The sequence below is a fragment of the Lathyrus oleraceus genome, chromosome 3, assembly GCF_024323335.1.
Source record: "Lathyrus oleraceus cultivar Zhongwan6 chromosome 3, CAAS_Psat_ZW6_1.0, whole genome shotgun sequence".
Classification (NCBI taxonomy): Eukaryota; Viridiplantae; Streptophyta; class Magnoliopsida; order Fabales; family Fabaceae; genus Lathyrus; species Lathyrus oleraceus.
In genome coordinates, this window is record NC_066581.1 from 124,327,700 (window position 1) to 124,399,788 (window position 72,089).

General features: G+C 39.0%; 1 protein-coding gene and 1 pseudogene across 1 annotated transcript; both read left to right on the forward strand.

The window, feature by feature from the left end:
- The first annotated feature begins 30,950 nt into the window (after positions 1-30,950).
- Positions 30,951-31,050, forward strand: LOC127133772 (uncharacterized; annotated as a pseudogene).
- Positions 31,051-44,818: 13,768 nt separating this feature from the next.
- On the forward strand, positions 44,819-56,219 carry LOC127130003 (uncharacterized). Its single transcript, XM_051059089.1, has 5 exons — positions 44,819-44,887; positions 45,161-45,553; positions 45,917-46,484; positions 54,565-54,989; positions 56,160-56,219. The coding sequence occupies exons 1-5, from the start codon at positions 44,819-44,821 to the stop codon at positions 56,217-56,219; spliced, it is 1,515 nt and encodes a 504-aa protein (XP_050915046.1).
- Positions 56,220-72,089: the final 15,870 nt, after the last annotated feature.

Here is a 72,089-nt window from a genome sequence, read left to right on the forward strand (position 1 = left end):
CATTTATTGTTTGCCTTGATTGTTTGTAATAATGTTTGCATTCATATTCATTATTCATTCTGCCTGGCTGGTTGTCTGTTTTCCTTTGTGAGATGAGTTCTATACCCGAACTCGAGTGCACTCTAGGATAGGAGAATGGCGTAGTCTTGTTGACTGGTGTGGAGTATTCCTTAGCCAGTTGACTTGCGGGACCATTCACTTGGTGGAGGTCATGTTGAACTAATAATGTCACACAAGTTATTTGTGGTTAGGCATTATTCTTTCAATCATGTGCCGCAGAAGCCAAGGACCTTAGTTTACCAAACCCATCTTGGCCTATTTTTAGGACCGTAGTGCGGAGGTCGTTCAGATGTCAGTTCTGATACGATTGTTACGCGATACTACACTCATAAGAGTTTCTCTTGAGAATATTCTTGGAATACGAGTATTCGTTCCTCCGATAATATTCGAGAGATGGAACGATGATTATGGGAACCTCTGATAGAACATGTTTGGCAGGTTTAAACCCTAGTACACTCCCTTTAGGTGGTTCTTAACCGAGACTCCATGCTCGTTACTCTCAACAAACCCATGATTCGTGGTTGAGTCGTTCAAACATCGTTAATATCAATGGATCCCGGATCAGGTGTAAAACCTAAATCCACCAAAGCGGCTGGTTGATATTAAGGATGTTAGAGCCGGTTCATGTACCGTTAATATCAATGGAACTTGGGTGTCGATAAGGTGAAAACCTAAATCCACCAAAATGGATGATTGATATTAGGGATACAATGAGCTTTCCCACGACCTTTGTTTGGCATGCTTTGCTTGATCCTTGAGTGTGTTTGTTGCATTCATGCATTCATGCATTCATCTGCATCCATATCATCAGAAAAAAAGAAAATTTTCAAGGAACTCAAAGGAGTTTATTTGCAAAAATTTTCAAAACATGAAAAAACCGGAAAATTTTTTCACCTGATATATCTGATGAGATATTCTCATATATGATCAAAATGCTAAATATTTCAAAGTTTGCAAATAAAACCCTCGAGTTCCTTTGAAATAAAAACAAGCATATGCATAAACACTTCATGCACCATTTGCATCAGCAGGTGTTCTGTTCCGGTCTCCCGTCCTGTGGTCTGACCCTGCGATCTTCATTTATTTTGAAGACGCACTTTGCCGGTATTATACCAGAGCCATCTCTGCCAGATTGATGGATCATCCCGAGCAAGAGAATTGTGAACTCAGAGAGATATTTGCCAGACTTTGTACTGTTGATGGATTTATTCCTGGTTAGCCGATCCTGGGCCGGCATTGACTTTTCTTCTGAGGTCTTCAATAAAGAGGGTTGTTCAGAAAGCAGAAGCTGCTGACGCAAAGGATACTGACAGTTGTCATCCCCGGTGGGATCTATCACAATTGGGTCACTGTGGGCGTTCCTACAGTTGTTCATAAGTCAGAGCAATAATCACTTTGTTTAAAAACCCTTCTCCCATGCCAAAAGGAGAAGTGATGACATTGTTGGCAGCATTTTGTGCAATGATATTTTCATTCAAATAAATTCATGTTAAAACATTTGTTTTCCCATTTGTTTTCCCTTTTCACTTTTGCATGAAATTGGTGATCACAAAAAACCTTAAAAAACAAGAATGAAAGCAATCTTTTCATCTGCATAACGATTGTCTTGTTTGTTTTTCAAAAAGCTTTTCATATCAAAATCATTATGCAGGTTGTTTCTTAAACCCATTGAACATAGTGATCGGACGTCATCTCCCAATTTTGAATTCCCTGTATTCGAAGCAGAAGAAGATGATGTTGAAGGGATTCCTGACGAGATTTCCCGACTTCTTGAGCAAGAAAAGAAGATCACACTCAGCTGCATCTCGAGAATCAGCAAAACAGCCAACTGGGGAATTATCAAAAAAAAAAAGAAAAAAAGAAAAAAGAAAGAGGAGGGTGCAAAATCAAAAGAAATCCAAAGAAAGTAAAATCAAAAGCAAAATAAAATAAAAAAACAAAAGAGAAATAGCACCCTCAAAGTCCCAAGTTGACTGATGCTGAATTCGATCGAAAAAGAGATCAACTGCCATGATCAGTTATGTCAGCAGAGAGTGATGAAAGCATTCGACAAGAAGGTCAAGGCTCGTGTGTTCCGAGGGACCTTGTGCTCAAGAAAGTCTTGTCTTTCGTGCCCGATTCTAGGGGCAAGTGAACCCCCCAAGCTATGAACGTCCAGCCTCTTCAAGCAATGTTTCGACACTTACTACAATGGATGAAGAAGTTCACTCGTCCTGTGGATCCAGATGCAGTCAAGAAATACTTCGCCTAAAACAAAAAAGAAAAAAAAAAGGGAATAGCTCGCTAAGTCGAACACCCCAAAGGGCGACTTAGGCAAAAAAGGAGCGTCTCGATGGATTGAAAACCCGAAAGGGCAATCCAGGCAAAAGTTAGAGACATTGAAAAAAAAGAATTTGCATCCCGCTAGATTGAACACCTCACACTGGGGCAATCTAGGCAAAAATTAGGGATTTGGCAAGTAACTGCATCTTGACAAGACTGTGCTGTACATCTGTCATCCGTCAGGGATTCTCGATCCGTCGTCGACTGAAGCTTTGAATACATCGAAAATTCAGAATGGTAGAGAAAAGGTCATTATGTTCAATGTAGCCCTCTTCCAATATATATCACCGATTTCAAACTTGTACAGATCTATGGAGTCTCGCCCTTTGCAGACTACCATTCCATCACATCAATTTGAGCTTTTAGCCAATTGTTTGCACTCTTATTTGTTTCAACTCAACAAACGTTTTGCATGTTTTTAATTGATAAAGTATCATTGTTTTCAAAATAAACAAATTTTTCAAAAAAAATTGTTCTTAAACAAAGTGAACGTTCACAATGATGGAAGGATACTTAGGAGATCCGCAGTGCTCTCCCGGGGGTGGTATGATTACCAACAGGTAAGACAATTGTTCGTATCTCGAGCATGACTGTATCTTTGTCCTGCAGAACCTCGTATGGTCTCTCCTCAGTAAAGTTGCCCGATGCAGTGTCGTTTGAAGTTATTTATCTTCATGTTCCCGGCAGGACAAATTCTTCCTCCAAATCCCTGTTAGCTCTATCGTGGGGCATCCCCAGTAGAGTGCTGTTTGAGCCCTATCGTGGGGCATCCCCAGCAAGTTTGCTGTTTCGGACATTATTGTGGGGCAGCTCCCCTAGCAGAGTGTTTACTGAAGACTTCAACTTTCGCCTCTCCAGCAGAGCAGTCTTCATCTCTCCCCCAACATGGGTGTTTTTCTTTGAAGAGTCAGTATTTGGTAGATCAACATCCCAGTGCTCCATCATGTCCTCAGATAGATCCCCGAGCGGAGTTGTTGGCATGATGAGCTTTCTCAATGCCTATGTATCCTCATCAGAGATCTGGCCTTCTTGGTATCCCTGATTTCCAGCACAAGTTGTTGTGGCGCATACGCCTGTATGTTGAACTCTGTTCTCCGGTTGTGACCGACGATCCCTCCGGAAGCCTCTGGTGGCCTTCCTCCCCTGCAGGATGAGTGTTCCCTGATATCCCAGTCCCCAGTGGATTTTCTTTGCTCTTTGGCAGCTTTGGTTTTCTCTCCGGACGGTTGATTCTCGGACCTGTGTGTTGAGCATGTCTGTTTGTCAGCATTCATCATACATTCATCATGCTAATACATACATGCATAATCATAGCATTCAGGTACTCATGTTGCAGCTGTTGCCGGGTATCTGTTGATTGTTACCTCCTGCTATTTGGTAATACAAATCTCTCCAGTAGATTTTCCTCAAGCAAATATGGGTGTGTCCGATCTCTCCATGTAGAGTCTACCCCTTAAGCAGAAAGTGTCTATCCTTTCCTGCCATTTCCCCACTGAGATACATCCTCGTGGATGACGGTTGCTTCCGTTCCCTCCCTACACGGGATGGGTTTTCCCTATTGAGTTCTTTCCTCATTAGGATGAGTCTTGTTTCAGTCTGCCTTTTTGGATCAATCCTGAATTGGCTTCCTATTGGCTGTCTCTTGTGCTTCCCTGGGGCATAAATGAATAGTCGCTCATTAACCGGCACTCATTCATCTTATCCTCAGCGGAATTTGTTGGCTTCTACCTACGAACCGGTAGCTGTAAGTCCTTTCTTTACGGTCTTCTACCCACTAGCTGGTAGTTGTAAATCCTTTTTATCACTCTGTCTCTCAGCAGACTGTTTGATGGCCTCTACCTACAAATCGGTAGTTGTAAGTCCTATCTTTGTGGTTTTCTACCCACTAGCTGGTAGTTGTAAAATCCCACTTTCATCCCCTGGCGGATATGGTTTGGTGGCCTCTACCTACGAACCGGTAGCTGTAAGTCCTATTTTTGTGGTTTTCTACCCACTAGCTGGTAGTTGTAAAATCCCACTTTCATCCCCTTGTTGGAATTAACCCTTTGTGCTCATCCCGATGATGACTGGTTACTTTTCTGTGGTTGTCTGCCTACAAACCGGTAGATGTAATCCCCTCTTTGTGGTTTTGATACTCTTTTCCCCTTTGGATACTTGCCTTGATCAAGCAGTATTGTCCCCATTGGGTCTTCACCTTTCCTTTTGGATATTTGCTCCGAGTTAGCAACTTTTATCCTCTTTTGATTGGTCATTTTTTGCATACCTAGTTCTGGTACCCTGATGCCTTTCTTTTCGGTCGATTATTCATTTAACAACCTACAACCCGGTTATGGATAATTTTCCATGCGAGTGTATTATCTACGTTTTGACGGCTATAGATAATATATCTCATGCACTCTTTGGTCAATCTTTTGATTGTTATCTCCAACAGAGTAAGATTCGTATTCCTTGTGGAATTGAATGTTCATCCTCTAACAAGACTGCTTTTCTAGCCCTCTTCAGGATGTTGAGTGTTTTGGAACACAAACCAATTCACGTTTGGTCGGTCACCCGTTTCATACCTACAACCCGGTATCCTTGGTGTTCCTTCCTGTTTGCTCGCTGTCGTGACCTTGATCCCCAGTGAGACCCCCTGCAAGTGTTCAGCCTTGCCCTGTCATCTTGTGGATGTCAGTATCCCGTCAGCACCCGCGTGTGTTGTTTCTTTGGTGTCGGTAAACACCATCCTTCGGTGATTTCCAGTCATGCGTAAGTGTCTGGTCTTCTTTGGTGTCGGTAAACACCATCCTTCGGTGATTTCCAGTTCATGCGTAAGTGTCTGGTCTTCTGTGGTGTCGGTAAACACCATCCTTCGGTGATTTCCAGTCATGCGTAAGTGTCTGGTCTTCTTTTGATGTCGGTAAACATCCTATTTCGATGTTCATAACGTCGCCCTCCCTTCCCTAGTGGAGTTTTCCTCCTCTCCGTTGGTGTCGATAAACGTGAGTCTCCCTTTCGTCCTATGACGTCTGGCTGAGTTTTCCTCCTCTCCGTTGGTGTCGATAAACGTGAGTCTACCTCTCGTCCTATGACGTCTGGTTGAAGTTTTCCTCCTCTCCGTTGGTGTCGATAAACGTGAGTCTCCCTTTCGTCCTATGACGTCTGGCTGAGTTTTCCTCCTCTCCGTTGGTGTCGATAAACGTGAGTCTCCCTTTCGTCCTATGACGTCTGGCTGAGTTTTCCTCCTCTCCGTTGGTGTCGATAAACGTGAGTCTCCCTTTCGTCCTATGACGTCTGGCTGAGTTTTCCTCCTCTCCGTTGGTGTCGATAAACGTGAGTCTACCTCTCGTCCTATGACGTCTGGTTGAAGTTTTCCTCCTCTCCGTTGGTGTCGATAAACGTGAGTCTCCCTTTCGTCCTATGACGTCTGGCTGAGTTTTCCTCCTCTCCGTTGGTGTCGATAAACGTGAGTCTCCCTTTCGTCCTATGACGTCTGGCTGAGTTTTCCTCCTCTCCGTTGGTGTCGATAAACGTGAGTCTCCCTTTCGTCCTATGACGTCTGGCTGAGTTTTCCTCCTCTCCGTTGGTGTCGATAAACGTGAGTCTACCTCTCGTCCTATGACGTCTGGTTGAAGTTTTCCTCCTCTCCGTTGGTGTCGATAAACGTGAGTCTCCCTTTCGTCCTATGACGTCTGGCTGAGTTTTCCTCCTCTCCGTTGGTGTCGATAAACGTGAGTCTCCCTTTCGTCCTATGACGTCTGGCTGAGTTTTCCTCCTCTCCGTTGGTGTCGATAAACGTGAGTCTCCCTTTCGTCCTATGACGTCTGACTGAGTTTTCCTCCTCTCCGTTGGTGTCGATAAACGTGAGTCTCCCTTTCGTCCTATGACGTCTGGTTGAAGTTTTCCTCCTCTCCGTTGGTGTCGATAAACGTGAGTCTCCCTTTCGTCCTATGACGTCTGGCTGAGTTTTCCTCCTCTCCGTTGGTGTCGATAAACGTGAGTCTCCCTTTCTTCCTATGACGTCTGGCTGAGTTTTCCTCCTCTCCGTTGGTGTCGATAAACGTGAGTCTCCCTTTCGTCCTATGACGTCTGGCTGAGTTTTCCTCCTCTCCGTTGGTGTCGATAAATGTGAGTCTCCCTTTCGTCCTATGACGTCTGGTTGAAGTTTTCCTCCTCTCCGTTGGTGTCGATAAACGTGAGTCTCCCTTTCGTCCTATGACGTCTGGCTGAGTTTTCCTCCTCTCCGTTGGTGTCGATAAACGTGAGTCTCCCTTTCGTCCTATGACGTCTGGCTGAGTTTTCCTCCTCTCCGTTGGTGTCGATAAACGTGAGTCTCCCTTTCGTCCTATGACGTCTGGCTGAGTTTTCCTCCTCTCCGTTGGTGTCGATAAACGTGAGTCTCCCTTTCGTCCTATGACGTCTGGCTGAGTTTTCCTCCTCTCCGTTGGTGTCGATAAACGTGAGTCTCCCTTTCGTCCTATGACGTCTGGTTGAAGTTTTCCTCCTCTCCGTTGGTGTCGATAAACGTGAGTCTCCCTTTCGTCCTATGACGTCTGGCTGAGTTTTCCTCCTCTCCGTTGGTGTCGATAAACGTGAGTCTCCCTTTCGTCCTATGACGTATGGTTGAAGTTTTCCTCCTCTCCGTTGGTGTCGATAAACGTGAGTCTCCCTTTCGTCCTATGACGTCTGGCTGAGTTTTCCTCCTCTCCGTTGGTGTCGATAAACGTGAGTCTCCCTTTCGTCCTATGACGTCTGGTTGAAGTTTTCCTCCTCTCCGTTGGTGTCGATAAACGTGAGTCTCCCTTTCGTCCTATGACGTCTGGCTGAGTTTTCCTCCTCTCCGTTGGTGTCGATAAACGTGAGTCTCCCTTTCGTCCTATGACGTCTGGCTGAGTTTTCCTCCTCTCCGTTGGTGTCGATAAACGTGAGTCTCCCTTTCGTCCTATGACGTCTGGCTGAGTTTTCCTCCTCTCCGTTGGTGTCGATAAACGTGAGTCTCCCTTTCGTCCTATGACGTCTGGTTGAAGTTTTCCTCCTCTCCGTTGGTGTCGATAAACGTGAGTCTCCCTTTCGTCCTATGACGTCTGGCTGAGTTTTCCTCCTCTCCGTTGGTGTCGATAAACGTGAGTCTCCCTTTCGTCCTATGACGTCTGGCTGAGTTTTCCTCCTCTCCGTTGGTGTCGATAAACGTGAGTCTCCCTTTCGTCCTATGACGTCTGGCTGAGTTTTCCTCCTCTCCGTTGGTGTCGATAAACGTGAGTCTCCCTTTCGTCCTATGACGTCTGGCTGAGTTTTCCTCCTCTCCGTTGGTGTCGATAAACGTGAGTCTCCCTTTCGTCCTATGACGTCTGGTTGAAGTTTTCCTCCTCTCCGTTGGTGTCGATAAACGTGAGTCTCCCTTTCGTCCTATGACGTCTGGCTGAGTTTTCCTCCTCTCCGTTGGTGTCGATAAACGTGAGTCTCCCTTTCGTCCTATGACGTCTGGTTGAAGTTTTCCTCCTCTCCGTTGGTGTCGATAAACGTGAGTCTCCCTTTCGTCCTATGACGTCTGGCTGAGTTTTCCTCCTCTCCGTTGGTGTCGATAAACGTGAGTCTCCCTTTCGTCCTATGACGTCTGGTTGAAGTTTTCCTCCTCTCCGTTGGTGTCGATAAACGTGAGTCTCCCTTTCGTCCTATGACGTCTGGCTGAGTTTTCCTCCTCTCCGTTGGTGTCGATAAACGTGAGTCTCCCTTTCGTCCTATGACGTCTGGTTGAAGTTTTCCTCCTCTCCGTTGGTGTCGATAAACGTGAGTCTTCTTCCTATTCGTCCTATGACGTCTAGTTGTACCTGTCCCCTTGTGGATTTACCTCTCCGTTGGCCTTGGTAAACGTTGAGTTTTTCCATAGTTGTCCGTTGGCATCTAGTTGTGATTTCTTTTCCCATTCATCGTCATTGCGATGTCTGGAAGTGGCCGTGTCCTTTGAAAACAAAACAAAAAACAAAATATATACCCAGTAATAAGTATCGAATCCCAGTGGACGTTTCCATCGGTGGATCCCTGCATTGTGCAAATTCTACGATTCTTTTGTATTCAATCCCTGTTTACCCTGAAAGTCTGACAGCCATTGCTATCATCCGTTCAGGTTCCCAGCTGATTGGATAGGGGCAACTGTAGCACCTCAAATTTGCACCTATCATTGTACATACCATATCATATTAGGTCATATCATATCATGGTCCATTGCATAGCATTTGCATTGTCCCCAGTTGCCTCAAGAGCAAGCAAGCAAAGAATTAGGTCAAACTGATCAGGAGATCAGTCAACCAATCAAGCAAGGGTGTTTCTCAAGGACCCAAGGCCCTAGGGTTTGTCCAACAAGTTCACATGACTTGGAGGTCCATTTGAAGTGTTCAAGTCAAGGGTTGTTTGTTCAGAAGCCATCAGTTCATGCACAGTCAGGCAAAAAACCCTAGAAAGTCAACAGTCAGTCAAAGCAGTGAATGGTGGCCATTCTTGTGGAATTTGGGCACCATGGTCAATAATCAAGAGTCCATACAACTTGGGACATCATTTGAAGTCAAGGTCTCAAGGAATTAGGGTTTGGAATTCATCAGAAGTGCACAGTCAGTCCAAAACCCTAGAAAAGTCAAAGTTGATCAACTGTGGTTGATTTTATGGTTTTGATGGATGGATTTGGTTTGAGAGAGCTTATTCATGTCCCAATAGGCCTCATGTGTCATGGCAAACCTCATCATGGAAGAAAGTCAAGTCAAACAGAAAATTTCCCAAAATAGAAAGTGGACCTGTAATTTTAACTGCCAAAAATGGAAACTTCTTGATCCTCAACTTACATCATGATACAAGCTTCAAATGAATTTTTGCCCAACATGAAAGTTGAAGATCTTGTTCTCCCATTTTCAAAGAGCCATATCTCATGAACCATAAGGCCAAATTTGGTGGGGTTTTTTCCTACAAACCACATTTTTCCTCCTCTTTCCAAAAATGTAAACATCATGAACTAAAACCTTGCCAATCAAAATGGCATTTTTTGACCTTTTTCATTTAAAATTCAAGTTTGACCCAAAGTTGACTTTTTGATTCATTGATTTTTTTCTCACTTTGGCCAATTGGGAAATGTTTAGAATGACATTTGAAACTTGTTCCAAGCCCTAACTCATGCACACACCACTACCATGCTACCATTTTGGCCAAAGTTGCATAACTTGGTATTTTTGCAAATGGTTTGAAAAGAGCAAGACAAAGTTAGCAATGCATAAGCAAACCACAAACAGCAAATTGGATGGTCATGTACAGCCTGTACCAAGCCCAATTCGTGGCAGCATACACCCTCCACTTTCACTTATGCAAAATTAGCAAATGGCCATTTTCACTTCATTTAGCAAAAACATGATTATCATTTGGATTAGCAGTGCTAAACAGAAATATAAAAGCTCATTCTCAGCATTTTGCAACCCTAGAGACTAAGAGAATCACAGCCTCCATAACAGAAAATACTCTCATTTTCTCATTTGGCATTTGTTGCTCGATTGCATTTTCTACACAAAACCCTCAAAACACTACAAGCTCTCTTCCTTGTTCCATCATCTGGACCATATTTGAGAACCTTTTCAAGCAATAAATCTCATCTACACAGCCACCTTCTTGTTCTGTTTCTCCAAAATACCTTCCATGGCAAATCGAGAGTTGGGCATGTTTACGCATTCTTGAGCTGAAAGAGCTTCATCATTCAACATCTCCAAGCATAAGGGCCATCTGTTTCAAGCTAAACCACCAAAACAACACTGCATCTCGAATTTCTTCAAATCAAGTAAGCTTTTCGACCTCTTTGTTTTTTCAAATAATGCCACGCTTATGATAGTTTATTGTATGCTGATTCTAATGAATATTAGTTTGCTTGAAATGATCAACTATGCTGAGAGAAATATGAATTTCATTTTTTGTGCTTGAATGTTGTTTTTCATCGATTTGCTGTGTTGCTGTGGATTTCATGAAAATTATGATTAGATTATGTATGTATGATGCATGAGGATCACATTGTTATGCTCATTTCTTGGTTCTGGGCATCTTGAATTTTTGAGTTGCATGAAAGTGATGAACATATGCCCTGCTGTTTTTTAAATCCTATGAACTTGTCCAGAAATTTGTATGACTTGTGTATGGTTTATTGCTGTTTAGATGTGCATGAACCTTGTTGTGTCATTGCCCTGCTGTTTACCATGATGGAATTTCGATTGATGATGATGTTGATGAACCAAATGATGAAACCATGTTGTTAAAACCCTAGGGTTTATGTTGAACCCAGAAATTTGAAGCTCCATTGGCCGAGTTACTGTTCCATTGAGGAACCACCAATCAGAACATTTCCTCTGTTGTGCCAAAACTGTGCGTTTTGTTAAGTGAGGCGGGTATTTACCAAATTGCCATGCGCTGACCATGTTTGACCATTATCCAATGCTATGTGTTTCATGTTTGTTTCAATTATTCATCAACTTCCAAAATTAATTTCTCATTCATTTCTACTCCAAAAAACATGCAATTTTTTCCATCATATTCATGGGGATGTCTACTATTTTGTCATGATTTTTAATTATTTTTTTGATTGGCTGGATTTTTTATGGTATCAAGTTTCTCAACATGTATGCTTGTTTGACACCTTTCACCATTCCTTTTATGAAATGATCATGTTGCATCCAATGATCTTGAAATTTTTTGTGGTCAATCTACACACATTCACCTTTGTTTTGATTTAAAGTTTGTGCATTTATCATATGTGGTGTGTGAGATATGATTTTCTGAAGTAGGGTGTGACAATTTGTATCACACCATGAATGTGCATTTTCCCAATTTTGGTTGACATGTTTCCTTACATCCAAATGACCCCAAATTTTGCATGATCCCTCTCTTATATGTCTAGTTGATGTGTGATTTTTCCTGGATTTAATTGTGCTGTTTTCCATTTATTTGAGATTTTTCTTCCCTGCCTAGTCAATTGTTGACTTTATGTGCTACATGTTGCCAAATCCTTTGGGAAATTCTCATACCATATTGTATGATCATGAAATTTCATATGTGATAACTAGACATCTCAAGCTTTGCATTGGTGTTAATCTCATTCATTTCTCATCTGTTTTCAATTTGATGTGATTTTTTGAAGTTGACCCATGCTTGTTGACTTTCTTTGTGCATGCTTGAATTTGGTTTGACTTCTTGATTTTAATTGACTGCCTTCCTCTCATCCAAATGCCATGAAATTTAACATGCTTACCATGCTAGATGTTAGGATTGAATGTGATTTATTTGATGATTTTTGAGATTGTTTGGGTTGACTTTTGATGCAAGTCATTCTGTTGACTTCTTTGTGCTTTCATTTGCCTTACTTTGACTTCAAATGTTCATGAAATGATAATAATGCATGATTTGAATGTGGGCCCAATTGAGATAGCTTCTTAAATGTTTGACCTTGACTTTGGTTGATTTTTCTTTGCTGTTTTGACTTTTTTCTTTCATCCTTGACCCTAGGCTAGTCCTAGTGGTCTTTTGAGCTTACAATTGAGTTCCTGTTTCAGGTTAAGCACCAATACCTCAAGGATCATTCAAACTTGTTTGAACTTGATTGTTTTATCATATGCTAACCTTTGTTTTGTAGGTTTGACTCATGTGTTTGAGTCTTGCTTTGCACAGTTGACCATCTGTGTTGACTGTTTACCAATTCCTTTTGATTTAAACTTTTGAACTGTTTGCTGATTGTTTTGACTTTTTCAGGTACTTTAGTTGCTTAAGTTCTCTGAACTTGCTTGCTTTGCTATTTAGCAATTGCTTTTGAGGTATAATTACTCTTTCTTCATGTAGTCTGGAGACCCGGTCTGTTATTTGACCGGGCAAACTGTCTGAAGTCCTCCTTAAGAGGCCATGCTTGTGTGTGTTTAAAATTGTCCCAAGCAGGAAAAGTCCTTCAAGTAAGGCAATTGGTGGAAGTTAGGGATATGCAATCTATCCCCCACTACTCTTGTTGTGTCATCCCTCTGCTCACACTGCTGTGTGTTGATGCATTGGGATACAAACCCAAGATCTTGTACAAAGTGTACAGTGTCAGAGTCTTCGAGTATAGAAGGGTTCCCACTTTCTGGACCCATGCTCATTTGTCTATTAGCTCTCCCTGGCCAGGGATAAGAGCTGTGAGGTCTCATCCTCACTTCATCCTTTCATCTGCTTCACCTTAGCCTCTCAATGGCAAGGTTAAGAGCACACTTACCCTATTCCAGTTGGCCCTAGTGCCTAACCCTTGTGTGAGCCTCTTGTATGCATATAGAGTGTGCTTCCTGTGATTGTATTTGCTTGCTTTGCCTCTTAGGTTTAGCTTAGACTTGCTGCTTGTGCAAGATAGGTTTAGTTTAGACTAATCCTTGTTCGCTTTCGCCCTCGTTGCGATCCTTTCTCTCGCCCTCGTTGCGATCGAGACTTTCCCTTTCTCTTGCCCTAGTTGCAATCGAGTCTTTTTTCCCTCCGTAGCCGAACTACGGCAACTCTGATTCTCATGTCCAGATGAGATACGTAGGCACGAGATGCGATGTCTTGCCGAGTTTGACTAACCACTAACACTAATTCTCTTCTCTCGCCCTCGTTGCGATTGAGATCTCTCCTTTCTCTCGCCCTCGTTGCGATCGAGACCTCCCCTTTCTCTTGCCCTAGTTGCAATCGAGATCCTTGCTTCCTGTGCAAGCCTTGTCTAGGATAGGTTGGCCCTTGTGCCAGTTAGCTAGAAACCTTGACTTAGGGTTGACTTTGCATGACAACATCTAGGCTCGAGTCGTAGTCTCCCTAGAGTTGTGTCTCCCTCTGTTATCTGGTTAGGCTAGATCCTTGTCCCTGCGTAGGGGAACTACATCGCCCTGATCTTCACACCAGATGAAGTATGTAGGCAGGAGATTGAGCTGATCTCTCCGGGCGCCTTTTTTCTTTTTGTGTGTTGTTTGACAGTTGCTAGGCTCGAGTGCTTGACTCCTTAGCAATTTGTCGCCCTTTTTCTTTTTCAACCCTTTGTGTCTTAACCACCCTTGTGTGTGTTCTGGTTGGAGTCCGACATAAGTCCAGCGATTGGCAGTTGGTTTCCTGTGTGTGTTTGTTGGTTCGGATGCTGATATAAGTCCAGTGATTGGCAGTCGGGCTCCACGTTTGCCTGTGTCTTGTTTGTTTGTGTGCGTGTCAGCCGAGCTACGAATGCTCTGATTCTTCTCTCGTCCGAGAAGATACGTATGCATAGGATGCGACATCCTAGCGAGCATGTGTCGTCTCCCCAGTCCGAACTACTTCGACTCTGATGTCTATGCTTGATAGACTAAGTAGGCCCAGGATGCGATATCCTACCGAGTCAGTTTCAGTCAGTTTCTTGTGTCTCTTTCAGCCAGTGTGTGTGTGTTTGAGCAGTGTTTAGCAACCATTTATCCTTCCTTTTGTGCGTGGATCCCGTAGAGTACTACGGATGCGTAGGGGGCCTAATACCTTCCCTTCGCATAACCGACTCCCGAACCCATCCTCTTTGGTCGCGAGACCATGTTCTTTCCCAGGTTTACTTCGAGCATTTCCTTTCCCTTTTTGGGATAAATAACGCACGGTGGCGGCTCTGTTGTTCTTTCTTTTCCCGCCGGTTTTTTCGCGTAATGCGACAATATCATCATGAAGAAACAAAAATGAATGACATAACAAAACATGAACATGTATATGGATGTCATAATAAGTATGAATGAACATGTATATGCATGAAGTAAGACATGGTTTGGACATAACATCAACTTAATCATGAAAAAAAGTTAAGGTATTCAAGACATGCATGTTAAGGTTTAATATGATCACAATCAAAGCTTCAACGTCACACAAAAAGTTTGAACATGTAAGCATACAAGTCATACAAAGACATGTTATCACAAGTTTAAAGAATTTGTAAACACATAAACAATAAACAAATACAATGGCACAAATGCACACAAAGATTCAAAAAGACATGGAATAATGACATGCTAATCATGGATCCATGGCAAAATAAACACACAAAAGTTCAGGGCATAGTAACAAAAGTTCAAAGCATATAAACATGTAAGCATACCTTAAAGTAATTCAAAATTAGGTCAAAACCAAAAGGAAAATATTAAAAATATCAAACAAAATTCATATATGATGCAAAACATTCATACAAGTCATGGTGATCAAGAAAAAATAAAGTATCAATCAAAGAAAGTCATTTGAAACCCTAAAACAATCCTAAAAAGGTACCAACTTTAGACAAGTATAAGTATGTTAAAAATAAATCAATTCTGAAATTTCTTTTCACCATCATAAAATAGACAAAATTATGAACACATAGCAAAAAGAGTGGCTCAAAAAGGCTTAGAGATCATCAAGTTATGAGTCTTTGAAGTTATGAAAAATAAATAGGCAAAAAAACAATAAATAAAAATGGGTATGGGGCAAGCAGGATTCTAACCCCAAACCTCTTGCATACTTAAAGCCTTAACACACACACTTTAACCGCTAGGGTAGTGATACATCCATTTTCTTAGTTACAAACATTAATATATATAATAAAACGATTCCAGAAACTGGAAAATGACACTAATTCATCATCTTCTTCTTGTGTTCTTGCATGTTTCTTTTAATTTTTTTCTCAAAACTTCAAACAACCATAACTCTTCTCAATTTTCCATGAAATTAAAAACCGTAAGAACCTAAATTTCTCTATTTTTCGCCAGGAATCTAGTGGTATCATTATCTCATCCTAAAACTCAATGTACAAAGCGTGCCAAGGCAAAAACCAGAACTGCACTTTTAATTTTCAAACAATAAAATCTCAATGCATGGGCATGGTATAATGCATACAGTAGCAACCATACAACAAACACACTATGTACTACATTTTAACTTCAATAAATATTCAAGAATGATGCATGCATAAGAGTTTCAAGTGTAAGTGCACTTACCTATTGGAGAAAGTCCAATGCTTATTCTTAGCTACTTCAGAGATAAGAGAGAGATTCTACCAGCCTTGTTGGTCCTTGAGGATAGTGTTTGAACAATGAGAATGGCCAGAAACAACTTGTATTATCTCACACAAATGTTCTTGCAAAGTGAAGAAGTGAAATAGTGAATGATAAAATAGATGCTACAGAACTTGTTCAAGTGATTAAACAAGCTCTAAATGATGCCTAGAGATGATTTGTGGTGTTTGTTTGGAAGATACACGTGGAGAATAAGTTTGGTTAGAGAACTTGCAAAAATAGTGTGTTTTTGCAAATTATAATGGAATGGGAGTTTGATGAAGTGTTGAGGGGTTATTTTTGTGTGTTTTGAGGCTTAAGGGGTCCCTCTATTTATAGGAAAAAAGTGAAGATTGGAACTGATTAGAAACAAAAGTTGTGAAGTTATGATTTTGGTTGAGAATGAATGAGAAGTTTGCATGAATAGTTGAGTTTCAAGGAGTTTGTCATATTTCCCTAGCCTCTACAAGGTTGCTTCTGATCTCTTAAGATTGTTTGTGATCTTTAGGGACAAGTTTCAAGGGTGAAAGAGTGAGTTGTTGACATAAAGCTTGCTTTATCAAAGTAGTAATGTGACCTTTTGCAAATTCACCCATAAATGGTGTAATGCAATGGACAAAACCTCAACTCCTTGTGTAATACATTTATGATTCATATAAACATCTGATTATGGAGAGATTTATACACAAGAGGACCTGCAATCAATAGATTTTCACATTTGAAATGGTTTTCCTCCAAAAATTCATCATGAACATGACTTGAAATTCAAGTTTGGAACCCCAACTTCCCATTTTCGAAACTCACATCTCATGCATGGGAAAAAAATTTACTTGTACTTTTTAAAAAGCCCCAAACATTCTCTACAACTTTCATGTTTTGAGTTTTTTCTGAATCAAAATGGATCATGATGAAAACTGGCTGTAAAGTTTATCACTTTTTAGGGATAAAAGCTGACTTGAAATTTTTCTAAGTGTTTCAACTTGAGACACCAACTTTATGTCCTCATAACTCAAAATCCTTGCATTTTTAGGGAATCAACCCTCTAGGACAAATTTTAAGTATGTAAGAAGAGATTTCATTTGAGATTTAGAGCAAAGAAAATGGATGCTTGGATTGGAAGTTATGGATTGAGAAAGTAGTGCATTTGAACATGAAATTTGGATACTTAGTGAAATTTTCAATGTTTTCAAGATTGCCCTTTTTGCAAGTAACCTCATCTATCTTGATTTTTCTTGATCAAATTCATCAATTAAATATATAATCATGAAATTTAACTTGAGAAGTTCATATTTGATCATAAATCTCAAAAGTCAAAGGTTTGACTTTGTAGTTCACTGGTTGTGTATCAGATGAATTTGAATTTCTTGATCTTCAATGAATTCAAACTCTTGAGCCAATTGAACATCATGGATGGGACCTAAGATGTACTTTAGTATGTTGAGTGATGTCTCAAGGCTTGAGATCATGTCTTGATCAAAATTCTCAGATGAAATTGAATGTTGTTGAGAAATCCTAATTAGTGAACCAGATGAAAGTGAAGCTTGATGCACTTCTGATTAGGCCACAACACCCTTATTTGTTGATGGAGAGATATATCTTGAGTGTATGAAAAAATCATTTATTGATGATTAATCCAAAAAATTTACTGATCAATCCTTTGAGCTCTTTGAGGGAAACCCTAATTCACATATGAAACAAACCAGGCATATCTTGCTCTTGAGGTTAGCTATGCATGAATGATGTCTAGGATGAAAATGATTATGAAATCTAGGGGTAAAATTTGGGGTGTGATAGTTGCCCCTATTTAAACAACTTTGCCAGATGGCATGAGTGATGATAATACTCATGAAATCAGGGTGAAAGGTATTTAAATATAGAAATAACCGGAAATTTTGCCCTTAGATGCAATGGCATGCTATGCTATGGACAAACAAACTCTCTTTTTGGTATTTTTTCTTCAGCTGGGGATATGATGCAAAATGCAATGAATTCTAGCATGATGATTTATGATGAATGATGAATATGATATGTAGAAAATGATGGAGATAAAGTATAATGTCAATGACCACGAGCAACAACTCAAAGGGGATAACATGTACTGGGAAAAAACAAACTAGGGAATATTCAAAGCAGTTGATAACCAGATTCAGGCATGATCGGATGACACTGAGAATAACAAGAAATAAACAAACTGGAAAGAAGTGATTGATCACTAGGTTCAGGTATGACTGGATGACACTAAAAATAGCAAGCTGGAAGTATTCAAAGTGATTGATCAACAGGTTCAAGCATGATCGGTTGACACTAAAAATAGAAAACTGGAAGTATTCAAAGTGATTGATCAACAGGTTCAAGCATGACTAGTTGACACTTAGAAATATCCTCATTGGAGTTTTCAAACAAGATAAAACATCAAATCCTCTAGAAATTCCTTACAATGAAGAGTTCAAACATGACCTTCGGGAACCATTAGGAAGAATACAGGGTAATTAAACTCTTCTGTATGTGCCAAATCAGATTGGATTTTATACCGCAAGCAAAGGTATCATGACCATCTTCTAGCGGATTTAATTCCATCAACAACTGGACTTTAACAATGATGTCAACAATAATTGGACTTTCAAAGTAGAATTCCAGTAACAACTGGACTTCAAGGGGAATATTGGGGTTAACGAATTGGACTTTTACAGGGGACGCCAATAACTTACTGGAAAAAAAACATTGGTCATGTTCAAACTTCAAGGTACCAACAACAATTGGATTTTCAACTGGAGTGCCAGTGATAGCTGGACTATTGGAGTTAGAAGAACGACAACTAAGAACAAGGATTTATATTAAATTTCAAATGCACATGATTGAGCATGATGTGAATGATCATGATATGCAAATGCTGACTCTGGAGAGACAAAGAGTTTTGTGGAGACTTCTGAAATTCTGTTTTGAAAATTTCTCCCCTATTGAAGGGTTAGTGATTTTTATAGCAATTAGAGCTTCTGTTACAATTCGGATCAGGAGGTTTTAGAAGTTAGTTGGAGTTGAATGGAAGGTTTGTATGTAATTAGAGTTCAAAATGTATGTGTATGGTTTATGCATGGAATTGGAGTTTTGGAAATTAGTTTCAAAATGGTTTTGTATTTTTGGATGAACTTGTAGTCTTGAACTAATGTATTGAAATTATGGATCATTCTTGAAATGGAATCCAAGCCATGTATTGAATGGTGGTAATGAAATTGACGTATTATGGAAACGAAAGTGTTGAAAATGATTGTTGGATTGAGTCAAATAGTTCATGCAAAATTGAAATATTATATTATGAATGGATTGAGAATCACATTGGAATAAGATTTATTTTAATTTGAATTTAGTTTATGTAATCATGAATGTGGTCTTTGGACTTGAAGATTGAATTGAAATGGTCTAATAGGAATGATAATGGAATGGTTTGAATTAGTCTAAACTTGATCAAAAATGGTTTAAAATGAACAAGAATGGACAATGAACATGGTTTAACCAAGTTTACAAGTGAGCATGAATATGAACATGAGTTAGCACTAGGAAAGTGATTTTGGTTAGATGGTTGACTTTGGTCAACTAGTTGACCAAAAAGTCAACAGTTGACCAAAAGTCAACTTAAGCAAAAATGTGTATTTTTATGTAATTTCTTATGAACAATTGTTATATAATCGTGATAATACCGAATGGTATTGACATGAACATGAATGATTTGACTTGAAAATGTATGGTGATTAACTATGGACCAAAGATATACCAATAAACCAAGAAAGAATGACACATTACAAGTTTGAATGAATCATTTAACAAGAACCAAAGGTCATAGCAACAGGTGAAATGAACAATGACCAAATGAAAATAGGCTAAGCAAAGCAATGACTATGGCTTGGCATGAGGGTGACTAGGTGACATAGCAATAAACACAAACCAAAGGATACAAACACATGATGCACAGGTGGGATCAATACCAAGGAACCAACAAAAATAGCCATGAACACAAGGTTATGGGGGTAAAACTTGACCAAGTAAGAGGATCAAGCATCAATGGAATGCAAGTGGATTAAATGAAACTACGGTTATGGATCCATATGATCACACTGAATTGCACTGTGTTTTTGACTCGGATTTGACATGTTTATTAGGACTTTATTATCATTTTTTTTTGTATTATGCTCTCTTTTATGTTGTTTTCAGATATTTACCTCTTTCGGACCCTTTTAGAAGAAACGAAGCAAAAAGGCCTAAAATTAGGGTTTTTCGGCGAATATTGTACACATGACGTTGTACATGGCGACCGCTATAGGAGAAGCCATGACTCATCATCCCTCAACCAGGAGGTAACCGCCATGTTCCCATGATCTTTCCCATTTCCACACATGGCGGGCGCCTGATCGCTCGACTGGGTGAGTCGAGAATGGGATACAAACTGCAAGTGCACAGTTCTATCGCGTAGTTTTAAAAGATATCGATCCCACAGGGACTTATGAATCGATATACCGTTATCTAAAGTTACTACGTAAATCTAAGGTGAAGATGTTTGATTGTTTGGGGAAAAACTAAGAGCTAAACTAATGTCTAGATTAAATATTAATAAAACGGATATCGGTATGTAATTCGTCAAAACTAGGGAATCAAGTCTTTGTCGGTTTCTTGGTTTTAAAATGAATCGTTTCGGTTAACTTTATTGGTTAAAGGTTCTATCTCAAACTCTCGCTCTGTTGAATAAACCATGATTTTATATTAATGTTGCTGTCACTTATAATTAAGTCAAAAACCATATTTTGAAAACAATAAAGTTGTAGAAACTCTTTTTAAGAAAATACTGACCGTTTTAAACACCCTTATCTCAAACTCTCGCTCTGTTGACTTAGGTTATACAATTAAATCCAAATGCTTAACTCTCGTCCTCACATTCAATCTTTAAAAATACTTTTTGGAAAAGGTCAGAATTTAATTAACTCTAAAACTTGCTCTCGCCCTGATCTAGAATTAATGCCTAACTTACACTGTCCAGTTAAAATCTCAAACTCTCGCTCTATTGATTTTAACTTCTTTATGTCTTTTACTTTGGTAAAAAAATCTTGTTATTAAACCTGTAAGTTGAGACCATAAAAAGATTGATTTTGATTTTAAGTTTAGATAGACCGACTCAGTCTCGACCCCTTATTCTGCTTACTTTACATACCGATACCTAGGCAAATTAGCCAGACATGCTAAATAAACAAGAATTTATATCATGCACAAACAGACTCATTCCAGGCAGGCAATATGAATAAACAATAGAATAAAACATAAAAAATTAAATAACAATTAAAGAACCTGAATGCGTAATACAATGGTCTTGAACACTCCACCACAAGCCGGTAGGATTTGTTCTTGGATTCTTCAATTAAACAGTAAAATAAATCAAGGAAATAAAACTCGAATATAACGTAAGGTTAAATCCGGTATAAAGTTGCACAGTAGTTTCCGGTGTAGAAACTATTACGCGAAAAATATCTAAAAGCTAAAAACGGGGAAGATAAATTGCAAGGGAAAAGAGAAAGTAAAGCTTGCAAAAGAAATAAATAAAATGAACAGTGCTGGAAAGGAAGAAAAATAAGCAAAGGCGTGAAAGGCAAATTTGGCAGAGCTTCCGCAAAACCGAGCGTGCAAAAACTCTCCCCACGGCAAAGAGAGGAGATGGCTATTTATAATAGCCTTGGTAACTGCCTTGCGTTTCCTACGAGTCTTCAGCATGGCTAAATACACGGCTTGGGAATAGGACACGAAGTCCTCAACGTTACTTCCATTCTTCTGAGAGCGTAACTTGCGCCAAAAAGCTAGTGGACTGGTGTGACGCTCGTCACACCATGTGTGACGTCCGTCACAAGGCTACTTCGCGTGACGCTCGTCACAACCCTTGTGACGCCCGTCACAGGGGTAACGTGCGCTTTCTTTTGGGCTGGGCTTGGTCTTGGTTATTTGTTTCCTTTTTATTGCTTTTTACACCTCCTTTTCTTCCCTTTTTCACTTTTGCTTCAAAATGGGTACCTGATGTAAATAGAAAAGAAATACTGCATAATATCTGATAAAATGGGATAAATTAAAGTAAATGATAATATAATCTAATTAAATTAAGTCTTAAAATGTGATATAATTTCATGTTATCAAACTCCCCCATACTTAAATCTTTGCTTGTCCTCAAGCAAAATTCAGTATAGAACTTGTTAAAAGTTTTAGCTAGATGAAATTTCAAAGCACACCTCAATTCGTACTAGGTTGCGAATGGATTTTTGTTTAGGAGGATTTGAGTTTAATCTTGACATCAACAACTACCGTTACAACTTAGATAACCCTACTTTTATGCCAATCAGTTTCAAGTACACTATGATAGCTATCCTGGTTCCTTTAGTCTTATTTTACCCGTTTTCATTCTAGCGAAATCACATTAAGCCCTTTATCTTTTCGCGCACATAGTGGAGTAACCGGTTAGTGATTATGATCCGCTTTTAGCTAGAAGTTCTGGTACATAAGTCGGATAACTTCATTATTCAGTCCATTGCAAATTGCGGGGGATCGGACCGTAGTCCGCCCTACCAAGTTCAGTACCAGATTCCTACTGAACCAACTCATAATGGATCTTTCGTATTGTGCTTTTGCATGATCTGCAACCTTTAGATCAAATGATCTGGTAAGGATCACCTAATTTAATTAGTGCATTTCTTGATATATTTATATATTTTAGGTTACTTTGGGGATCATTCACTTATATTCATCGGCTCTCCACGTAGTTTGCTATTAAGATGGTGCTGACTTCTGTATAAACTACTTGGGGTTGCCATAGAACTAAAAGTTCAAGGAATTGGTATAATAGGTACTTATCCTGATCTAACATATTGAGGTTCTCAGAGCGTTGTTACGGTACTGGTTTTGTTTTGATCTCACTCAAGTTTTATAAAGTGAGCAACCTTTATACTTATTGGGTGTGTTAAAATTTTTGTTATGGCTCAGGAAATTGAGGGGAATAGATAATAGAAAATTTTCACACTTAGGAACTTAACTTAAAATAAATATATATTATAATAATTTTTTTTTTTTTTTTTCATAATAAGAAAGGGAAATAACAATGAAAGGGAAAATAACATACTTGAAAAAAAAATGAGAATGGAAAGAATATTGTTTCCCCCCCCCCCCCCCCCCCCCCCCCCCCCATACTTAAACTAAACATTGTCCTCAATGTTTTAAGGAAATGAAATACAAGATGGAAAGGAAAAAGAAAATAACAACTAAGGCTGCCTTCCGCCTCTGGTTCTTGGACCTGGTGATCTTTGACGTATGTCTAAGTTGTCGAACCTGTTGAACAATTCAGTAAACCGCTGGTCGGTTATGGCATTCCGAGCGTCCTGTTGCTGTTGCATTTGACGCATCATCTGCATCATCTCTATATTCTGTGCCTGCATACCATCGATAGCATCCATAATGTCATCGTTGGTCGCAGGCCTTCGTCGTCGACGACGTTGGGAGGATGGGCCGGCTGCATTACTGGAAGGGTTTAGCGGGACTGATTGTTGTGTTGGCGGATGATCACCTTGTTCCATTTCTTCAAACTCATCTGTTTGCTGGTTTGTTTGTGAAGGCTCGGTGGTTTCAGGAGCGCTAAGATCGTAGAGGTGGCGGTCGGGGTTTGTGACATCAGTTAGGGTGGTATTGGGTAGCACAACACTCGGGACTGCTTGGTTGTTCACCATAAGATAATAGCCTCCGCCTACTCTGTTTTTAATCAGGCGGCTGGAGCGGCAATAGCTGATATCCATAGACAGGGGAGGTAGGGATTCTAAAGTTTGGAGTTTATCCCCTAGGTTCAGGCCAAGTGCTATGGAGGTTATTAATCCACCAATTATAAAGGGTTGCCGGCCTCTAGCACATAAGGTGCGGATATGATGAAAGAGAAAAGAGGCGGCGTTTACCTTAGTATCCGGTTCGAAAACGCACTGGAGGAAAAATAACTCCTTCGAGTTAACCTTACTGTTGTTTGGTCTTCCAAAAAGTGTGTTTTGCAGGATACGGAGAAAATAACGGATGGTGGGGTTATGGATGTGGGAGAGAAGGAGTTCTTCCCAGTTGTAGGTATTTATACCGGAAATTTTCTTAAAAAGATCGAAAACTAGAACTGTGTTCCAGTTTGAGGTTGGAGGGATTCTGGCATGCAGCAGACCTTCTGTGGGAAATTGTAGCATGGCACTCAATTGGCGTTGGGTTAGAGAGTACTCGGTGTTAAACATACGGAAGGTTGCCGTACCGGTTAGAAATTCACCTTCACCGGCGGGAGTGGTGTAGTCGTAAGAACTTAGGAATTCTAAGGTTAGGGAAGGGTAGGTGGGTTGGTTATGGGTGCAAAGGAAGGTTAAATCGGCTTTACGGAGCATCCACTCGATACCTTGGAGTAAGCCCAATTGTTGTAAACAAGTTAAATCGGGGTACCTGGTGGGAGCGACGCCTCGCTGTTGGAAGCGCTCGAATTGCTCTTGCTGATAGTTGTCATCTCCGGATCGGAAGATGATATTTCCGAAATTTTGATTTCCCGCCATTGTGATGAATTTTTGAAGGGATGATTTGGAAAGGAAAAGAAGTGTGTTTGATATGAGAGAATTGTTTTGTGGTGAATGAAGGAAGTTTTGGTAGGTATTTATAGGAGAAGGATTGGAAGGTAGAAAGAAAAAGTGGTTGAAAAGTAATTAAGTGTGGTAAATGAAAAATGAATGGGGAATGTTAAAAAATTAAAGTGTAACGTTCGTCTCCAACGGCTCCTTAACGTTCACTTGTCTGAAGGGTGTTACGCTCGTCACAGGGGTGTGACGTTCGTAACAGGCGTTTTGCGTGCCGTTCGTCATGGAGTGTGTGACGCTCGTCACACCTCCTTTTTGGCAAGGCTTCAGTGGCGCTTCACAGAATTACTTTGGTAGCGTATTTTAATGTTTCATTTTGCTTATGATCATTTTTAGTATGCAATTTTAATGCATTGTGCACGCTTACTTGCTTTGTATAATAATAATAATAGGTAACAACAGTAGAACATAATAGCCATTGCATAATAAAATTAATTAAACAGCTTCAATAAAAATGATCATAATGTATTACAGGGAAGGAAAATAATGAAATGAAATAGAAATAAACATGAATTCAAACAACATTAATGAAAAAATCTAGCCTAAAACTAAATAACTTAGAAAGAAATATAACTAAATTCCATCTATCTTCGGATCTCTGGCCGGAGGAGCAAAAGAGTTAACATGATGCCGTAACATACGTAACTGACTTGCCGTTCTGCTCATGCATTCTAGGATTTCAAGTCTCAAGTTATGGAAATCTTCCCTGAGGGCGTCTTGCTCTAACATCAAGGCTTCAATGACTGTTTTAATATCTGTTCCTGGCATATGATGTCGGAGATCAGGCATGACTGATTCTTCGGTCAGGACAGGCTGAGGAGGAGGATCAATATCATAGTAGCCGGAAGGTGTCTGAGGGTCAGATTCAGCAAGAGAGATATGGTCAACATAGTGCTCATAGTCGTCACAAATCTCATAATCCTGGAAGGATTCAGTGGATCCAGCCGGAGTTGGGGTTTCATTCAGGTTATAGAGCCAGTTCCTTTGATTATGAACACTAGTTCTAGGATCGGGCATGGTGAATAGGCAGAGAACCTGGTTATCAATAATAAGCTCGAACTCATCAGACCCTATGTTTGCTATAAACATAGTGTTGAAGAGGAAGGGTATACTCATAGTAGTAATGCCACAAAAAGGGTTAAGGTCAAGCATAGGCTGACGTAGTCCAATAGCATTACCTATCATAGTGATCAAACCGCCTATTCTAATGGGTGCTCGCTCATCCTGGATAAGGTGGTCCAAATTAGCTAACATAAAAGTAGCACCGTTTACTGGACGGTTCTGGGAAGCACAAAATATGATGAAGAGTTCATCACGTGAAACTGAAGTACTATTTGGCTTCTTCCCAAATAAAGTGTGGGTCAGGATCTTATGGAAATAGCGAAAAGCCGGGTTATGTATGTTTCCAGAGAGAAACTCATGTTCTTCGGGCTCATCATTTCCAGTCAGCTTACCCCAAAAGTGTTCAAGCTCTCTATATTCAAAAAGTTCTTCCTGGCTTACAGTGAATGTATCAAAGGAGGTAGGAAAACCTAAAAGGTTGGTGAAGTCTCTAATATTAAATTGGTACTCCATATTGAACATTCTGAACTGGATAAAACCTCTGCTAATTCCTTTTCCATGGCTAGGTAGATAGATTAATGAACTAAGGAATTCTAGTGTGAGTCTCCGGTAGGTGGTGAAATGTCTCAGGATAGGGGAGGTCTCCCATCCTATCTGATTCAGCAAAAACAGGACACTCTGTCTCAGTCCAAGGGCAGTCATAGCCCAATCATCAGCATATAAACTAGGTAGCATCTCTCTAGCGGCTAGTTCTTCAAACTTTCGTTTCTGAGCCATTCCTCTGAACTTGATACCCATACGATCAAAATGTCCCATCTGGTTAGTGTTAACTAGAGAAAAGAAACATGAGTTTAAGTCAGGATTTGGCCAAATGCCGAAAGAAGAAAAGAATTATTATTATTATATATAGATATATTTTTTTTTTCTTTTGAATAAATCAATAATGAATACTAAATAGAAATTAAAAGAATAATTAAGAGAAAAATAGAGAAATGATAATAATAATAGAATAATAAAATAACAGATTAATTTGTGGGTTGTCTCCCACTAAGCGCTTTGTTTAAATGTCGCAAGCTCGACAAAGAAACTGTTAAATATTGTCTATGAGTCCTGGGGGCGTTTCGTCTAAGTGTAGAATTTGCGAATCCTCGTTGGTTTCCGCATAGTGATAATGTTTCAGACGTTGCCCGTTTACGGTGAACGGTTCTGTAGATTGTCCTTTTATTTCTACCGCTCCACTGGGAAAGATTTTAGTGATATGAAAAGGTCCTGACCATCTGGATCGTAGTTTTCCCGGGAATAACTTTAGTCTAGAGTTAAATAAAAGTACTGCGTCGCCTTGCTTGAAGACTTTCCTTGATATACGCTTGTCATGCCATTGTTTTGTTCTTTCTTTATAGATTTTGGCATTTTCATAGGCGTCTCTTCTGAGTTCCTCTAATTCGTTTATGTCAAGGATTCTCTTTTCACCGGCGGCTTTATAATTCAAATTTAAATTTCTAATAGCCCAATAGGCTTTATGTTCTAATTCTACCGGGAGGTGACAGGATTTTCCATAAATGAGCTTAAATGGGGTCGTCCCTATGGGAGTTTTATAAGCAGTTCGGTATGCCCATAAAGCTTCTGGTAATTTCAATGACCAATCTTTCCTTGAAGTGGCGACCGTTTTTTCTAGTATTTGCTTGATTTCTCTGTTAGATACTTCCACTTGTCCACTGGTTTGAGGGTGGTAAGGTGTTGCTATCCTATGTCTCACTCCATATTTAAGTAGTAGTTTTTCGAGTACCTTGGATATAAAGTGTGATCCACCATCACTGACTACTATTCTTGGGATGCCAAATCTCGGAAATATTATATTTTTAAAGAGTCTAGTTACTACTCGGGTGTCATTTGTTGGAGAAGCTATAGCTTCGATCCATTTTGATACGTAGTCAACTGCCACGAGTATGTATTTGTTACCGAAAGAGGATGGAAAGGGTCCCATGAAGTCTATCCCCCACACGTCAAAAATCTCTACTTCCAAAATACCTTTTTGTGGCATCTCGTCACGTCTAGATATGTTTCCCGTGCGTTGACATCTGTCACACTCCTTAATAGCCGCATGTACGTCCTTCCATATAGTTGGCCAATAAAAGCCAGCTTGTAGGATTTTAGAGCAGGTCTTGGATGTACTTGTGTGTCCACCATAAGGCGCAGAGTGACAGTGTTGGATTATATTTTCTACCTCTTCTTCGGGTATACATCGACGGAAAATACCATCGGGGCCTCTTTTGAAAAGTAAGGGATCATCCCAGTAATAGTGTTTTATGTCGTGGAAGAATCGTTTCTTCTGCTGGTAAGATAAAGTAGGTGGAACTATTCCGGCAGCTAAATAATTGACTAGATCAGCGTACCATGGTATGACAGATATAGCTAAGGTGGTTTCTACTTGCATGTCGGAGTTGTTCTCTTCCAAAGTAGCTATGAGTTTATCATACGAGAAATCATCATTAATGGATGTTCTTTCTGGTTCAAGGTTCTCAAGTCTAGAGAGGTGGTCTGCTACTACGTTTTCAGTTCCTTTCTTGTCCTTGATTTCTAAGTCGAATTCTTGTAGTAACAAGATCCATCTTAGGAGTCTAGGTTTAGCATCCTTTTTTGTTAAAAGGTACCTGATAGCAGCGTGATCAGTGTAAACTATTATTTTGGCTCCTACCAAGTAAGAACGAAATTTATCTAGCGCAAATACCACTGCTAGGAGTTCTTTCTCGGTTGTGGCATAATTCATCTGCGCTTCATCCAGGGTTCTGCTAGCGTAATATATAACGTGAAGCTTTTTATCCTCTCTTTGTCCTAAAACAGCACCTACAGCATAATCACTGGCATCGCACATTATTTCGAATGGTTCATTCCAGTCTGGTGTCTGCATAATGGGTGCGGAGATCAATGCTTGTTTAAGAGTTTGAAATGCTTTTAAACAGTTATCGTCGAATATGAATTCAACATCTTTCATCAACAGTCCGGTTAAGGGTTTAGTTATCTTAGAGAAGTCTTTGATGAATCGTCGGTAAAAACCGGCGTGTCCTAAAAAGCTTCGTACTTCTCTCACGGTTCTTGGGGGTTGAAGATTTTCGATTACCTCTATTTTGGCTTTGTCTACTTCAATTCCTCTGTTCGAGATGATGTGTCCTAAAACAATTCCTTCTTGTACCATAAAGTGGCACTTTTCCCAATTAAGTACTAAGTTTACTTTTACACATCGTTCAAGAACTCTTTCCAGGTTTTCAAGGCATTCTTCGAAATTTGTCCGTATACAGAAAAGTCATCCATAAATACTTCCATGATGTTTTCGAGAAAGTCGGCGAATATTGCCATCATGCATCTTTGAAAAGTTGCAGGGGCATTACACAGACCAAACGGCATTCGTCTATACGCGAAGGTACCAAAAGGGCATGTGAATGTTGTCTTTTCTTGGTCATCAGGGTGAATTGGTATTTGAAAGAAGCCTGAATAACCGTCTAAATAACAGAAATGTGAATGTTTAGCTAATCGTTCTAACATTTGGTCAATGAATGGTAAAGGGAAATGATCTTTTCGGGTTGCTTTGTTTAGTTTCCTATAATCAATGCACATTCTCCATCTCGATTCGATTCGTTTAGTTATAGTTTCTCCTTTTTCGTTTTCAATAACGGTTATGCCTCCTTTCTTGGGTACAACGTGTACAGGACTAACCCATTTGCTATCAGATATAGGATATATAATACCTGCTTCTAATAACTTGGTTATTTCTTTCTTTACTACCTCACTTAGGATCGGAATTAGTCTTCTCTGGTGTTCCCTAGAGGTTTTACAGTCTTCTTCTAACATGATGCGGTGCATACAAATAGAAGGGCTTATTCCTTTAAGATCGGTGATGTGGTATCCTAGTGCAGTTGGATATTTTCTTAAGATATGTAGGAGTTTTTCTGTTTCGAGTCTTCCTAGATCTGCATTAACTATCACAGGTCGTTCAAGTTCTAAGTCTAGGAATTCATATCTCAGATTTTTGGGAAGTGTTTTCAAATCAGGGGTTGGTTTGTTAAGACACTGCGTAGGATCTGGTGTTATTGCTAGGCATTGTTTAGATTTGTCCTCTAAAAGATAGTCTGATGGTTTGTCTTCTCCTGACTCTGCTTCTTTTATGCATTCATCGATGATATCCATGAAGTAACATGTATCTTCTATTGCAGGTGCTTTCAAGAATTGGGAAAGAATGAATTCAATTTTTTCTTCACCTACTTCGAAGGTGAGTCGTCCTCGTTTTACGTCTATGATTGCACCGGCGGTTGCTAAGAATGGTCTTCCTAGTATAATAGGTGTCGTATCATCTTCTCCAATGTCCATAATTGTGAAGTCAGTGGGAATGTAAAACTGACCTATGCGTACGGGAACGTTTTCAAGGATTCCTACAGGATATTTGATGGAACGATCTGCTAATTGCACAGACATTTTGGTCGGTCTTAATTCTCCCATCTCCAGTTTCTTACATATGGATAAGGGCATAACGCTAATTCCGGCTCCTAAATCGCATAAGGCTTTGTCGATGACAAATTTTCCTATGTGACAGGGTATAGAGAAGCTACCCGGATCCTTGAGTTTAGGGGGCATGTTTTGGATTATAGCGCTACATTCGGCAGGGAGTGTAACGGTTTCGCTATCCTCAAGTTTCCTCTTATTAGAAAGAATTTCTTTTAAGAATTTAGCATATGAGGGCATCTGCGTGATAGCTTCGGTAAACGGAATTGTAACGTTTAATTGTTTAAGGAGATCAACAAATTTTCTAAATTGGCCTACATCTTTGGTTTTAACAAGCCTTTGAGGGTAAGGTATAGGTGGTTTGTAAGGTGGTGGAGGTACATAAGGTTCCTTCTTTTCTAGGGTTTCCTTATTACTCTCTTCCTTTTCCTTAGGTTCACTTTCCTCAGTGGATTTCTCAGGGTTTTGGTTTTCTATCCTTGGGTCAGACGGTCCTTCCACTTCCGTTCCACTTCTCAATATAATTGCATGAGCTTGGCTTCTCGGATTGGGTTGGGGCTGTCCAGGGAATGTACCAGTTGGTGCAGCGGTAGGTGCTTGTTGTTGAGCTACTTGAGATATTTGCGTTTCCAGCATTTTGTTATGGGTAGCCAAGGCATCTACTTTGCTTGCGAGTTGTTTAAGTTGTTCGCCAGTGTGTATGTTCTGGTTTAAGAAATCTTTATTGGTTTGTTGTTGGGAAGCTATAAAGTTTTCCATCATGATTTCCAAGTTGGATTTTCTAGGGGTATTATTGTTAGGATTCGGTTTCTGATATCCTGGAGGTATAGATGGGGCTTGATTTGGAGACTGTCCAGGTGCGTATAAAGCATTATTACTCTTATATGAGAAGTTTGGATGGTTCTTCCAATTTGGGTTATAGGTATTCGAATAGGGGCTTCCTTGAGCATAGTTGACTTGCTCTGTTTGGATTCCAGTCAAGAGTTGACATTCCGCAGGAGTGTGGCCTTGGATTCCACAGACCTCGCAATTCTGAGTTATAGCAACCACGGCTGCTGGAGGCGATACGTTTAAACTTTCAATCTTCTGGACCAAAGCATCCACTTTTGCATTGACGTGATCAAGGTTACTTATCTCGTACATGCCAGTTTTCGGTTGAGGTTTTTCCACTGTTGTTCGTTCGGTTCCCCACTGATAGTGGTTTTGGGCCATGCTCTCGATAAGCTGGTAAGCATCAGCATAAGGTTTGTTCATTAGTGCACCACCTGCAGCGGCGTCTATTGTTAACCTTGTATTGTATAAGAGACCATTATAAAATGTGTGAATTACTAACCAGTCTTCCAAACCATGGTGTGGGCAAAGTCTCATCATGTCTTTGTATCTTTCCCATGCTTCGAAAAGAGACTCGTTGTCTTTCTGTTTAAATCCGTTTATCTGGGCTCTTAACATAGCTGTTTTGCTTGGCGGAAAATATCGGGCAAGAAAAACTTTCTTCAACTCGTTCCATGTGGTGACTGAGTTGGAAGGAAGAGATTGAAGCCATCTTCTAGCGCTATCTCTTAATGAGAAAGGAAAAAGACGAAGTCGAATTGCCTCTGAAGTGACACCATTAGCTTTAACAGTATCAGCGTATTGGACAAATACGGATAAATGAAGGTTTGGATCTTCGGTAAGATTTCCAGAGAATTGGTTCTGTTGCACAGCCTGCAACAACGAAGGTTTAAGTTCAAAGTTGTTTGCTTCGATTGCGGGCGGAGCAATACTTGAATGCGGTTCATCTTGCGATGGAGCGGCGTAATCTCTAAGAGCACGAGCTGGTTCTGCCATCTCGGTTAAAGAAGGAAAATCTTTGAGATCAGGAAGGTCTATAGGAGGGAGATTGTTTTCAGCACGATATTCCCGAATTCGTCGTAAGACTCGGAGATATAGTTCTATATCGTTGATTCGTAAATAGAGCGGTTCGCCTTGAGAGCGAGTGCGTGGCATACAAATCAACGAAAGAAAGAAAATAGAAGAAAAGGAAACCTTAGTCTCTACAGCGTAACGGAAGAGTTACGATATCGATTGAATAAAAGTCCCCGGCAACGGCGCCAAAAACTTGATCGCTCGACTGGGTGAGTCGAGAATGGGATACAAACTGCAAGTGCACAGTTCTATCGCGTAGTTTTAAAAGATATCGATCCCACAGGGACTTATGAATCGATATACCGTTATCTAAAGTTACTACGTAAATCTAAGGTGAAGATGTTTGATTGTTTGGGGAAAAACTAAGAGCTAAACTAATGTCTAGATTAAATATTAATAAAACGGATATCGGTATGTAATTCGTCAAAACTAGGGAATCAAGTCTTTGTCGGTTTCTTGGTTTTAAAATGAATCGTTTCGGTTAACTTTATTGGTTAAAGGTTCTATCTCAAACTCTCGCTCTGTTGAATAAACCATGATTTTATATTAATGTTGCTGTCACTTATAATTAAGTCAAAAACCATATTTTGAAAACAATAAAGTTGCAGAAACTCTTTTTAAGAAAATACTGACCGTTTTAAACACCCTTATCTCAAACTCTCGCTCTGTTGACTTAGGTTATACAATTAAATCCAAATGCTTAACTCTCGTCCTCACATTCAATCTTTAAAAATACTTTTTGGAAAAGGTCAGAATTTAATTAACTCTAAAACTTGCTCTCGCCCTGATCTAGAATTAATGCCTAACTTACACTGTCCAGTTAAAATCTCAAACTCTCGCTCTATTGATTTTAACTTCTTTATGTCTTTTACTTTGGTAAAAAATCTTGTTATTAAACCTGTAAGTTGAGACCATAAAAAGATTGATTTTGATTTTAAGTTTAGATAGACCGACTCAGTCTCGACCCCTTATTCTGCTTACTTTACATACCGATACCTAGGCAAATTAGCCAGACATGCTAAATAAACAAGAATTTATATCATGCACAAACAGACTCATTCCAGGCAGGCAATATGAATAAACAATAGAATAAAACATAAAAAATTAAATAACAATTAAAGAACCTGAATGCGTAATACAATGGTCTTGAACACTCCACCACAAGCCGGTAGGATTTGTTCTTGGATTCTTCAATTAAACAGTAAAATAAATCAAGGAAATAAAACTCAAATATAACGTAAGGTTAAATCCGGTATAAAGTTGCACAGTAGTTTCCGGTGTAGAAACTATTACGCGAAAAATATCTAAAAGCTAAAAACGGGGAAGATAAATTGCAAGGGAAAAGAGAAAGTAAAGCTTGCAAAAGAAATAAATAAAATGAACAGTGCTGGAAAGGAAGAAAAATAAGCAAAGGCGTGAAAGGCAAATTTGGCAGAGCTTCCGCAAAACCGAGCGTGCAAAAACTCTCCCCACGGCAAAGAGAGGAGATGGCTATTTATAATAGCCTTGGTAACTGCCTTGCGTTTCCTACGAGTCTTCAGCATGGCTAAATACACGGCTTGGGAATAGGACACGAAGTCCTCAACGTTACTTCCATTCTTCTGAGAGCGTAACTTGCGCCAAAAAGCTAGTGGACTGGTGTGACGCTCGTCACACCATGTGTGACGTCCGTCACAAGGCTACTTCGCGTGACGCTCGTCACAACCCTTGTGACGCCCGTCACAGGGGTAACGTGCGCTTTCTTTTGGGCTGGGCTTGGTCTTGGTTATTTGTTTCCTTTTTATTGCTTTTTACACCTCCTTTTCTTCCCTTTTTCACTTTTGCTTCAAAATGGGTACCTGATGTAAATAGAAAAGAAATACTGCATAATATCTGATAAAATGGGATAAATTAAAGTAAATGATAATATAATCTAATTAAATTAAGTCTTAAAATGTGATATAATTTCATGTTATCAGCGCCATGAAGGGATGGCGGGCGCCATGAAGGGATGGCGGGCGCCACCTTTGCAAATCACGTTCCTACTAAGGAGAAGTTGGAGGGCACCATGGTCTTTGCAAGCTGCTGAAATCCTCTATAAATAGTTCGTTCCATTTCATTTTCAAATCATCCAACTTAGTTTACAACACTAAGACTATATTCTTCATCTATAAAGCGGTAACCTATCACATCGGGGGGTTATCGCACCTTAGTGAGATTGAGTTGTGTCACTTCGAGTTGCTGTCGTCTTTATCTTCAGAGTCGGAGGTTTATTTTCCTTGTACCAGATTTAAAGCATCTGTTTGGAGCAGGTTCTTATTTATCGCTTTTATTTATTTATTTACTTGTCTCACTTTTATTTATTTATTTACTTGTCTCGCTTTTATTTATTTATTTATTTACTTGCCTCGCTTTATTTTATTTATTTTCCGTCTCGCTTTACTTTATTTACTTTCTGTCTACGCCTTATTTTATTTACTCTCTGTCTACGCTTTATTTTTATTTACTTTCTGTCTACGCTTTATTTTTATTTACTTTCTGTCTACGCTTTATTTTTATTTACTTTCTGTCTACGCTTTATTTTTATTTACTTTCTGTCTACGCTTTATTTTTATTTACTTTCTGTCTACGCTTTATTTTTACACGCTTTACTCGTCCCTTACGCCTCACATTCTAAAACAACTTTTCATCATGATCAATATCGTTGTGTTTGTTGGTATTACCATGTCTGGCTAAATCTTTTAAAGGTTAGAATGTAAGGATCGCGGTTAAGGAGATGTTTCACATATTGAATCTGTACAAATGCTTTAAAGGTTGTTTTGATTTTTAACTTGAGTTTTCTAAAACAAACTTGGTTAGTTTTAACTATTCAAGGAGTGCGAAAGCACCCTGGCTTAGTTAACTAGGAACTTTTATCACTTTAAGGAAAAACTATTTTTGAAACTGTTTTCGGATGCGTTGATAGATTTAAAATCAGGAAACTCCTTGGGTAAACTTTCCACATCAAAATCACTTTTCGACTAAGTTTACGAGTCTTATTTCTTAAAAATAAGTTTACTACTTTAGCGTTCTGCGCACCTTTTATAAATGACAATAAAATGCCTTAATTTAAGGGTAAACTCGGTTCTGAATACGCGAAAGCGACAGTTCCTGTTAAATGGATTCTTTTCAAGAGTAGAAAATATTGCCTCATAAGTAGTTCTATTTAGACAATCGAAACATCACTTAACTGACGTGATATACATTCAAACCTATCTTTATCTGCACTGCATTTATTATTTACCGTTATTTTGCAACCCCAATATCTCTTTTGTACCGCCTTAGATAAACATCGTAACGATAGTAATCGATAGATTGACGATTTGGTCTCTGTGGGATCGATATTCTTTTATATTACTTTGACGTGATTCGTGCACTTGCGAATTCATACGATCATCATACAAGGGGTGTTGGACATAATTAGCACTACATCCTAAATAGACCAAGTTGAGTTAAATGTTCTACGGTTCTCAGCTTCTCGGACCCCAAATCAAAGAAAGTAATGCCTAACCACAAATAACTTGTGTGACATCAATAGCTCTAAAAGGGTTTCCACTGAGTAGATGTATCTCAAGCCAACTTATTAAGGACTACTTCACACAAGTCGAACATGACTATACCATCCTCCTATCTTAATTGCACTCAAGTTAGGGTTAGAACTTATCTCACCACTCAGAGATCGCCAAGCACAACAAGCAGATTATATCATACAAACAAATATACAAACATCAAATATACAATTATATACACGTAAAAAAGTAGGCTAAACCCACTGGAAACTACTCCCCAGCAAAGTCGCCACTTAATTTCTGTAGCGGTGAATTCATGACCATTAAGCTACGGATAAATTTAACATCAATAAAACCAGAGTCGCCACCGTGCTTTTATTGTTTCCAAGGGAAAAGGGAAAATTACAAACAAAACCCAAAGATAAGAAGTTTTCAAATCAAAACTAATAAAATGCCAGAGATTACAGGTAAGGAGGTTGGTTACACAGAGGGAAGGTGTTAGCAGCCAAAGTGTCCTAGGTACTCATAGGGAGCCCTTTTTTATGTGTGTATGTGTTTTGGTATAAAATGATATTCGCAATAAATAAGTGTGGGGATGAGAAAATAATTCATTAATTATATTTTTGTGTTTGGCAAGACCTTCGGACTTGTGCCTACGTACCAACATAAAAATGAGGGATCAAAGCCCCGTAGTTCATGGTATCAATTTCAAAGTTAGTTGATTGCTTTTAACAAAATTTTAAGTTTAAAAGAGGCACAAAAGGCTTTAAAGAGTTTGAATGGGTGTTAGTTCTTTTTGTCTTTTGAAATTTTGGTTCAATATGGTTAGATTCGTTTACAAATTTGATTTAAGAAAAAGAGTTTAAAAATACAATGGCATAAGACCGAAGTTTCTATTTTGCAATAAAGAGTCTAAGTTTAGAAATCAGAAGCAAAGAAGACTTTGAAAAGAAGGAGAGATTTGAAATTAAAGAAGTGGGGAGGAGATGAAGAGACTAATGCTAAGCAAATTTTTTAAAAGTTAAGAGTTAAAAAGATTTGACCAATGGGATGCAATCCAATAGACAAGAATATCATATAGAAACCCAATTTTCCCTTGGACTTTAGAATCAAGAAATATCAATACACAAATAGCAAGATGAAGAGCAAAGGCATCAAATAAAGACAGCCACATCCAAGCAAGCAACTTCATGATATCCTTCATAAGCTTCCCCATGTATCAGATGACATACTCCTTGAATGGCTAAGAATAAGGCATTAGTCATAGGTTCAAGGTAACATTTGCATCAAGATCATGTAGTTGATGAACTCAAAAGGGATCTCAATACTTGCATCAGATGAAACTCAATTCACAATGACTGGCTTCAGAAAAGTTGGCATTGGTCAAGTCCTTTTTGCATAGGGAATGTTGCCCAATCCTAAGTCCAAGTCTCAGATCAAATCCAACAGTCCGCACAAACATTTTTAAGGGTTTTTGTTGTTATTATATACATTAAGGTCTTAAGACCACAAACACAAACAAAATACACAAACAAGTATATATAATCATAATACATGGCTCAAGTGAGCAAAGTGAAAATGACATTAAAATAAACAAGTTAAATGGTATGAATAATGGTAAATGATAAATGACTTGAATTTAAAGTGCATAAGGTAAATGACTTGAAATTAAAAGTTAGTCAAATGTTAGTTAATTAGATGTTAGTATTGTTTTTGCTTTTCAATTGCTTAAGTCGTTCTTTGGAGAACACTCAACCCTCTATTCACAAGCATGGATCCTTGAGCCAAGACATCTTCCAAAGGAATGAAAAAATTCCAAGTTTCCACACAATACCATGAAAGGGGGGAGACTTACAATCTCACTTACTAGAATGCTATGCTTTTGGATCAAAATTTAGCGCTATGTTAAGCAATCATAATTGGACTTATGTAGAAGTCACAACTATCTGAGGTCAGACAATAGAAATTTTAGTGTTAATGCATATTAGAGATATGGTATAATGAACCATACTCCTAAAACATATCACACTTAAAAGAAAATGGCAAAAGGGTGTACCTAATCTCATCCATACTTGTATGGGGTTATGAACCAATTAGTCTTAGGATATAGAGATATCATAGGTCAATGAAATGAATGGGATAAAAGGGGATTGAAGATGAAGAGGGAGGGGAATAAGACAAACACAAATTGATCATGGGAGGACTTTTACCAAATTAAAATCATTCATTCATTTTGGGAGATGAAATATATATTTCATCAACCCCCTAAATCCAATGATTTTAATCCAACAAAGTCAAATCAACCTTGACTAAGGCTCAAACACAATAGTCAAACTCAAGAAGTCAACCAAAATAGTTCAACACAATTTATTCACAATTAAAAATCAATTGAAAACACATTAAATTAAATTATGTTTGATCAAAAACCTAAAACCTCTTCAAAACACCAAATAAATGGCCAAGAGATTTATCATAGGTCAAAAAAGATCAAAGGACCTTGGAGAAAAAAAATCATTATTTTTGGAGCCTTAAAAGTATTTTTAAATAATTAAAAATATGCACAAAAACAATTAAATCATGAAAAATATTAATGTTGATCCAAAAAATAATTTTAATTCAGAAAATGAAATAGAAAAATATTTGAAATTTTGTGGTGAAAGTCCCATATTTTTTGGATCAGTATTAAATTTAATATGAATTAATGAAAATAAAGCAATTACAATATAAATTTAAAGAAAAAATGCTTAGGGGCTCGAATCTGACCTGAATTTCATCTAACTCCAAGTATATAGAAAGATACAGGGAGTTGAAATTTGAGGATCATGACCTGAGTTGCTTCGATTTGACCTCAAAGCAACTCAATCTTCTTGCCTACATTGGTAGGACTTCAGATAACCAAAAATCAACAAGAATAATGGAGAATTAAATGAGAATCAAAGAGATGAAAAATTCTGAAAATCGCCTTCAATATAGCTTCAGATTGGCATGATCTTGCTCTCAATTATGCTTGGCCTTGCTTCAGATGTTTGATGGAGTAGAAATGAATCAAGGAAAGGGATAGATGAAGGAGAATTGCGGTCCAAAACGCAGCGGAAATTAAAATTTTCTCCTTTAGAGATCCTTACGAATGGTCATGATCAGTGATAGAATATTTACCTCTTGTTTCGATTGAAACCTTTGGTGCAGATCTCTTGTGACGATCAAAACCTTTGATGCAGATCCACGGAGCGATCACGAACATTGAACGATGACAACGTCTCTACTCAGTCCACACGAACGGATTCCTTCAATCTCAGTGCTAGCTGGTACGAATGAAGGCTTTGAGTGAGAGAGAGAGAGAGAGAGAGAGAGAGAGAGAGAGAGAGAGAGAGAGAGAGAGAGAGAGAGAGAGAGAGAGAGAGAGAGAGAGAGAGAGAGAGAAAACGAAAATAATGCAACCGCAATTGAATGCTTCTGCACAAGGGTTCTATTTATAGAACCACTTGTGTGGGCTTCAAGCTAGAAAGCTCACTTAAGTGTATTTTGGCCCATATCTTATAATATGCCCAAAATCACTTAAGCTCATGGTACCTTACCATATTTCGTATTCTACTCAAGTACACCGTACCTTACGATGTTCTATAACTCACTTAAGGGCATCGTACCTTACGGTACTCCTTAGTTACTCTATCTCTCATCAATCCGTCCTTTGTGTGTGACCCTGTAGGTTTTCGTGACGTTGGCAATTATATTAAATCACACATTTAACATAATAAATAGTGAGCGGTATCTAGCAACACATCACTGCTACCCAAGACACGAAAATGTCATGTGATCTGACAAAACCTTCTGTGATAATACTTATGTGTATAATTACCCTTTTGCCCTTATGTCTATATTGAACACAAGGCATAGACCGTGTCATCCTTGTCTAGTTCAATATTGGGTCCATAGACATTTATCCTGTTATGCAGGATGGGCAAATTCCATCTAGGTCACTCATGTCCCTCAGCATGCTTCGTGGAGTACCCATCAACTGTCTTTATGGTTATCCAGTTACGGACAACGTTGGATCAGCAATAAAGCACTCGACTCTACATCTAGGGTCCATAGTGGTTTCAGGTCGAAGAGTGGTATACACCATTATCACCATGAGAATAACTTACGACACTTTGCATAACTTTCTATATAGTATTCTCATAGAGGGTCAATCCGGTATAAATATTACTCCTAATATTCATACCTATGTTTAAGACTTGATAACGCTTTATCCATGATCCATGAGATGTGATCATCAGTCTACAAACATAATAGTCTTAATGCTTTAATGTTATCCCACTTCACACTAAAGCTCGACTACGGATACTTTAAGAATAGTATCCTTATGTTTAATGTGTTCTCATGATTAAGTCACACTTAATACATTAAACGGACTATCTATTCCAGGGACTTTATTAATCAACCATAATAAAGAAAATTCCTTTTAATTATTAATAAATAATTCGATACAAGTACCAAAAGCATTGGCCTCTAGGGCTTACACCAACAATAGACTCTTGGAGTTTCAATCTCAAAATAATTGGAGATTTGAAACTCGATTTTCAAAGAAAATCTTCAAGCTTATCCTTTGAATGTGAGGGTTTAGGGTTGCTGATTCAAAGCTTGCGCGCCAAGGTCCTTAGTTCTGAGCAAGAGGACTTCTACTTATAGCCAAGGAGATTGATAATTGCACACTTCCATTCTTGGCCAAAGTTGGAAATCTCACTTGCATGCTTGCATGGCGTGTGATAGGCCCCTCAAATGATGCACTTAGGTCCAAAATTATGTATAAGCAATGGTAAAATCATGTGGAAAGGCCATGCAAGTGTGTATGAAAAGTGGAACTTCAAATCTTCCAAATGGTCCTTCAACTTTAAGCCATGCGCAAGTCATTCATACTTTGTCCAAATGATATGAATTTGGACTTTTTGGAAAGGTTAGATTAAGAGGAACAACTTTCATGTTTAACACTTTTTCATTTGAAGCTTGGATCATGATGAATTTTGAGGTGGAAGTTTGAAAAATCAAACATATCAAAAAAAATTCTAAGTACCAAGCCATATGTTCACTTCTTCCACCTTGAGTAACTTTTTCTATGGACTTCAAATGAAAAAAGTTCCTTCATAAACGTTGTATCTATCTCAAATTCCTTCACATTGGTCACAAATTTGACCTCATTTGGATTTAATATGAATGGGTTATGCATTTTAGAAGTTGAGGAAAATCACTTGTTCAATGGTATTGACCCAAAATGACCTATAATGTTTCCTCTTATCACATGTATTTGAAAGCTGGATTTGCACTTACTCCAAACATAAAAGTTGAAGTAGATATCTTGAATTTGATAATTAAATTTGAATTTCTTTCATCTCATAAAAATTGAGCAAGTTATGGTCTTGAGAAGTTGACCTTCAAATTAGGGTTTAGACAAAATGACCTATAATCTTTCACCATATAAAATGACTTTCGAAGCAAACCTAGCTCTTGAACTCAACATGAAAGTTGTTTTTAATGTAATTTATAGTAACTTTGATCTTGGAATCATTTCCAAATGACTACAATTGTAGGAGATAGGGTCTACGGAACCTCAGTTTTGATCAGTTGAATTCCTCTGGTCAACCACCATGGACCAAATTGCTAGCTTGACATTATCTTGACTTTTGGTACTCATGGAGGATCATATATGCATAAGATGATGAAATGTGAAGTATAACTTGAAATATTTGATCAAATATTGAAGAAACGTGTTGAAGAAGTCACATAAGATACCCAGATGAATTAGGGTTTCCAAGGCAAACCAACTTCAAACTCTTGATGAATTTCTTGATCAAAATAACATGTGGAGATCATGGGGATCCATATATGATACTTAGAGCCATAGTAAACAATTCTTGATTGAGCTCCTTGCATTGAGGGTCTCAAACCCTATATATGAGCTTGATAGAGCATACAAAAGAGTTAAACTATATAATAACATATTTTTGGTATTTTGGTTACTAAAATAAAGAAAAATGAAGTATGATACAATCAAATGTGTTTGGTGATATCTCCCAATGTAAACCCAATAAATTAGGGGTAAGGAGGATGCCAAGGTGTGATCCCAATTCTAATGCATATGATGAGAATAGCATGGGGGATCTTAGGGTCAAAATTAGGGTCTTATAGCGAGGACGTCTGCCTTCCTGATCCCTGTTCTTCTGATTGATTTACTTCTGCTTCAATTTCTGGTCGCTTTGAGCAGACCTCTGATGTGGTAGCAAGCACTGCTCTCGAGGAAGAAGTGGCAGAATGCATGTAGCCACCTTCTATTTGTTATCTTTCTTCAGACTGTCTTTAGATTGCTTATCAATCACAGCGATTTGGGAAGTTTGTCGTCATGCTATCCAAGAATATCCCCAAAACCATGTCAACTCTGTCAATGCTCTTAGTCTTTTCCATGATCCTTGGATGATTGGTGTCGGTGAATCATTGTCTTTCTGAAGGAGGAATGGATAGGGTGAGTTTTCTGGTTACCATGCATGTAATGCAAATGAATGAATGCATATGTTAGGGATAGAATGCAAATAATTATGAATCATCCATAGATTCAAAATACTGACGGTATAACAACCCAAGTTTAAAGCTTCGATATATGTCCAGCAATGCAATAACATAGCTTAACAACACTAATAGTCTGGATAATCTATGTATACTGCCTAATGCAGGATCAATAGTCCGACGTCCATGAGAATAAAGGTATATAGTGTCTATGGTTTCCTACACAAAAAAACCATATCCCCCTCACAGGTAGGTTCTAGTCTTCAAAGGCAACCTAAGAGCTTCCTAGAGTCAACGACCCATTTTGAGATTCCATTGCCTTAGACGAATGACTCATCGGACAATGATGCTCCTAAAAGGATCTACTCTAGGTCTGACGTCTCATGTCAACCTTGATCGCAGAATAACTCCACGGAGGTCAAACACGACTCTAGTCACATTGCTATCCTGTGTATGTACTCATGCTCGGGTATAGAGCTTCACTCATGTAGTATCAACCCCAACCCAATAGAGAGTATAAAAGATAATAACCATACCAATATCTAAAACAATAAGAAATGCGATAAATAAAGCGAGTTGATCAGTGCATTTTGATGCAAATTCTTCTATATTTATACTTATGCATTTCCATGTTTTAGTTTGGTTATTTTTCCCTTTTAATGTGTTTTTATAATTTATCTTATTTTTACACTTATTTGTTTTTCGCAGTTTATTTTCAGCATTAGCAGTCTGCGGGAATAAATTCATAACTGGAGCTAGGAGTATCGGATCGAGGCGCAATACCAGTTGTTGGAAAGCTAAGAGAAAGAGATACGACTTTCATGAAGAAGTCAGAAGCTAATTTGGACTGTAGCATGGTTGAAAAATCCGTTGAAGCCTTCAGCACTAGATTTATATTTTGTGTTGGGTTATTTAGTTTGGGCCTGAGTTATGTTTTGACCAAATTAGGTTTATTCTACTTTTCCTATAACCCGAGCAGCTGAAAACAGTAGACGGCATCACTATTCACAAAAATTTGAAAGCTTGTACGAATTCCATGGAGAACTAATCCCTCTGATTCGATCTGCCGTAATTCAGGTCCAAAAACTTGAGATTATTATAATGTTAATTTTAGTTTAATTCCTTTCAATGATATTTTGTGTTCTTGTATGCTTAATTCGATTGCATGAAATATACTGATTCAATTTGGTTGATTGTATGATCCTAACATAGGCACGTCACGTTTGCTTAATTCGTTTTTGTGTCTGATCAATCATGTTTGCTTAATCCATGAAAACTTATCCCGTTTGCTTAATTCGGACAATAAGATCATACATCTCACAAACTTCATCGTGCTTGTCATTGAGTTTGTATCCAAATAGGAATAGATAATCCGCTTAGGGTATTAAAATTATATTAACCGATGATAGTAGGAACTGAATCGGTAGATTGAATTATTTCATAATCACTTATTTCATAATAGCTTATTTCAAGAATTGCTTTTAATAATCATTTTTTCTTAATCGAACACCAAACCAAGCAACCCCCCCCCCCTTAATTCGATTTACCTTTGGATAATAATAATCAAGAATCCTTGTGAGAATGATATCCGAGTTAAAATTGTCGCCGTACTACGTTTTTGAAAAACACTCGTTTTGACCCGCGTGCGACAGCGGATCAAATTGATGTCGTTGCCGGGGATTCTTGTAGATTTTAACCATTATTATAATTTAACTATTATTATAGTCATAGGTGTTGTGTTTTAACATTTTTTTACCCTAATTTTCTTGTGTTTTAGTGTTTTTGCGTTTTAGGATAAAAAAAATCTATTTTTTTAAGAAAATCGTTTCAAATTATTCTGATTCTTTGTCGATTAACTAGGAAAAAATCAAGGATCAAAAGCCTCTATTTAGCGACTAAATAGTGGAAGTCATCCTAAAAACCCGAAATTCCTTATTTTTCTATTTTTTATGATTTTTTTTCTGCTTCGATAGTTTTAGAAAATTCCGAAAAAAATCTCAAAAATTTTAATTGACGTCATTAGATTAATTTCGGTGTTAGTTTATTTTTCTGAATTTATTTTAATCGTTTTCCTTCATTGTGTTTGTTTTTGACTATGGCTGACCAAAGAACTTTAAGGCAGTTAGATGTCCCTGATGTGAATTATAATGGCCTGTGTGTTGAATATCCTGAAGCTGACACTCCTTTTGAACTAAAATCTGGTATGATACACTTGTTGCCAAAGTTTAATGGTCTTGCAGGTGAGGATCCATATAAACATCTCAAAGAATTCCAGGTTGTGTGCTCTACACTATTGAGGCCTGAAGGAATAACTGAAGACCATATCAAACTTCGAGCTTTTCCTTTTCCATTGCAGGGTGCAACAAAGGATTGGATATATTATCTTGAGCCAAATTCGATCACAAGCTGGAATGCTCTGAAAAAAGTGTTCTTAGAGAGATATTTTCCTGCCTCCAGAGCTACCTCGATAAGAAAGGAGATTTGTGGTATTAGACAGAGTAATGAGTCATTGGCCGAGTATTGGGAGAGATTTAAACACTTGGTATCCAGCGGCCATCAACACTAGATCACCGAGCAACTACTCATCCAGTACTTTTATGAGGGTTTGATACCGATGGATAGGAATATTCTTGATGCTGCTAGTGGTGGAGCACTTGTTGATAAGACTCCAGATGCTGCCAAATCCCTTATCGAAAATATGTCCCTTAATTCCCAATAGTTCACTACTAGAGACAATTATGTGCAAAGCAAAGGCGTGAATCAAATTCAGGTTTCTTCCAACAAATCTTTAGAGACCAGAGTTGACGAGCTCATTACCTTAGTCAAACAACTGGCAGTAGCAAAACCTCAAACAACAACAATGTGTGGTATTTGTACTTCTCATGAGCATCCGACCGATACTTGTCCTATTCTGAGAGACGAGTCCATTACTGAGCTGCCTCAAGCTTATGCAGCCAACCTTTACAATCAAAACAGGTACAATAATACTCCTGACCTGTCCACCAACAAGTACCATCCCAATTGGAGGAACCATCCCAACCTTCAATATGGAAACCCACAACAGAACCCACCTCAAGTGGCCGCCCATGCACCTTTCGGACCATCCTTAGAAGATCTTGTCAAACAAATGGCCGCCAACAATCTCCAATTCCAACAAAGGACCGATTCTATCATTCAGACCTTGAACACGCAAATGGGACAACTTGCTACTCAAATAAATAACATGCAAGCCCAAGGGTCGAACCAGCTTCCAGCCCAAACAGTTGTCAATCCAAGGGATTCTAATACTAATGTGAGTGCGATTTCGTTGAGATTTGGAAAGGCTACAGAAACAACCCCCCCAAAAAATTAAAAAATTATTGAGGTAACATCTAAACCTGAACCTACTCCATCTGAACCTGTTTTATCTGAAAAAATTAAAGAAAAGGAGTATGTGCCACCAGTCCTCTTTCCACATAGAGTTCTGAAAAATAAAAGAATTGAGGAGGGAGACAAGGAAAGAGAGATATTGGATGTTTTTAGAAAAGTTGCAGTAAATATTTCGCTTCTTGATGTAATTAAACAGGTTCCTAAGTATGCAAAGTTTCTGAAGGATTTGTGTACAAATAAGAGGAGGATTAAAGGAAGTGAGAGAGTTAACTTGGGAAGAAATATTTCTGCTTTTATTCAGCCCAAGCCTTCATCTGAAAAAGTTACAGGCGAGAAAAATGTTTCAGCCATCACTCAACTCTTGCCACAAAAGCAGAAGGATCCGGGAACTTTTACTGTCCCTTGTACCATCGGGGATAGTAAATTCGAGAATTGCATGCTTGATTTGGGAGCGGGCATTAGTGTTATACCTACTTCTATTTATAATAACCTTAATCTTGGTCCTTTGCAGCATACAGGTTTGATCGTCCAATTGACGAACAAGAGCAATGCACGCCTGACTAGCGTAGTGGAAGATGTCCTTGTCCAAGTTAATGATTTAATTTTTCCTGCAGATTTTTACATTCTGGACATGGAAGGAGAGACTAAGACAAGCAGAGCTCCCATCATTTTAGGCAGACCGTTCATGAAAACCGCGAAGATAAAAATTGATGTTGACGATGGAACCATGTCCATGGAATTTTGTGACATTGTCGCAAAATTTAACATTTTCGATGCCATGAAACACCCCTTGGAAGAGCATTCCGTTTTTCATATGGAATTGATATCTGAGCTGGTTTAGGACACTTGTTCTGATTTATTTTCACTTGATTTTCCTTCTTTATCTGGTTTCGATGATATTTACTCATGTGTTGATTGTACTGACACTAACCTTTGTGTTGTGTGTGTTGAGATTGATGCTGCCTTGCAGCCTGATACATTTCCTATAGGTGAAGTTGTTGCCGATGAAGCTGTTTTTGGAGTTGATGCTCTTGACATCCCGGCTGCCCCAAGCATTCCAAAGATCGAGCAACCCCCGTCTTTAGAGCTGAAACAACTCCCTGAAAACCTGAAATACGCTTATTTGGAGACTAATGAAAAACTCCTTGTTATTATTTATTCTAACCTTGATTTTGATCAGGAAGAAAAGCTTATGCAGGTTTTAAAGAAGCACAAGAAGGCAATCGGGTGGACATTAGCCGACCTCCCAGGTATTAGTCCGTCGATGTGCATGCACATGATATTACTTGAGGACGGAGCGAAAATAGTAAGGCAGCCCCAAAGGAGGCTTAATCCTTTGATTCTTGATGTTGTGAAGAAGGAGGTAACCAAACTCTTGCAAGCAGGTGTCATTTATCCTATCTCTGACAGTAAATGGGTAAGCCCAGTGCAGGATGTACCTAAGAAATCAGGACTCACAATGGTAAAAAATGAAAAGAATGAACTTGTTCCCACTAAAGTTCAGAACAACTTGAGAGTTTGTATTGATTACAGGAGATTGAACCAGGCTACGAGAAAGAATCACTTTCCTTTACCGTTCATTGACCAAATGCTTGAACGGCTTGCTGGTAAATCACATTATTATTTTCTTGATGGTTTTTCAGGTTACTTTCAGATTCATATTTGAAATTCTGGTATCAGATATAAGATGTCGAAGGTAATGTCACGACACTGATATCTGCTAACACACAATGGATAAATAAACAGAATGGTAAAGCAAATCACACAAGCAATTGTTAACCCAGTTCGGTGCAACTCACCTACATCTGGGGGCTACCAAGCCAGGAAGGAAATTCACTAAAATAGAATTAGTTCAATGACTCTCCGTACACTTCAACAAGTTACAGTCTTTCTCACCTAATCTCTACCCATACAATTTCTTCCTAAGCACTCTTAGATATGAGAACCCACTCATTTCCCTTACAATCATACACCAGTGATTTTAAACAACATTCCCTTGAGAAAAGAAAATACTTTTCAATTACACACTCTTGATTTTACTTCACAGTTTCAATCAAGAAGACACACTCTTGATCTTGCTTCACAACTTTGATCAAGAAGACACACACTCTTGCTTAACAGCTTTAGAGTGGCAAATTACAACCACAAATCAGTCCAATTCAATCATCAATGGATGACTTGAATGACCTACAAGTCTTACGACTAAACAGACACAAACCCTAGCTCTCTCTCTATATTTCTCTCAGTCTTGGTTGTGTGTTTAAACAGGTTTTCTAAGTCCCTTTTTATAGAAGCATTCTGCTGGGCTTGGACATATTGAAAACCCTAAATCTATTTTCCAATCAAATCTTTTTATAACAACTGGTTAGATCTCTTTGGAAAATAAATAAAACAGGTTGTAATCCATGATTGAATGCGCCAACTAATCATATCTTCAATCATACATAGATTGCCATTAATTGTGCAATCACAAAACACTAGACATTCATACTGAATGTTCTGTGTACAGGATGTCATGACATCGGGTCTGACATCCTAGAAAAATCCTGCATAATCCAATAATTCCTTTTATAACTTTCAGCAGGTACAACCATATCAAATGTCATGACCTTGTGTATGTCATCTAAAACAATCCTGCATGAACATGTCTTTTCTTTTAAGCTCTAGCAGGTACATCCAATATCAGAAGCCATGGCATTGTATATGGCATTCTAAAACAATCCTGCATGCACATGTTCTTGAACTCCAGCAGGTACATAGGATGTCTTATGTTAAGACATCACACATGACATCTTGTGAACTCTCTCTGTTTTACCAAAATTGCTGCCAACACTTAGAATCAACAAACTCCCCCTTTGGCAAATTTTGGCTAAAACATATATCTGTCCTTTTTGTTCACAAGGTAAATTATCAGCAGTTAAACAACTTATCAGTAGTTTAATCAGCAGCAGAAGCAATAACAATTACTAGATATAACTACTAGTAATACACACATGCACAAGGGTACTTCTCCTCCCCCTAAATCTGTGCAACAAACAACAGAATTACTAGTTATGGATGCAACTAATAAGACACACAAAGGCACAATGCACAAGGGTACTTCTTCTCCCCCTAAATCTGTGCATTCATCAAATAACAGCTACTGTAACTCCAGCACCTGTACCAGCCAGAATGTCATTCTGACATCTGCTTCAACATCAGCCTGTACACCATATCAGACATTCTCTTTGACATCTGAAAACAGAATAACAATCTGTTTTAACAGCTGTGCAATTCCTTTAATAATAACTGTCCTCCAGATCAGCCACACTCTCACATCTCCCAGCTCCACATACTTCTCCCCCTTTTTAGTCAAAATTGACCAAAGGTGACCAATTCTCATAACATCTTCACACCCGTCACATCCTTCACTACACCATACCTCACAATACTTCATACTCTCTTTGTGAGGGCTATCCACAGACTCCTTTGATTGCTATAGATTCTCATACACACATATCCCCAATTTTCCTCTTAAACATTCAAATTGATTGGCATCCAAAGCTTTTGTGAATATGTCAGCTAATTGCCTCTCTGTAGGAACATGCTCCAGTGCTATGATCTTCTCACAAGTTCTCTGATGAAGTGATGCCTGATATCAATGTGCTTTGTCCTGCTGTGCTGAATAGGATTCTTGGAAATATTTATAGCACTCAGGTTATCACAGTATAATGTCATGACTTCTTGTGTGACATTGTATTCAGACAATATTTGTTTCATCCAGACCAGTTGAGAACAACTACTTCCAGCTGCTATGTATTCAGCTTCAGTAGTGGATAGAGATACACAGTTTTGTTTCTTGCTGAACCATGAAATCAGATTGTTCCCTAAGAAGAAACATCCTCCTGATGTGCTTTTCCTATCATCAGCACTCCCAGCCCAGTCTGCATCACAGTATCCAGTCAACATAGATCCAGATCCATGAGTATATAACATCCCATAGTCACTAGTGCCATTGACATATTTCAGTATTCTCTTCACTTGGTTTATGTGACTGACTTTTAGTTCAACTTGATATCTAGCACACACCAACAGAAAATGCAATGTCAGGTCTGCTTGCTGTGAGATATAGCAGACTTCTTATCATGCTTCTGTATAGACTTTGATCTACACTGACACCATTTTCATCTTTGGAGATTTTTACATGTGTAGGAGCAGGTGTTCTTTTATGGCTATCATTCTCCATGCCAAACTTCTTCACAATGTTTTTGGCATACTTCCTTTGAGATAAAAAGATAGAGTCTTCCATCTGTTTGACTTGTAGCCCAAGAAAGTAGGTCAGTTCTCCAACAAGGCTCATCTCAAACTCAGATTGCATTTGTCTAACAAAATATTCAACCATCTGTTCTGACATTCCACCAAATACAATGTCATCTACATATATTTGTGCCACCATGAGCTTCCCTCCTTCATTCTTCACAAACAGAGTTTTGTCAATACCTCCTTTCCTGTATCCATTGTCAGTGAGGAACACTGTGAGTCTCTCATACCAAGCCCTGGGAGCTTGTTTTAACCCATAGAGGGCTTTCTTCAGTCTGTACACATGTTGTGGAAGATTTGGATCTGAGAAGCCTTTAGGTTGTTGAACATATACTTCTTCATTTAGGTAGCCATTTAGAAAGGCACTTTTTACATCCATCTGAAATAGTTTGAATTTCAGAATACATGCCACTCCAAGTAATAATCTAATGGACTCAAGGCGAGCTACAGGAGCAAAAGTTTCATCAAAGTCAACTCCTTCAACTTGAGTGTATCCTTGAGCTACTAATCTAGCCTTGTTTTTAGTAACAACCCCTTGTTCATCAGATTTATTCTTATATACCCACTTTGTACCTATGACATTTACTCCTTCAGGTCTAGGAACCAATTCCCATACTTCATTCCTCTTGAATTGGCCTAACTCTTCTTGCATGGCATTGATCCAGAACTCATCAGTCAAGGCTTCCTTGATATTTCTGGGTTCAATCTTTGACACAAAGCAACCATGTGAGATAACTTCCCTTGATCTAGTAGTGACTCCTTTATCTGGGTCTCCTATGATAAGGTCTTTGGGATGATCCTTCTGAATTCTGATGGAGGGTCCCTTATTGATTTTGTCATCTTCAAGTTCAGCTTGAGGAGGTTCTTCTTCCTTATTCTTGTCTGAGAAGTCAGCTGGAGTATCATTCAGGGATGTCTCGACATCGTCTGTGACATCAGTCTGTTGGTCATCAACCACAACATTAATGGATTCCATCAACACATTAGTTCTGGAATTGAAGACCCTGTATGCTCTGCTGTTTGTTGAATAGCCCAAAAATATTCCTTCATCACTTTTGGGATCCATCTTCCTTCTTTGCTCACGATCAGCCAAGATATAGCATTTGCTCCCAAATACATGAAAGTATTTGACTGTAGTTTTTCTTCCTTTCTAGACTTCATAAAGGGTTGTGGGAGCCCCTTTCTTTAATGTCACTCTGTTGTGAACATAGCAGGCTGTGTTCATGGCTTTAGCCCAAAAATGATAGGGCAATTTCTTAGCATGAATCATAGCTCTGGCTGATTCTTGAAGAGTCCTATTTTTTCTTTCCACCACACCATTTTGCTGGGGAGTGATGGGAGATGAGAACTCATGATGAATTCCTTCTGAAGAGCAGAATTCAGCAAATTTGCTGTTCTCAAACACCTTTCCATGATCACTTCTAATTTTGACAACAAGACTTTCTTTTTCCCTTTGAAGTTTTAGACACAGCTCCTTAAATACTTCAAATACATCAGATTTTTCTCTTATAAAATTGATCCAGGTGTATCTGGAGAAATCATCCACCACCACATATGCACATTTCTTCCCACCAAGGCTTTCTACTTGCATGGGTCCCATCAAGTCCATATGAAGTAGTTCCAGGACTTTGGTAGTTGTGTCATGTCTGAGCTTCTGGTGTGACATCCTTGTTTGTTTTCCAATCTGACATTCTCCACAGATTTTTCCCTCATCAATCTTTAAGTTGGGAATTCCTCTAACAGCTTCAACTGATATGATTCTCTTCATACCTTTCAGGTGCAGATGGCCCAATCTTTGATGCCATATCTTCACTTCTTCTTCTTTGGCTAAGGTACACATTGAAGAGTATCCAGTTTCTTGAGATCTCCACATGTAGCAGTTGTCTTTGGACCTAACTCCCTTCATGATTACTTTATTTTCTTTGTTAGTAATCAGACATTCAGTTCTTGTGAAGTTTACATTCAGACCTTGATCACATAGTTGACTGATGTTGATAAGATTAGCAGTTAATCCCTTAACAAGTAGGACATCATCCAGGTCAGGAACTCCAGGGCAATCCAGCCTACCCATTCCCTTGATTTCACCTTTTGCACCATCACCAAAGGTAACATAACTTATGGCATGATGATGAAGTTCAGTCAGTTGGTTTTTGTTCCCGGTCATATGTCTGGAGCAACCACTGTCAAAATACCAATCTTCTTTGGCTGAAACTCTAAGGGAAGTGTGAGCTATTAGACTTGTGACCTTTGTCTTAAGAACCCATTGCTTTTTGTTAACAGTCTTGTGATGTTTGGACCTTGATTGGTGTTGAGACTGAACAGGGCCAGGATAACCATATAGTTTATAGCAGAAGGGCTTCAGGTGGCCAAATTTTCCACAGTATTGGCATTTCCATATTTGATGTTTTCCTGTCTGCTGTTGTGACATCTGATGTGACATCTTAGGTTTGGATTTTGGTTTGCAACTAGTGTCACTGCACTCAGCCTTGAATCCAATGCCAGATTTGTTTCCTGTTATTTGGCCAGTCTGGAGAATATTGTCTAGGATGGCAGATCCATTATTAAGCATTCTTACATACTTAGTCATCTCTTCTAGTTTGGAATTCAAGAATACAACTTCAGCTTCCAATTTTGAGATGATTTCGACATGCTCTTCCTTTTCATTTTTCAGCTGAGCTATCACTTTCTTCTGTCTTTCAACTTGTCTGCACACTCCTGCACTTCTGTGGCACCACTCTTTGTATGTAGTGGCCAGTTCTTTAAAGGTTCTTTTATCATCAATTGACTCTTCCTCAGACCCCCATCTTCCTGTCAATGCAGTCACATGGTTTGTAGCTTCTTCAGTTTCACTTCCATCAGACCAAGAGGCCACAAGACTCCTCTTTTGTTTCTTGAGGTAGGTCCCACGTTCAGTTTTAATATGACCATATCCATTACACTCATAGCATTGAAATTCTTTGGGCTTTTCTTCAGACTTTGTTTTCTTACCAAAGCTGTTGGTTTTACTGATGTCAGATGTGATGTTTTTGACATTGCCCTTTGCTCTCACATCTACCTTTCTCATTAGTCTGTTGAACTGTCTTCCCAGCATTGCTATCTCATTTTCCAGATCTTCATCAGTATCTTGACCACCTTCCTCATCTTCCTCTTTAGTGTTTGACATAAATGCTATGCTTTTGGCCTTCTTTTCAGCTCCATCACATATTCCCATCTCAAATGTTTGGAGGGATTCAATTTGCTCATCAACTCTCATATTTGAGATGTCTTGAGATTCTTCTATGGCTGTTACTTTCATAGCAAATCTCTTGGGGAGTGATCTTAGTATTTTTCTTACTAACTTTTCATCTGACATCTTCTCACCCAAAGCTCCAGAGGCATTGGCCATTTCAAGAATGCTCATGTAAAATTCATGAATATTTTCATTTTCTTTCATCCTTAAGTTTTCAAACTTAGCGGTGAGCAGCTGTAGTCTAGACATTTTCACTCTAGAGGTGCCTTCATGAGTGGTTTTGAGAATGTCCCAAGCATCTTTAGCTACTTCACAATTGTTTACCAATCTGAAGATGTTCTTGTCAACTCCATTGAATATGGCATTCAAAGCTTTAGAATTCCCAAGGGCTAGGTCATCCTCCTCCTTGGACCATTGTTCTTCAGGTTTTTTCTCAGCAGTGGCTTCTCCTTCTTTAGTAACTACAGGGTGCACCCAGCCTGTCAAGACAGCTTTCCAGGCCTTGTTATCAAGAGATTTTAAAAAGGCTACCATTCTAGGTTTCCAATAGTCATAGTTAGAACCATCCAAAATTGGTGGCCTATGAACAGATCCTCCATCCCTCTCCATTGAACCAGAAAGTATTGTCCCTAGATCTCAACCAGAACTAGAGCAGGATGCCTGCTCTGATACCAATTGAAATTCTGGTATCAGATATAAGATGTCGAAGGTAATGTCACGACACTGATATCTGCTAACACACAATGGATAAATAAACAGAATGGTAATGCAAATCACACAAGCAATTGTTAACCCAGGAAGGAAATTCACTAAAATAGAATTAGTTCAAAGACTCTCCGTACACTTCAACAAGTTACAGTCTTTCTCACCTAATCTCTACCCGTGCAATTTCTACCTAAGCACTCTTAGATATGAGAACCCACTCACTTCCCTTACAATCACACACCAGTGATTTTAAACAACAATCCCTTGAGAAAAGAAAATACTTTTCAATTACACACTCTTGATTTTACTTCACAGTTTCAATCAAGAAGACACACTCTTGATCTTGCTTCATAGCTTTGATCAAGAAGACACACACTCTTGCTTAACAGCTTTAGAGTGACAAATTACAACCATAAATCAGTCCAATTCAATCATCAATGGATGACTTGAATGACCTACAAGTCTTACGACTAAACAGACACAAACCCTAGCTCTCTCTCTATATTTCGCTCAGTCTTGGTTGTGTATTTAAACAGGTTTTCTAAGTCCCTTTTTATAGAAGCATTCTGCTGGGCTTGGACATCTTGAAAACCCTAAATCTATTTTCCAATCAACTCTTTTTATAACAGCTGGTTAGATCTCTTTGGAAAGTAAATAAAACAGGTTGTAATCCATGATTGAATGCGCCAGCTAATCATATCTTCAATCATACATATATTGCCATTAATTGTGCAATCACAAAACACCAGACATTCATACTGAATGTTCTGTGTACAGGATGTCATGACATCGGGTCTGACATCCTGGAAAAATCCTGCATAATCCAATAATTCCTTTTATAACTTTCAGCAAGTACAACCATATCAGATGTCATGACCTTGTGTATGTCATCTGAAACAATCCTGCATGAACATGTCTTTTCTTTTAAGCTCCAGCAGGTACATCCAATATCAGAAGCCATGGCATTGTATATGGCATTCTGAAACAATCCTGCATGCACATGTTAAGACATCATACATGACATCTTGTGAACTCTCTTTGTTTTACCAAAATTGCTGCCAACACTTAGAATCAACAATATTGCACCAGAAGATCAAGAGAAGACCACTTTTACTTGTCCCTTCGGTACTTTTGCTTACAGGAGGATGCCTTTTGGTCTTTGCAATGCTCCTGGCACTTTCCAGCGATGCATGATTAGCATTTTTTCTGATTTCTTTGAAAATTTCATGGAAGTCTTTATGGACGATTTCACTGTCTATGGTTCCTCTTTTGATGCATGCTTGAGCAGTTTAAGCTTGATTTTAGAAAGATGCATCGAAACTGATCTTGTTTTAAATAATGAAAAATGCCACTTTATGGTTGATCAGGGAATTGTATTGGGTCATATAATTTTAGAAAAAGTTCTGTTGACCTTGCTAAAATAGATGTGATTTCTACACTGCCTTACCCTTCTTGCATTCGCAAGATTCGTTCTTTTCTTGGCCATGCAGGTTTTTACAGGCGTTTCATCAAGGATTTCAGCAAGATAGCTCTTCCACTATTAAACTTGTTAAAGAATGATGTCACTTTCAACTTTGATGACAAATGCAAACAAGCGTTTGACTTCTTGAAGAAAGCATTGACCTCCGCTCCTATAATCCAGCCACCGGACTGGACCCTCCCTTTTGAGATTATGTGTGATGCGTCTAATTATGCTGTTGGGGTTGTCCTTGAACAAAGGGTTGACAGGGCTGCCCATGTTGTTTACTATGCTTCTAGAACTTTAGATTCTGCACAGTCAAATTACACTACTGTAAGACCCCAATTTTGTCCCCAAGATCCCTCATGGCATCATATCATAGCATTGCATAGCCTCAAGGATCTTTGTGCATATTGGCTTCCTTTCCTTTGGGTGGGATCTTTTGTTGAGTGGTTTTGGATCACCAGGCATTGCTTGCATTGTATATCATTTGCTTTTCTTGTTTAATCACTAACCAAAAGCACCAAAAAACATGTCATCTAACATTTGTTTTGCAGTCTAAGCAAGCCACAGGTCAAGGCAATTCAAGTGAATCCTTTGTGCAAGAGATGAAGTTTTCATTGAGATATGGATCATTTGATCTTTATATTGAGCTTATATGAGCTAGAGGTCCATTTTGGAGCAAATTCCCCAAGTGGCAAAGGCCCAAGTTCATCAGGCATTTTCAGGTCATCTGAGGCCCAATATGATCAACTATGCAGTCAATTGAAAGCTTTGAGGTGTGGGAAATGATTTGAGACATCTCATTCATGTTCAAACAAGGCCTATTCATCATGTCATACATCTATTGAAGATTTTGAAGTCAAATCAAAAGTTTCCCAAAATGGAAAGTGACCTATAATTTCAAGTTTCCAAAAATAGCAAGTTTTTGGTTCACATTCAACTTAACTTTCCAACATCAAAAAAGCTTCAAATGAATTTTTGTTGAACATGAAAGTTGAAGATATTTCTCTCCCATTTCCAAAAAGTCCAAGATCATGAGCATCTGATGAATGGTTGAGAAGATATGGCCAAATGATTGCCAAGTGTGCATGGAACTTCAACAAGCCATAACTTTTGATCCAAAGCTCCAAAATGAGTCACTCTTTTTGCATATTGCTTCTCATGACATATATTTTCCAAATCTATCATTGCATTGCATGAAATTTCATCATATGACCATATGCCCATGCATGTTCATTTTGGAGGGGAAATGCATATTTCAAAATTGGTGCATCATATGAACAAAATACCATTGCCATTATGCTTATGAGATGATTTTAAGTGAATTTGAGCATTCATATGGTACTGTTCACGTGTGGATTTGCCATGCACCTCCATTTTTCCATTTTTGGTCATGCACCTTATTCTCACTAATCACAATTAGCCATTGCCTAATTAATTTTTCAGAGTGATTAACATGTCATATAAAGCCTTAATTCTTGATTTTATGCACATGTTTAGATAGATCTCTTCATGCTGATAATCCTGATGCTTTTAGAATTCGAAATGGTTGAGTATTGATTGAGTTATGCTGATTTGAATTTTTGAACATGAAATATGTTTTTGCTCGATCCGCCTTATTCATGAGTTTTTAGACTTAAATAATGCTGGATTTGTGTTCCTCACGTTGAGATCTTTCATTTGGTGTACCTGTTTGCAATTTCTGGAAAAAAATTTCATGTGTGGCACTGTAGCGCCACCGTCTCCACGAGGAAGACGGTGGAAACCACCGCTCTGGCCGCCGTCTGCAACTGGTGGTGTTAGCTAGGGTTTATCTCCACATGCGCATCCATGTTCGTGCCTCATGTCCAAATGATTGGCCAGCGCTTCATTGACCGCTTCCACATGTACCTTGACTCTGAGTTGGCATGCCAACTCATTTAATGAGAACGCTGCGTTTTGATCCTTGTGAACGCTACACCATTCGATTCTTGGCCAATGCATATTGGAATTTATTTGTTTCAGCGCTCCTATCTTTTATGTGAACATGGTTCGATTCTGTCTGGCTGCACATTTTCAAATTTTATCAATCATTTCATTTCCCTCCAATTATCATGTGCATGATTCACATTATTTCAAATATTTTCATCCAACTTTGAAAAATCATAACAAATAGAAAATGAATCCAAATCACTTCCAATTTTTTGATACATGTTCATATGGATGTCTATTATTTTGTGATGCTGATTTCATGATTTTATCATCTCTGGAATTTTAATTGTGTTGGCTTCTTTGGACATGTATGCAAATGTGACATGCTTCATTCATTCTATTGTGAAATGCTCATACATTGGCCAATTGATTTGAAATTTGGTATGCTGATTCCCAACATGTTGCATGATTTTTGAGGCTTGGTTGTGCATTTTTGGCATTTTCCATCTCTGTTTTAGGCACATGAATGCATGGTGTGACAATGTGTGTCACACAATTTGATGTCATACTTGTGCATTTTCATTTCTAGGTCAATTGAGCTCTGTTGATTCTAATTTTTGGCATGATGATTATGTTTAACATGTTGTGTGCTCATAAAAATTTTCATGATTGTTTGATTCATTTCTGTTTTAATATGGAATTTTCTTTCTTGATGACCAATTGTGTGCTTTGTAATTGCCTTTGTCATACCTTGCTCATGTGATGACTTTGCTTGATGCTTTAGACTTGGCCCTTTTTAGGACATGTTCTTACTTGATTAAATGAGCTTCATGTTGAATATTGGTTGCTGTTTTGACTTTTTGCTCTACCTTTGACCCTAGTCTTTGCACTAGTGGTTTGTACTCACCTTTTGAGCTTTGCATTTCAGGTTCAAGCAATTAGTTCTAATGGATGATGTGATCTCCTTGCTTGAGATGAATTTTACTTTGTTTAACTAATCTTTGCTGTGTTATAGGTCCTTTGGTGGTGCACTCACTTGAGAGATTACCTCTTATGGCTTACATGTTGTACATATTGGGAATGTCTGACTGTTGTTGATTGTTTGATTGTCTGAATACTATACTGATTGTTTAGCTTTTCATACAGGTACATTAGCCGCTTAAGCTCATTATTTGAGCTTTGCTTTGCTTGTGGTTGGCATACCACTTAGGTAATCTCTTTAACTCCATGTAGTCTGGAAGCCTTGTCGTTTATGTTTGGCAGGCATTTGGCTGAAGTCCTCCTTAAGAGGCAATGTCTGTGATTGTTTACTTTTGTGCCATGTACTTCAAGTCCTCCTAAGTGAAGAGGCAATTGGCAGATAGAAGGGATTTGCAATCAATCCCCTGCTATTCAGTTGAGTCTTTCATATTGCTCGCACTACGTGCAGATGCATTTGAATAAACACCCAAGATCTTGTATATAGAGTCAGTCATGTGGAATAGAGTTCCTCATTCTGGACTCCCACACCTTCTTTGATTCAAGCTCACCCAGGCCAGGGTTAAGAGCTATGAGGTCTAATCCTCATTTCCCATTTCATCTGCTCACCCTGACGGTCAATGTCAGAGGTTAAGAGCATCTCAACACCCATAACAGTATTGGCTTGTTTGTCAAGGTTGATATGACCCCTTGACTAAAGCCCAACCTTGTATGAGCCTCTTGATTGTGTATAGCGTGTGATAATTGATTGATGTGATTGCTTGTGTTTGCTTTTGCATATTGTTTTGCATATTGTTTTTGCATTTGTTATTTTCTTTGTTTGAGGAGTCAGATGTAAGACCATTGATTGGCTATCTGTTTCCTGTTCCTTTTGGGGAGCTGGATATAAGACCATTGATTGGCACTCCATTTCTTGTTTTATTTTGTTTTATTTTATGGAGTCAGATGTAAGACCATTTATTGGCTATCTGTTTCCTATTTTTGTTTCTCTTGTGGAGCTAGATGTAAGACCATTAATTGGCTATCTGTTTCCTATTTTTGTTTTGTTTTGTGGAGTCAGATGTAAGTGTAGCGGTGTATTCATCACTTTATGATTTATTGACTAAATCAAAAGCAAAGTATACAAAGTATAGAGTCGCCACCGCACTTTTATTTATCCGAAGGAATGGCTAAAAAGCGAACAAAAGCCTAAGAAGTTTTACACATAGAAAACTAATGAAAAGATCAAAGATCTGGGTAAGGGGTTAATTACGCAATGGGAAGGTGTTAGGCACCCAAAACGTCCTAGGTACTCCTAGGGAGCCCTTTTCACAACTTGTTGTACGAAATGTTATTTGTTTATGAAATATTTATTGTGCAAACATGATTGAAGGGATGAGAAAAGAATATACAAGTTATTATTTTTGTGTTTGAACGGATGAACCCGTTGCCTACGTACCTTCCATGAAAGGTAAGGATCAAAACGCCGTAGTTCGGCTAAAAGATTTCCAAAAGTAAGTGAATTGATTTTAAAACAAAAGCCCTAAGGTCTTTCATTACCAACGGGAGAAAACTCAACCAGAAACAACAATCCACCATGCGAGGATAGCTTCAACATACTAGTGAGGGGTTAACCCTATAATAAGTATGGAAGACTTACAATCAACTCACTAAGGATGTGGTGAGGTTTACATCAACCACTATGATACTTGAAACATATGGCTAATGTATGAAAATACATCAAGAATGGACAAAGCCACAAAAACAATTGAATGAGTAGGATTAACCAATTATGAGTATTTACAAAATATGGTCAAAGTATGATTATGATTCAATTCAGAAAGAAGTATTATAAGAAATGGAGTTTGAAAATCAAGGGCTTAAGGCCCAGGTTTCTAATTTGAAAACAGATGAAAAGTTTGCACAACAATTTTCAGATTTTGGATTAACATGCAAATGAAGGTTTAAAGCACAAAAAGGTGGGAGGGTGAGGAAGTAAAACTTCTTAGGTGTTCACCTCTTGAGATCATATGTAGATGATCCAAGTGCTTCCTTTGGAATAAGCAACAAACAGATAACAGATAAACAACATAAATGGATACCGGATGCCAATTACTGGACTTACACCAATCTCACAACCAGAAGGGATACCAGATACCAATCAATGGATTTACACTAGTCTCACAAAACAAAGATAACAAATGCAACATGGATACCAGATGCCAATCTATGGACTTATACTAGTCTCACAAAACAAAGAAACAAGGATACCAGAGGCCAATCAATGGACTTATACTAGTCTCACAAAGCAAAGAAACAAGGATACCAGAGGCCAATCAATGGACTTATACTAGTCTCCAAGGAATGATCATAGGAAACAAATGCCAATAAATGGACTTACAATTGACTCCTCACATAAACAGACAAAAAGCAATAAGAAAAAGGAAACAAGTTGCCAATAAATGGACTTACACTTGACTCCTACCAAATCACAGGAAACAACTGCCAATAAATGGACTTACAATTGACTCCTCAATGGTCATAGGAAACAACTGCCAATAAATGGACTTACAATTGACTCCTCAATGGACAAAACAAAGATGTCACAAAACAATGAACAATTGATCATGAAATGATTATACAAGTAATGGTGATAAATGCACAAAGACACACATAAGCAAATATGCACAGGTGAATCAAGTAAGCAAACCAACAAGTCAATTAGCACCCACTATATACAAACAATTAGGCTCAAGCAAGGTTAGGCTTTACAGCCAACTGGAATGGGGTATTTTGAGCTCTTAACCCTAACATTGAGAGTTAGGGTGAAGCAGATGAAATGGAGATGAGGGGTGTGCCTCATAGCTCTTATCCCTGGTCAGGGAGAGCTTTAAATAATGGAAAGTGTGGGAGTTCAGAAAGTTGGAACTCTTCTCCACAAATGATTGACTCTATAAGATCTTAGGTTATTATTCACCATGCATCAACACATGGTGTGAGCAAGGTGAATGACACACTGAGTAGCAGGAGATGGATTACACACCTCTTTTATCTGCCAATTGCCTCATAAGAGGACTTTTCCTGCTTGGTACAAAGTTAAACAAACAAAAACATGGCCTCTTAAGGAGGGCTTCAGACAGGTGCCTACCAATAACAGTAGGTCTTCCAGACTACATGAAGAAGAAGGATTATACCTAAGTGGTTAAGCAACCAAGCAAAGCAAAGTTCAATATGAACTTAAAGCAACTTATGTACCTAAAAACAACTAAACAAATCAGTTCAACTGTAAAGACAAACAGACCACAGTCAATAAGCAACCAACAATCCCAATGTACAAAATGTGTAAGCCAAAAGGCAAACTCAAATGAGTTAGCATCAACCTACAAGACACACAATGTTAGTAATCAAAAGCAAACATCAATGTTCAAGTGATTAAGCATCATCAATTATGGAACTTGAATGCTTAACCTGAAATCAAAGCTCAAATGTAAGCCACAAACCACTAGGTCAAAGCCTAGGGTCAAAGATGGAGAAAAAATTTAAAACAGAAGCTGAAATTTAACACAAAGCAACTTCAATCTCATATGGACATATCTTAAAAAGTCTCACATCAAAATCATTAACCAAATGCATTTCATGATCAAATGAAGTTCAAGGCAATTTCAAAGCTCATATGTGATCAACATGAATGAAAAATCTCAATTAAAACAGAAATGATTCAAATAATTACAACAAAATTTATGAGTAATCAAGACATTCATAGTATGCATCACACAAAAAATCAGAAGCATAGGACATCATTTGGTATGGAAATCTCATGGTACAAGTTGAACATCAAAAAGTGTGACACAAATTGTCAAACCAACTTAGCATGAGCATAAAACAGCAATGGAGCATAGGAAAAATACCAAACCAAAATCAAAATGTCAAGCAATGTGTCTAGTTTCATCATGCAAAATGTCAGGTTCATTGGATAAGAAACAAGCATTTCACAAAGAGATAAGCAAGGCAAGGTCAAATATGGATACATGCTCACATAACCTAGCACCAAATAAAATCCAGCCAAGCACAACTTTGGAAATTATGATCATTAAAAAATAGACAGAATAAGGATCACAATGCAAAAAATTGGAGTGAAATTGATGCATTTTCCTATTTGTTGTGATTTTTTGAAGTTAAGAAAAAAAAATTGGAATCAAAATGAACAAACATGGCAAATTATGGAGGGAAAAGGAAAATCAGCATGGCAATTTGAATTAATTCCCTCGCTGGGAATCGAATCCGGTATGGATTCAAAAGAAGCGCGCCAAGCCAAGATGAAACGCATCGTTTCATTTATTCACGTGGCAAGTCAGCGCTGAGGTGGTGTGGTCAAAGCAACCTGAGGCAATCAACATGCAAGCAAGGCAAAACGTGTACCAATCATGAACAAGCCCTAGTACACTGTGGATGGAAACAGAAAAGCGTTGCCTGGACATGGAAAGCGTGGCCTATGGAGTTCGTAGTTAATTTCCAGATTTTCGTAGCAAAAGCCTAGCAAGATCATAGCAATTTCTGGAAAATGAATACGTTCAAAGGTTGAAGATGAAGATCATGATGATCTTCATCTGGATTTTCCAGATTTTGACAAAAGTGTCCAGAAATCATCCAAAAGTATACCAATCGATTCATCATGCAATGTACATCAAGGATTCATGATCAATTCACACAAAAACATCAAAACAAACACGGATCGAAGAGAATAAAATTCATCATCAAACTTTCAATCATCCATAACTAACTCAAAACAGCACCAAATTACACGATTCAAAGCTCAAATTCATCAGCACACTTAGATCTACACAAATATCACAACAAATTTGAGAATTAGAGAGATCGATTCATGACCTCTTGAAGTGCAGATCCTTTGAATCGTGTTATCCAAGGCTTGCAATGGCTCAAAGTTCCTCTATGATGCTTGTGGAGTTGATTGAAGGAGAGATTGAAGCTCAATTGCACATGAATCCAGTAAATTTTGAAATCACCATTGATGCTCCAAGCTTTGAGTATGAACAAAACAGGCACGATGTGCTTCAATTCCACGTTCAGTTTTACTCCAAAATGCCTGAGGGTCAAGAATCAATCAGTAGAAAGTGTTCTTGTGTGAAGAAATTGCAAAAAATTTTGAGAGAAAAATTTGAGTGATTTCAATCTAGATCTGAAAAAATGAATGTTAATCCCTGAATGCAGTTATGATTATTCTTATATATGCCATGCTAATGATTCTGTAATCAAGTTTAGGCCAAAGTTAATCAAGATTAACTAAATGTAAGGTGTATGTGCAAAAATGGTTTTTCACCTCATGCATGTGGTAGCCACGTGAACAGTGCTCAAAGCTGATCAAAAATCACTTAAAATGAGTTCATGCACCCCTTGGAATTGGTTTTGTATGCATACAATCATTAAAAATGGTTTTATGAAATTTCCCTTCAAAAACTTCATGAATGAGCACATGATAATGCAAGTGGAATTCAAGCCATGTAATGCATGATTTGGAAATTAGAGGTCAAGAGGAGAATGTAGCAAAAAGAACCACTCATTTTGGAGCTTTGGTTGAAAAGTTATGCTCATTTGAAGTCCCATGCACACTTTGCCATGATTTGATCATATCTCCTCATCCACACATGAGAAATTCATGATCTTGGACATTTTGGAAATGGCAGAGAAAGATCTACAACTTTCATGTTCAACAAAATTTCATTTGAAGCATTCTTGATGATGTAATATTGAGTTGAAGTTGGTCCAAAACCCTTCCATTTTTGGAAAGTTCAAATTATAGGTCACTTTCTATTTTGGAAAACTTTTGACTGGACCTCAAATTCTTCAATGTGAGTGTTTGAAATGTCAAATGAGACTTGTTTGAACATGAATGAAGTATTTCTAGTCACTTCCCACCTCCAAAACCACAGTTGACTTGGCAGTTGACTTTCTAGGTCTTCAAATGACTTAGAAAATGTCTAATGAGATTCAAGCCTCTACCACTTGGGATTTTGCTTCAAAATGACATCATAGCTCATATGAACTCTTGTGAATGATTGTGGGGCCCAAATCTCAAGAATGACCACCATCTATTGCTCAATGAATGCTTTTGATTGCCTTGACCTATTAATGCTTCATCTGCAAGACAAAGGTTAGATGACATATTTTTGTACTTTTTGGTTAGTGGTAAAAAGAAAAACAATGATATACAAATGCAAGGAATGCTTGGTGATTAAGAATCACTCTCAAAAAGATCCCCACCCCTAGGGAAGGAAGCAAGGTGCACAATGATCCTTGAGGCAATGCAATGTTATAATATGATGCCATGATGGATCTTAGGGACAAAATTGGGGTCTTACAGATGCCCCTATTTAAGGTCATTCTATCCGGAGAAGTGAAGGTTAAAATCTTCATCTCGACGCGGTAGAATGGGCTTAAATAACAGTAATGAGACGAATTTTGGTCCCTAAGAGACCTCATGATGCAGATGTATGAATGCAAAAGAACAAACTCTGTGGGGATATACTGGTCCACAAAGAAGAAAAGACGATCCATCGGAGTAATACACTCACCAGGAACAGAGACTCTAACAGGACTCTCATGGGGATAAGAAAAAGAAAAGAATGCGTGAGCAGGACACGGCTCTGAATTAGGGGAAACAAGAACTAGACACAGCGTGAGCAGGACACAACTGTAGACTTTACTGGGGAAGTAAAGGACTCAAACTGGGGAGAATTCCAAAGGAAAATACCTCCATTGGAAAGACTCAAGCTGACTCAAACTATCCACAAAGGATACTTCGGATAAAAATCCGGACTCGGACTGGGGAAAAAGATTCACACAGAACCTCCCTGCCGGGGAAAACTGCATATATTGGGGGTAAACGCCAATACAACAAAAGGGTAAAATCACAACGGAAACTCCATTGGGGAATGTCTAACAAAGAGACTCTCCTGGAGAAAACTGCAAGATGAGGTGTTACCGGTTACTGGGTAACAAACTCAAAGAGACATGTGATCTAAACACCGACTACTGGGTGAAAGAACAACAAGCTCAGGAAGAATGAATATCTAAGACCGGTATAAGGGTGAGAGATATCAATCAACCAAACATCTGAGAAAGACCTGAAAAAGGTACATCAACTCAGGAAAATCTGACTCCATAGGGGACCACGGTCATAATAGGGAGCAGAAAGGAAGGAACACCAGGGATACCGGCTACTGGGTATATAATAGGTGACCGACCAAAGCGTGAATTGGTATATAAGCCAAAACACTCATCATCCGAAAGGAGGGCTTGAAAAAGCAAATGGACTTACAGGACGGACATTCGACTCCGCAAAGGGAAAACGAATCTCACTCAGCTGGGGAAAAAACCCAAAGAGCGCATGAGAATAATATCCAATACCGTCAGAACGTGGATAGTATACTCGCATGATATATATTATCTATTACCGTCAGAACGTAGATAATATACTCGCATGGAAGGAACACCAGGGATACCGGTTACTGGGTATATAATAGGTGACTGACCGAAAAGAGAGACAATCGTTACCAATAACAACAGGGTAAACGAAAGATAACTCACAAGGGATAATTGCAAGCATCCGGAAATTATCCAAGAAACATATCACCAGTTACTGGGAGATACGCTCAAATAAGGAGAATAAAGAATATTAGATTCCGCAAAAGGAACACGAATCTTACTCGACTGGGGAAACACAAAAGGCTTCGACTGAAGAGTGCATGAGATATATTATCCATTACCGTCAGAACGTGGATAACATACTCGCATGGAAGATTATCCACAACCGGTTACTGGGTTAATAAAGGATAAATCAACCGAAAAGAAAGGCATCGGGATACCAAAACTAGGTATATAAAGATGACCGATCAAAGGGAACAACAATCATTACCGACAAAAGGGTAAATGAAAGAGAACTCACTGGGGATGCATTGATAAACATCAATGATCCGGGGAACAAATCACTGGCAAACGGTGAAAGGACCCGCTGAGGACAAAATTGCTAGCATCCGGCAATTATCCACAAGGAAAAATCTGCTGGGGATACAATTGCTAGCATACGGCAATTACCCAGAAGAAAAGGGAATATCAACATCGAATACTGGATGAAGATAACCGCAAAGAGTAACCATCATCGGTTAGGATGAACAACAAGGTTAACTCTGCAAAGGGGAGAAATTAGGATTTACAACTACCGAATACGGGGTAGAAGACCAAAGATTCTGGCTGAGGATACAAGAGGTTTACCACTACCGACTACTGGATGGAAAACCAAAGACTCAGCTGAGGATAAAATTGCTAGCATACGACAATTATCCACAAGAAAGCACAGACTCCGTTGGGGGATAAAAACCACAACAAAAGGATTTACAACTACCGAATACTGGGTAGAAGACCACAAAATCCTCCATCAACCAGAATGAACCACAAAGGTTACCTCTGCTAGGGGATAAGAGCAGGATTTATAACTACCGAATACATGGTAGAAAACCAACAACTCTTTGCGTGGGGAACGAAAGAATCACAACTCCGCACAGGGAAACAAAATAGGGTTTATAACAAACCACCAACTGCTGAGAAGCAAGAAAGAAATAGGATTTACGACTACCGAATACTGGGTAGAAAACCAATCGACTCCTGCTGAGGAATAAAAGGTATATAACCACAAATTCCGCCAAGAGGGAAAAGGGATATAGGACTTACAACTACCGGTTACTGGGTAGAGGCCCAAATTCCGCTGGGGATAAGATGAACTATTGCCGGTTACTGGGCAACTTATTCATTTATTCCACAGGGAAGCACAAGAGACAGTTGAAAAAAGGCCAATTCAGGATCAAACCAAAAAGGCAAACTGAATCAAGACTCATCCTAATGAGGATATAACTCAATAGGGAAGACCCATCCCAATATATGTGTTGGGAGGAAACGGAAAGAACCGTCATCCACGAGGATATATCTCAGTGGGGAACTGCAGAAGGAAAGACAGACACTTTCTGCTTATGGGGCTGACTCTATATTGAGAGATTAGACACCCGGCATCTGCTTGGGGAGATCTACTGAAGAGATCTATATCACCATCAGCAGGAGACAACAAACAAAAGATATATGGCAAAAGATGCAATCATGAATATCTGAATGTTGAAAATATGCATGAATATGCGTAATTTATGTTTGATGAATGCTGACAAAACAAACATATCTAATACGAACAGGCCCAGGAATCAAACGTCCGGTACTACACTTCCAGAGGAAGATCCAAAGAAATCCAACTGGAAAGCCAATTTGCAGGAGATCTACATGCTAAAAGCAAAGATCTGCGGGGAAGCAAAAGATCAGAGATATCAAAGAAATCACAAAATCTCTGAGTGATGGATCATCAATCAACCCAACTGGGGAACAGAAGTTCACAACAGGCAGAAATTGCCACAAAAGCAAATCTGTTGGGGAAATGGAGAAATCCCGAGATTTCTGCAAGGGATCCTCAGCATCCATTGGGAAACAAGAGTTCACTGCACAAGCAAGAACCGCTGAAGAGAACAGAACACACAAGTAGAATCTAGCCGCACAAGCAACTCTACTGGGGATACTGTCAGCCACTCCATTGGGGATAAACCCACTGAGGGGAAATAGATCACACAAATAGATTCTGCCACAAGCCACTCTACTGAGGATCAAAAGTATCAGGAAATCAACCCAATCTAAGGATGATAGACCACCAACCAACCCAACTAGGGAACAGAAGTTCACAACAAGCAGAAACTGCCAAAAAAGCAACTCTGTTGAGGATATCAAATCCTGTTGGGGGTACTGCAGAGAAATCACACAGATACAATCCGCCATACCACAAATCTACTGGCGGCTCCACTGAGGAGGAGGAGGAGAACTGGGGATCAACCACCAAATACTGAACCTACCAAAAAGAACCCGACAACTGCTGAGGAGGAAAATAATCACTGCTCTACTGAAGGGATAAGAGGTAAAAAACCCCAACAAGCACCCTGATGGGGAAATATAGCATAGATGAAGTATATCACATCAACAACTCCGCTGGCGACCGCGCTGAGGAAACAGGCAAAGTACCGGGATGTCAAACCATCAACTACCGAATCTTCCAAAAGGAAAACACCCATGCTGGGGAAAGAATACTGCTGGAGAAGAAACTGAAGTCTTCAATAAGCACTCTGCTTAGGGAACAAAAATCTCCACAGAAGCTCTGCTTAGGGAACAACCCCAACAACAAACTGGAGAAAGAGGATACAACCACGTCAGGAATATGAACAAATGTCTTACCCTATTGGAAATCATGCCACCCTTGGGAGAGCACTGAGAAATTCTTAGGTATCCTTTCATCATTGTGAATATTCACTTTGTTTAAAACAACAATTTGAAATTTTTTGTTTAAAACAATGACATTTTATCAATTAAAACATGCAAAACATTTGTTGAGTTGAAACAAATAAGAGTGCAAATAATTGGCTAAAAGCTCAAATTTATTTGATGGAATGGTAGCCTGCGAATGGCAAGACTCCATAGATCTGTACAAATTTGAAATCGGTGATATATATTGGAAGAGGGCTACATTGAACATAATGATCCTTTCTCTACCAATTTGAACTCGATGTATTCGAAGCTTCAGTTGACGACGAATCAAGAAATCTCTGACGAAAAGACGGCTGTGGAACAGAAAGTCTTATCGGGATGCAGTTACTTGCCAAATCCCTAATTTTTGCCTAGATTGCCCCAGGGTGAGGTACTCAATCTAGCGGGATGCAAATATTCTTTTTTATGTCTCTAACTTTTGCCTGGATCGCCCTTTCGGGTTCTCCACCGAGACGCTCATTTTTGCCTAAGCCGCCCTTTCGGGTTTTCAACTTAGCGAGCTATTCTGTTTTTCTTTTTAGGCGAAGTATTTCTTGACTGCATCTGAATTCACAGGACGAGTGAAATCCTCCCCATCCATTGTTGTAAGCATCAAAGCACCGCCTGAAAAGGCTCTCTTGACAACATATGGACCTTCATAGTTTGGAGTCCACTTGCCCCTGGAATCGGGCGCGAAAGACAAGACTTTCTTGAGCACGAGGTCACCTTCTCGGAACACACAAGGCTTGACCTTCTTATCGAATGCTTTCTTCATCTTCTGCTGATATAACTGACCATGACACATGGCAGTCAATCGCTTCTCTTCAATCAAATTCAACTGGTCGTAACGACTCTGAATCCATTCAGCATCAATCAACTTGGCTTCCATCAAGACTCTCATTGATGGGATCTCCACCTCTACTGGGAGAACAACCTCCATGCCGTAAACAAGAGAGAAAGGGGTTGCCCCTGTTGAAGTGCGGACAAATGTACGATATCCATGCAAAGCAAATGGCAGCATCTCATGCCAATCTTTATACGTAACAACCATCTTCTGGATAATCTTCTTGATATTCCTATTAGCAGCTTCAACAGCCCCATTCATCTTTGGTCTGTAGGGAGAAGAATTATGGTGTGCAATCTTGAATTCAGCGCACAACTCATCCATCATCTTATTATTCAGATTAGATCCATTATCAGTAATGATCTTATCTGGCACACCATAACGGAAAATAAGCTGATTCTTGATAAACTTCACGACCACCTGCCTGGTCACATTCGCATACGATGCGGCTTTAACCCATTTGGTGAAGTAATCAATTGCTACGAGAATAAACCTGTGTCCATTGGACGCTTTCGGTTCAATCATGCCGATCATGTCGATTCCCCACATAGATAAAGGCCACGGTGATGAAATCACATTCAGAAGTGTCGGAGGAATATGAATCTTATCCGCATAAATCTGACACTTGTGGCATTTCTTCACATATTTGCAGCAGTCAGACTCCATTGTCAGCCAATAGTAGCCTGCTCTCAACATCTTTCTAGCCATGGCATGTCCATTGGAATGAGTACCAAATGAACCCTCATGGACCTCAGTCATCAACAGGTTTGCTTCGTGTCTATCCACGCATCTGAGCAAAACCATGTCAAAATTTCTCTTGTAAAGCACTTCACCACTGAGGTAGAAACTACCTGACAACCTTCTCAAAGTTTTTCTATCTTTCACAGATGCCCCTGGCGGGTAGACCTGGTTCTGGAGAAAATTCTTGATATCAAAATACCAAGGCTTGTCATCATTCACTTCTTCAACTGCAAATACATGAGCTGGTCTGTCCAAGCGCATCACGGTGATATTGGGAACTTCATTCCAATACCTCACCACAATCATCGAAGCAAGCGTAGCAAGCGTATCTGCCATCCGATTATCTTCTCGAGGAATATGATGAAAGTCAACTTCTGTAAAGAACGTTGAAATCCTCCTCGCATAATCTCTATACGGAATGAGACCTGGCTGATTCGTCTCCCATTCACCCTTGATCTGATTGACAACCAAAGCCGAATCACCATACACATCAAGATGCTTGATCCTCAGATCAATGCACTCTTCTAATCCTATAATACAGGCTTCGTACTCAGCCATATTATTCGTGCATTTGAAAGTTAGCCTTGCTGTAAAAGGAATGTGTGTGCCATGAGGGGTAATGATCACTGCCCCAATTCCATTTCCATACTGATTTACAGCGCCATCAAACACCATCGTCCATCTGGAACCAGGTTCCGGACCTTCATCAAGTGTAGGCTCATCACAATCTTTCATTTTCAAATACAGGATCTCCTCATCCGGGAAGTCATACTGAACAGACTGATGATCTTCAATCGGCTGATGTGCCAAATGGTCAGCCAGGATACTACCTTTGATAGCTTTCTGAGCTCGATACTCGATATCATACTCAGACAACAACATCTGCCAACGGGCAATCCTCCCGGTTAAAGCAGGCTTCTCGAAAATGTACTTGATTGGATCCATTCGGGATATCAACCAAGTTGTATGATTTATCATGTACTGGCGTAGACGCTTAGCAGCCCAAGCCAAAGCACAACACGTCTTCTCAAGCATAGAGTATCGAGACTCACAACCAGTAAACTTCTTACTGAGATAGTAGATAACAGATTCTTTCTTCCCTGATTCATCTTGCTGACCGAGTACACAACCCATCGAGTCCTCAAGAACGGTCAAATACATGATCAGGGGTCTTCCTTCTACAGGCGGATACAAGATCGGAGGTTCAGACAGATATTCTTTAATACTGTCGAAAGCTTTCTGGCAATCCTCGGTCCAATCATGAGACTGATCTTTCCGAAGGAGCTTGAATATCGGCGCACACGTGGCAGTCATGTGGGATATAAATCTGGAAATATAATTCAAGCGGCCAAGAAAACCTCGGACTTGCTTCTCAGTTTTGGGTGTAGGCATCTCTTGTATTGCTTTGACCTTTGCAGGATCAACCTCAATACCTCTTTCGCTGACAACAAAACCCAACAACTTGCCAGAACGGACTCCAAATGTACATTTGTTCGGATTCAGACGAAGCTTGTACTTCCTCAAATGCTGAAAAAGCTTCAACAAATGCTCAACATGTTCAACTTCCGTTCGGGACTTAGCAATCATATCATCAACATAGACCTCTATCTCTTTGTGCATCATATCATGAAACAAGGTAGTCATAGCTCGTTGATACGTGGCTCCGACGTTCTTCAAACCGAAGGGCATCACTCGATAACAGAATGTTCCCCAAGGTGTGATGAATGTTGTCTTCTCCATATCTTCGGGCGCCATCTTGATTTGGTTATATCCGGAAAATCCGTCCATAAACGAAAAGACTTTGAATTTAGTTGTATTGTCTACCAACATATCAATGTGTGGTAGAGGGAAATCATCTTTCAGACTGGCTTTATTCAAATCTCTGTAATCAACACACATATGGACTTTTCCGTCTTTCTTAGGCACAGGCACAATGTTGGCCACCCATTGAGGATATGTGGAAGTTACCAGAAACCCCGCATCAATTTGCTTCTGAATCTCCTCTTTGATCTTCACTGCCATATGTGGATGTGTTCTTCTGAGCTTCTGCTTCACGGGCACGCACTCAGGCTTCAAAGGCAAGAAGTGTTGCACAATATCTGTATCTAGACCTGGCATGTCTTCATACGACCAAGCAAAAATATCGAAATATTCTCGTAGCAAACTGATCAACCCCTTCTTGACAGACTCTTCAAGGAGTGCCCCAATCTTCACCATACGAACACAATCTTCAGACCCTAAGTTGACTGTTTCCAGATCTTCGAGATGCGGCTGAATGATCTTCTCTTCGTGCTCAAGAAGACGGGTAATCTCGTCAGGAATCCCTTCAACATCATCTTCCTCTGCCTCGAATACAGGGAATTCAAAATTAGGAGATGGCGTTGGATCATTATGTTCAATGGGTTTTAGAACCAACCTGCATAATGATTTTGGATAATAAAAAACTTTAGAATTTAAACAAGCAAACCATTATGTAGATGAAAAGGATTGCTTTTATTCTTGTTTTTTAGGGTTTTTTGTGATCACCGATTTCATGCAAAAAAGCAAAAAGGGAAGACAAATGGAAAAACAAATGT

Excerpts from the sequence above, each read along its gene's own strand:
- LOC127130003 (XM_051059089.1), top strand. The coding sequence starts at position 44,819 with ATGCAAGCCCAAGGGTCGAACCAGCTTCCAGCCCAAACAGTTGTCAAT. Across the intron at positions 46,485-54,564 it reads TCAGAACAACTTGAGAGTTT|GGAATTGTATTGGGTCATAT; the intron begins GTATTGATTACA and ends ATGGTTGATCAG. Across the intron at positions 54,990-56,159 it reads CACAGTCAAATTACACTACT|ATAGATCTCTTCATGCTGAT; the intron begins GTAAGACCCCAA and ends GCACATGTTTAG.